The sequence below is a fragment of the Sciurus vulgaris genome (genome assembly GCF_902686455.1).
Source record: "Sciurus vulgaris genome assembly, contig: HiC_scaffold_177_arrow_ctg1, whole genome shotgun sequence".
NCBI lineage: Eukaryota > Metazoa > Chordata > Mammalia > Rodentia > Sciuridae > Sciurus > Sciurus vulgaris.
The window spans coordinates 1,191,619-1,263,707 of NW_027632876.1; the positions used below are offsets into that span (position 1 = coordinate 1,191,619).

General features: G+C 38.7%; 1 protein-coding gene and 1 pseudogene across 2 annotated transcripts; both read left to right on the forward strand.

The window, feature by feature from the left end:
* Positions 1–27,566: 27,566 nt before the first annotated feature.
* LOC306652330 (protein C19orf12-like) lies at positions 27,567–28,549 on the forward strand (annotated as a pseudogene). Its single transcript has one exon. The product of its transcript is annotated as a protein C19orf12-like (transcript).
* A 7,782-nt stretch (positions 28,550–36,331) lies between these two features.
* Positions 36,332–37,186, forward strand: LOC306652316 (ras-related protein Rab-9A-like). Its single transcript, XM_079125278.1, has one exon. It carries the CDS (start codon positions 36,369–36,371, stop codon positions 36,810–36,812), a length of 444 nt encoding a protein of 147 aa, XP_078981404.1. The 5' UTR covers positions 36,332–36,368; the 3' UTR covers positions 36,813–37,186.
* Positions 37,187–72,089: the final 34,903 nt, after the last annotated feature.

Sequence of the window (72,089 nt, forward strand, 5' to 3'; positions counted from 1 at the left end):
ATACCAGTCAAGAATTTTATATCCAGTGGAATTAATTTCATATATAAAGATGAAATAAAAACTTTCCTGGGTAAAGAAAAGTTAAGAGAATTCACAAATAGAAAGCCTGCACTATAGAACATTGCAAACAAAATATTCCATTATGGGGGTGTTTCAAAAATGTGAAAAACAGCAAAGGGAGAAACTATACTGAAGGAATAATCAAAAGATAAACTAAATCAAATTAAAAGTCAGAAATACACCAAAATGACCAGGAATACAAGTCATATCTTAGTAATAACATAGAATATTAATGGACTGAACTCATCAATCAAAAGGCATAGACTTTCAGATTGGATTAAAAAACAAGTTCTGGTGATATGATGCCTCTAAGACACTCACTTCATAGGCAAAGACATTCACAGACGGAAGTTAAAAGGATGGGAAAACAACATATCACTTCTATAGATTGCATAAACAAGCCAGGGCTTCCATCTTCATATTTGATAAAGTGGACTTCAAGCCAAAGTTAACAGAAGGGACAAAGAAGGTCATTTCATTCTACTGAAGGGAATTACCAGCAAGACATAACAATTGTAAATATTTATGGTCCAAACAATGAAGCATATATGTAAAAAAAACAAACCTTTCTCAATTTCAAGAATCAAATAGACCACAACACAGTAATTCTGGGTGACTTTTACACACCTCTCTCACTGTTGGACAGATCTAAACAAAAAGTAAATAGGAAACTATAGAAGTAAATAATACAGTCAGTAATTAGACTCAACACTTATAGAATATTTCATCCATAGACATGCAAACACACTTTTTTCTTGGCAGCTCATGGATCCTTCTCTAAAATAGATTATATCTTAAGGCACAAAGCAACACTTAGTAAATAAAAAAAGTGAAATAATACCTGCATTCTCTCAGGTCTTTATGGACTAAAATTAGAAATCAATGATAAAATAATAAAATAGAAGCTAATACATGGAGACTAAACAATACACTATAGAATAATGAACGAATTGTAGAATACATCAAGGATAAAATGAAAAAATACTTAGAGTAAATGAGAATACTTATACAACATACCTAAATCTCTAGCACACTATGAAGGCAGTACCAAGAGGGAAGTTCATTGCATTGACTTCATTTATTAAAATAAAGTCAATGAATAAATGACCTAATATCATATCTCAAAGCCCTAGAAAAGGAGGAAATCAACACTAAAAACAGAAGACAAAAAATAATTAAAATCATAATTGGAATCAATGAAATTGAAAGAAAAAATTGAATAAATTGACAAAAAAAGCCAGTTCTTTGAAAAAAAATCAATAAAATTGATAAACCCCTAGCCACACTAACAAAGAGAAAAAGAAAGAAAACCCAATTTACTAAAATTCTTGATGAAAAATGCAATATCACAATGGATAAAACTGAAACACAAAAGATAATTAGAAACTACTATGAAAATTCATACTACTCCAATGAAACAGAAAAATTTGAACACATTGACCAACTTGTAGATACCTATCATCTACCTAATCTGAATTAGGAGGTCATACATGATATATACAGAATAATTTCAAGCAATAAAATAAAAAATACAATTAAAAACCTATCAATTAAGAAAAGCCCAGGGCCAGCTGGATTCTCAGCCAAGTTCAATAAGACTTTCAAAGAAGAATTAACACCAGTATTCCTCAAATTATTCCATAAAATAGCAAAGGAGGAAACCCTTCCACACTCATTGTATGAGGCTAAAATCACCCTGATACCAAAACCAAAGACAAAGGAAAGAAAACTGCAGACCAATATCCTGATGAACATAGATGTGGAAGTCCTCAGTAAAATTCTGGCAACTCCCATACAAAAACAGATTTAAAAGATTGTGCACTATGATCAAGAAGTGTTCATCCCAAGGATGCAGGGATGGTTCAACATATGGAAATTGATAAATATAATATTGATAATATATTATATTTGATATGATATATTGATAATATATTATATTAATATATTATATATGATATAATTATCAATATTCTTAAAAATGAGAATATGATTATGATTATCTGAATAATCATATGATTATCTGAATAGGTGCCAAAAAAGCATTTGACAAAATACAGCACCCCTTCATGTTCAAACCACTACAAAAACTAGGGAGAGTAGGAACCTAATTCAACATCATAAAAGCCATATAAAAGCTAAACCCAAAGCCAACATCATTTTAAATGTAGAAAAATTGAAAACATTCCCTGTCAAATTTGGAACAAGACAAGGATGCCCACTTTCAGTACTTTTCTTCACAATTGTCCTTGAAATTCTATCCAGAGGAATTAGAATAAGGAAATTAAAGTTATACAAATAGGTAAAGAAGAACTCAAACTATCATTATTTGCCAGTGACATAATTCTATCTTTGGAAGGTCCAAAATATTCCACCAAAAATATTCTAGAACTAGTAAATTAATTCAGCAAAGAAGCAGGATATAAAATCGATACCTATAATTCAAACACATTCCTATACATCAGTAATGAATCCATTGAAAGAGAAATAAAGAACACTACCCCACTCACAATCACCCCCCAAAAATACAAAGAAATACTTGGGTATCAATCTAACAAAAGAGGTGAAAACCTCTATAGTGAAAACTACAGAACACTGAAAAAAAGAAATTGAAGAATACCTTAGAAGTTGGAAAGACTTCCCATGCTCCTGGACAGGCAGAATTAATATTGTCAAAATCATCGTACTACCAAAAGTATTATACAAATTTTATGTAATTCCTATTAAAATCCCAAAGACATTCTTCATTAGAACTAGAAAAAACAATCATGATATTTATTTGGAAACATAAGAGACCCAGAATAGCAAAAGCAATTCTTAGCAAGAAAAATGAAGCAGGAGACATCAAAATACCAGATCTCAAATCATAGTACAGAGTTATAGTAATAAAAACAGTGTGGTATTAACACAAAACAGACATGTAGACTGATGAAGCAGAATAGAAGACACAGAGCAAAACCCACATAAATACAGGTGTCTCAGAAAAAGGTGACAAATACATTCACTGGAGAAATGGTAGCTAATTTAACAAATGGTGTTGGGAAAACTGGAAAACCACATGTAACAAAATGAAATTTAACCTTTATTTCTCACTCTCCACTAAACTCAACTCACTGTGCATCAAAGACGTAGGCACTAGAACAGAGACCCTGTGACTACTAGAAGGAAAAATAGGCCCAAATCTGCACCATGTCAGCCTTGGACATAACTTCCTTAACAAAACCCCTAAAGCACAATAAGTTAAATTGATAATCAATAAACAGGAGGGGCTCAAACTTAGAAGCTTCTTCTCAGCAAAATAATCAATAATATAAAGAAAAAGCCTATAAGCTAAGAGAAAATCTTTACCACAGGCACCCCAGATAAACCTTTAATCTCAGGATACATAAAGAACTCAAAATATTAATACCAAACAAATAACCCAATCAATAAATGGGCTAAGGAACTAAACAGACACTTCACAGAAGAAGATATACTGTTGATCAATAAATATATGAAAAATTGTTCCATATCTCTAGCAATTAGAGAAGTGCAAATCAAAAATGCTCTAGGATTTCATCTCCAATCAGAATGGCAATTTTCAAGAATGCAAGTATCAATAAATGTTGGTGAGGATGTGGGAAAAAAGGTACACTCATACATTGTTGGTAGGAATGCAAATTTGTGCAACCATTATGGAAAGCATTATGGAGATTCCTCAGAAAACTTGCAATGGAACCACCATTTGACCCAGTTATCCCAGTCTTTGGCTTATAACCAAAGGACTTAAAATCAACATACTAGAGGACACAGTCACATCATTGTTTTTAGCAGCTCAATTCATAATAGCTAAACTATGAAACCAACCTAAAAGCTTTTCATCAGATGAATGAATAAAGAAAATGTGATATATGTATGATGGAATATTACTAAGCTTTAAAGAAGACTGAAATTCTGACATTTGCTGGTAAATGGATGGAGGTAGAGAATATCATTGTAAGTGAAATAAGCCAACCCTTCCCCAAATTAAAGGCTGAAAGTTTTCTCTGATATTTGGAAGCTAATTCACAATAAGGGTGTGGAATAGTGAAGAAGAGAGTTACTTTATATGAGATAGAGAGGAATGAAGGGTGGGGAAGAGGTATATGGGCAAGAATGACAGTAAAGTGAAAGAGACATTATTACCTCATATACGTGTATGAATGCATGACCCATGTGATACTGTAATATGCATAATCAGAAAAATGAGTTCTCTAGAACTAGAAATTGAGCCTCCCACTTGTATGCATAGTATGCATAGTATTTCCTCTTTTTTCCCCACCCACCCCATATTTCTTGTTAAAGGTGAGAAAATATGATTTTTAACTGTCCAACATGATTTTTTTCTTTTTCTTTTTTCAATTCCATGGTGCTGGGGATTTGAACCCCAGCACCATGCTTTTTAATAGAAATATTTGTTTTGTTTTCAATTTTATTAAGGCAGAAATGATAAATGAAAATGCATATGTTCAAGGTACATGGGATAATTTAATATATGTATTCCTTGTGAAATGCTTACCAAAATCAAGTTTTTAGGTTGGTTTGTTTGTTTGCAGTACAGGGCATTGAACATGGGGTGTTCTACCACTGAGCTACATTCCCAGTCATTTTTATTTTTCTTTTGAGGTAGGACCTAGCTAAGTTGTTGAGGATTGCCTTGAATTTGGAATTCTCCGGCCTCAGCCTCCCAAGCTGCTGGAATTACAGATGTGTACCACTATGCCCATCTCATAATCAAATTGACCAACACACCCAATGACTCATCTAGTTACAGGTAGCATGTATATGTGAGTGTAGACACTTAAGTAGACACTTAAGATCTACTATGTTAAGAAATATTAAGTATAAAACACAGTAACATTAACTGTAGTCACCATATGGTACATTTCATAGATCTCTAGACTTACTTATCATCTTATATAGCTTGAAGTGTGTGCCCTTTGACTAACATCTTCCCACTTCCCAAACCCATCATTCATTATTCTCTGCTTCTATGAGTTCAACTCTTTTAGATCCCATATACAAGTGAGCTCATATAGCAGATTAAAAAATTATTTTCCCTTAAAATAACAGATCATGTGGAATACTTAACCTACAACATCAAAAGAGAACAGAGAAAAATGGTCCTGAGTTCTCACTGGACAATCTTGGACCAGGTAGTCTCTCTCAAATGCAAACCTGCCTTTATAAACTCCTGCTTGGCTGCAAGGTGCATGCCCTTTGGGACTGCCCAACACCTGGTCCCATGCACCAACTTAGCCTGGTTTCCACAGTGCACTGGTTAAGTTATTACTGAACTTTTCATTCTGGATCTTCCCTCCTGCATTTCTCTATGTGTGGCTGCCATGCAGCCTCTGCCTCAGGTTACCCCTCCACCTGGGCTCAACCTGGCAAAACCCAATGTCTCCAGTTGCATATCATGTACCATGTCCTACTCTCAAGCCAACCCAAGGTCCTGGTGCCCCTCCCACTGATGCACCTTTGAGAACCCAAACTCCCTTCTCATAACAAGCTACAGTCCAACTGCGTAAAGGTGCCTATGTGCTGGGTTCTACTCTTCTGATTTGTAGGATCTCTGTATCCATATTAATCTCTCTGCATATACATTATTGCTAAAAAAAATAACTCCATGAGATTGAATTGCTTGCTGAAGGCTATGCATTAGTAAGTGACAGAATCCGGATTGGTACATTTACTTTTTTTCCCTCATATTAAACTGAGGACTCCTTATAGCAGGGAATAAACCAACTTCATGTCTGTAACCTGGATACACAGAAGAGGAACCAGAACAAGGTATACATTTGACAAATGTTTGCTCAGTGAGTAAAGGTTTCAGTAATCATATTTCTCACAAGTTTGACTGATTGCAATATGTTTTGTAATTTAACATAGTGAAAATAAAAGATTCAGAAATTTTGGGGGCAGGTAAATTTGGTGCCTGCCAAGTTTCTAGATTGTCATGAAGCCCTCATCTGTGTTTGTGAGGGCCTTTACCTGTGATGCCTGCAAAGCTACTGTCTACCAGGACCTTACTAACAGGGACTGTATTTTTTTTTCCCTCTAAATCTTTGGGGCACCTGGCAGAACAGCACCTGGCAGAGGTGGGTCCTCAGTAAATACCGTCTGAATAAAGAGAGGATAAAAGGAAAAATGTATACTCTATTTCAAGCTCTATGTGGAAACAATATTGGTTCACTTGAAAAAAATGCATTCATCAAACACAGCAGTGCACACCTGTAACCCCAGCAACTGGAAGTTGAGGCAAATGGATCATAGGTCAGATTGTCTCAGTAACCTAGTCAGGCCCTAAGTAACTTAGGGAGATCTTTTCTCATATAAAAATTAAGAAGGGCTGGTGACCTAGTTCAATGGTAAAGAGCACCTGGGTTCAATCCCTAGTACTGAAAAAGAAAACAATAAAAATAAAAAATGCATTTAAAATTATCTGCACTGTTTTAAACCCAAACACTTCCTGGCTGTTCTTTGAAGCAGAGTTACATCACATGGACATCTTATTTATCTCCTCTTGCTACCTGCTTCTTACCTGACTTTGATTGAGATAACTTCAGATGTCTCCTGGAACCTGCATGCTCACACTGTATAGAGGCTTAGTATACCAGTTATTCATACACTACTGACTTAAACGTAGCTACAGCAGTGAATAACGCAGTATTACAGCTCAGATTCCATTTCTATAAATAATGTTAAAAGGCCCAGGAAATAGCCAGCTCTCATAAACACAGGAAAACTCCTCCATGATCAAAGACTTCTCATGTGTACATCTTTCTAATAAGAGTGTATCCATGTCAGGGCCATCTATGAGAGAGATAAATGGCCTCATGGAAAGACTGGAGTCTGGAGAGCTAATGACCTGGCTTCAAATTCTGAGTCTGGACTTTGGTGGTGTTATTTTGGATACATTAGTCAGTGTTTGAAGCTCAATTGCCCTATCTCAAAGAAGAGGGACCATAATAATTGCCCCACCTATCTCAAGGGCTATTCCACTGCAACTGAGGCAGTCTTTCTGAAGCTGCCTGTCAGGTGTTGTTCAAGTATCTGTATGGCAGGTGGCACTGTTACTGGTGGAGCTGATAACCAATTCCATTCTGGGCTCCTGCAGCTTCCTTCTCTTCTAGTCCCCATGGGTGAAGGGTCTAAATCTCTGAGGTCTCTATTACTTTAAAACTGCTTCTGTCTTTCAAATGAGGTCATTTATGCTACAAATCCAAGTTTATTTCAAGGTTGCGCTAAAATCACCAAGGCAATTATTTAGGGGGAGTTCAGGGAATTGTGTTTAAGATTAAATGATCACTTAAATGTTTGAATGGAAAACAGGTAAATTCTCAAGTATGAATTATGTCTTTCATGAAATGTCTTAATATGAACCATTGTTATCTCTGGCCTCTTGACTCACTTCCAAAGATATTAGACAAATAGATCTTTTCCTCTTTACAACTTTTTTCCAACTACAATTCTCCATCTCTTTTAATCATTGCCACTTTTAACATTTAAATACACTGTATTCCAAGGTCCTTACTCGCTATAAACTCTTTTGAGTTTATATACAACCAAAGTTGGAGGAAGCAGATAAGAAGAAAAATACAATAAAAGTATTAGTCTACAGTAGATTGAAAAGATGTCTATACACAGACATACACACACAAAGCTCCCTGTTCTTTTTCATTTTACCCTGGTGTTAACTCAGTTTACTCTTTCTGTCTCCTTCTGCAGAAATAATGGTTGTTCTCACACATAACCAGACACATCCTAAAATTGATCAGAGACTTTCCTAGATTCAGATTTAACAGAATGACAAATAGTGTATGAACATGGTGGCTCATTTTGTCATCAAAGTATTTTCCCTTAGAGTCGTCTCTGTTCCAGGTACTGCACTGATCTATGATGAACTGGACAGGCCTGATCCCATCCTCAGTGGTCTGAAGTCCAATGGGAGAGACATCCATTATGCAGTGAACCCCACAAATAAATAATACAGCTCTGTGATTAGGGTTGGTCAAAGGGAAACCAAGGGTTCTCAAAAGGAAGAAAATAACAGCAAATTGCCCACACCTGTCAGAGCTTATTTTGAAACAGCCCTATAGAGATTTCTTAAGCCCCCTACAAGGTTGGAAAATCCAAAATATCATTAAGAAGCAAATCCAGAGGACAGACTGATTGTTTCAAGTGGAGAGCTAAAGGCAAAGAAATCAATATTGTGTGTCACTCAATCTTCCCATTTAATCATCAAAGAAAGGCTATCTTCAGCCTTGAGGTGATGATTAATACATCACTCTCATCAATCTAAATTAATAAATATATATACATTTGCCTGCAGTGTGACCTGCAAGTCATCTCCTGACTAGATATTTCTGTGGACAATATCTGTCAACCCAAAACTTGCTTTTCCATGGGAGTATCACTGTTCCTTGGTCCACCTAAGAGGTAGGAGGTGAGGATTCAGAAAGCAAGCTGAAGTCCCCAGCAGGTGACAGCTTAAGGAAACCCTAGTGTTAGGGCCTGAGAATTTTAAAAATTGCATGCTGCAGCCCAGTGTGAGCTGAGAAGTGTAGGATACTCAGTCCTTTCTAACAAATGAGGCTTTGATTAGGAACACCAGAAAATGAAGCATTGTCTTACAATGTCTCTTAATTACCAGGGAGTGCATATAGTTATTAAGAAAAAGATGAACTTATGATGATAACTTGGTCTCCATTGGCCAGAATGTTTTTCAAAGTGACAGATCCTTACTTCAATTTTGTTTCTCCCTGCTTATTGGCAGCAATTCCTCACTGCATTAACATAAGTCTTTTGAAAGCCAGGAAAGGTCACTTCATCACTTGTGACACCTCAACAAGTCTTGATCTAATGTGCTATTCCAAATCAGAGGCATCACAGGTGCTGGCCCTGGAAGTGAAGCTGCACTGCAGATGGAGGTGGAGGTCTGCCCCTCACTGTCTGACTTGGGTAAGTGCACTTCCCTGAGCATCTGGGGTGAGATCATGCCTTCGTGACATTCCTTGTGGGGGGTAGAAGGCTAGAGAAAGGAGGTGACTATGAAATACATGTTATCACTTGTGCTACATTTTGTTACATTGACAACAAGCTAACCACATGCTGATGATGCTATGTTGACTGTGTTCAGGGGAAGGCCTAGTTCATCCCCCACTTGTCCATTCATTCTGTCAGCATTCCACAAGTCCTCTTTTGGCCTAGGAACTGTCAGGCACCAGCCATGTAGAGACCAGACAATCACAAGTCAGTCCTCACTCTGGCCTTGAGGGCAGTGATCACTGGGACAGAGCTGATCTGCCCATCTGTATTATCAAATTCTAGTTAGCTTACAGTGTTCATCAGATTTCCACATACTATGTGCATACCTCTCAACAGCCTGGTTGGGAGAGAGGGGCAAAGCACAGGTGGGTGAGTCCCCCTGTGGACACCCTCTTCTTCAGCCAGTTCAGCCATGTTGTGCTCCTCCCCAACTGTGTGAGCAACTCCTGACTTCACTGTGTGCAGAAGACTACTAAAAAGGGCTAGACCCTAGGGGATGGGGCCCTAGAGGACTCAACTCTGGAAGAACACCAAAACAAACAGCCAATGCAAGCTCATTGGAAAACGTATGGGGCAAAGGGTACAGGGGAAGCTGGTCCAGTTGGAATAGAGGGCTGGCACCAGGAGCTAGACTGGACCACATCGTATGGAATGATGTGTCCTGATGGCATCCCTCAGTCACTACAGTTCTGTGTGGCTGCTCCATGACAGTAGATGAATGACAGTGAGCTCTCAGAAAAGCCCTTGTGCAGCAGAGGGCCAGAAACACCCATGGAGCAGGAGACAGGAAGACTACCAGGTTCAAGGGTTCTTGTTAGAGCCCTGCCTGCATCAGGAGACAAGGGATGATTCTAGGAGCCGAAGGGCAAGGTCAGACAGAAGCTGGTTACTGACAAACAGATGGTAATAAAGGGGATTTCAAGATGGCGGCCTAGAGGGCGGCTGCATTTCATGTTGCTCCAGGACTCAGGATTCAAAAGAGGAGAAATTGAGAGACTTGGGACCAACTCAAAGCAGCCCACAGTGCTGGGACTCGGAGCAACCACTGAGGCTCCAGAGGCTGCCCAGGGGAGGAGCGGCGAGGAGAGCTGTGTGGACTCCGGACACTGGGGCCTGCCCTGAGGAGGAGGAGGAGGAGCACGGCTGCTTGGATTCTGAGTGACTGCACCAGAGCTACAGGCGGTTGCCAGAGGAGGGGCTGCATGGCGAGTTGTTTGGACTCAGACCACTTCTGAACACCGGGGCCTGCCCGGAGGAGTAGGAGGAGGAGGAGGAGGAGGAGCACGGCAGGGCGTTTGGACTTGCAGTGACTGCACTGGAGCTCCAGGCGCCTGCTCAGAGGAGAAGGCGAGTGGTGAGTTGTTTGGACTTAAAGCAACTGCTCCTGAACACAGGGGGGCTGCTTGGAGGAGAAGCGTGGTGGGTCGCTTGGTCTCCAGTGGCCGCACCAGAGCTCCGGGCGGCTGCCCAGAGGACGCGTGCAGCAGGTCATGTGGATTCAGAGACACTCAGAGTGACCGCTCCTGAACCCCCGGGGGGGTTACCTGGAGGAGGAGGAGGAACAGGGAGGGTCCATTTGACTCGGAGTGATTGATTGCCCCAGGCTACGGGTGGTCGGTGGGAGGAGGAGGCACGCAGTGAGTTGCTTGGACTCCTAGTGACTGCACTGGAATACTAGGCGGCTGTCTGGAGGAAGAGGCGTGTGGCGGGTCTCTGGGACTCAGAGCGATTGTACACGGCCCCAGGTGGCTGCTCAGAGGAGGGGCTCCATAGCCAGGCGATTAGGTGCAGAGCAGGGTCCCAGGATCTAGGAGGCTTCTTGGTGGAAGAGCCGCACAGAGACAGGCTTAAGGCGGAGCGAAGGTTCCAGGCCTGAGGGCAGATTCTCTGAGGAGGGGCAGCCTAAGGAGATTCATCTGCAAAGGGTGACGCTCCCAGGCTCAGGAGGTAGGGCAGGGCCCCTGGGAACTTTGCAGAGGAAGGCAGCCCAGTCCAGGCAGTAGCTGTAAATTGAGGGGAACCTCTAGGAGGGAACTGACCAGCGAGACCTCCCCATCAGGTGAGTCTTCCCTGCCGGGTGAGGTTTCCCCACAAGGACGGTAAAACCAGAGACACAGGCCCAAACAGGCCTTCCCTCAGCCCGCAGCCTAGTTCCCCTTTGGATGACCATTGGTCAACAAGTGGAGACACCTCTGCCCACTAGCAGGGAATATACCCCACCTGAAGGCCACCACTCCTAGAGAGACAGATTCCTTGTGGAACACCACATTATCAACTTCCTCCAAGACTTCAGCCTACGGAAGGCTAAGAGGGGATATATACAGAAATCTTCAGGGACATTGTAAGTCAATAAAGGAAATCTGCAATATCTCAGCAATCCACTGATACCTGAACAATATGAGAAAACAAGGAAAGAAAATGCTGCAAACAAATCTAGATGTTACATCAATAAAACACAATGACAGCATGGCAGAAGAAATTACAGAAAAGGAGTTCAGATTGTACATAATTAAAATGATCAGGGAAGCAAACGATGAGCTGAAAGAGCAAATGACAGTTAAAAGAGCAAATACAGGAAGCAAAAGATCATTTCAATAAAGAATTAGAGATATTGAAAAAAAACCAAACAGAAATCCGTGACATGAAGGAAACAATAAACCAAATTAAAAACTCCATAGAAAGCATATCTAGTAGGACAGAACACCTGGAAGACAGAAACTCAGACATTGAAGACAAAATGTTTAACCTTGAAAACAAAGTTGAACAAACAGAGAAGATGGTAAGAAATCATGAACAGAATCTACAAGAACTATGGGATATCATGAAAAGACCAAATTTAAGAATTATTGGGATTGAGGAAGTCTTAGAGAAACAAACCAAAGGAATGAACAATCTATTCAATGAAATTATATCAGAAAATTTCCCAAATCTGAAGAATGAAATGGAAAATCAGGTTCAAGAGGCTTATAGGACTCCAAATACACAAAATTACAACAGACCCACACCAAGGCACATTATAATGAAAATCCCTAACATACAAAATAAAGACACAATTTTAAAGACTGTGAGAGAAAAGAACCAAATTACATTCAGGGGGAAACCAATACGGATATCAGCAGATTTTTCAATCCAGACCCTAAAAGCTAGAAGGGCCTGGAACAACATTTTTCAAGCCCTGAAAGAAAATGGATGCCAACCAAGAATCTTATACCCAGCAAAACTTACCTTCAAATTTGACGATGAAATAAAATCCTTCCATGATAAACAAAAGCTAAAAGAATTTACAAAAAGGAAGCCAGCATTACAGAACATTCTCAGCAAAATATTCCATGAGGAAGAGATGAAAAACAAGGAAGCAAATCAGTAAAGGGAGGAATTATCCTAATGGAATTGTCAAATAAAGGAGGAGCCAAGTTGTGTCAAAGAAATAAATAAATAAAATTTAAAAAATGAACCAAATGAACGGGAAACCAAATCATTTCTCTATAATAACCCTGAATGTTAATGGCCTGAATTCATCAATCAAAAGACATAGACTGGCAGATTGGATTAAAAAGAAAGATCCAACAATATGTTGCCTAAAAGAGACTCACCTCATAGAAAAAGATACCCATAGACTAAAGGTGAAAGGATGGGGAAAAACAAACCATGCACATGGACTCAGCAAAAAAGCTGGAGTATCCATCCTCATTTCAGATAATGTGGACTTCAAGGTTAAGTTAGTCAGAAGTGATAAAGAAGGTCATTTCACACTGCTTAAGGGAAGCATAAATCAGCAAGATATAACAATCATAAACATCTGTGCCCCAAACAGTGGTTCATCCATGTATGTCAAACAAATCCTTCTCAATTTCAGAAACCAAATAGACCATAACACAATAATACTAGGTGATTTTAACATGCCTCTCTCACCACTGGACAGATCTTCCAGACAAAAATTGAACAAAGAAACCATAGATCTCAATAACACAATCAATAATTTAGACTTAACAGACATTTATAGAATATACCATCCAACCAAGAGTGAATACACTTTCTTCTCAGCAGCACATGGATCCTTCACTAAAATAGACCATATATTATGCCACAAAGCTAGTGTTAGCAAATACAAGAAGATACAGACACTACCTTGTATTCTATCAGATCATAATGGATTGAAGTTAGAAATAAATGAAAGAGTAAAACACAGAAACTATTCCAACATCTGGAGATTAAACAATATGCTATTATATGATGAATGGATAACACAAGATATTAGGAAGGAAATTAAAAAATTCTTAGAGGTAAATGAGAACAAAGAAACATTGTATCAAAATCTCCGGGACACTATGAAAGCAGTACTTAGAGGGAAATTTATTTCATGGAGCGCATTTAATAAAAGAAGTAAAACTCAACAAATAAACGACCTAACACTACAGCTCAAAGCCCTAGAGAAAGAAGAACAGACCAGCACCAAAAGTAGCAGAAGACAGGAAATAGTTAAACTCAGAGCTGAAATCAATGAAATTGAAACAAAAGAAATAATACAAAAAATTGACAAAATAAATAGTTGGTTCTTCGAAAAAATAAACAAAATTGATAAACCTTTAGCCACACTAACAAAGAGAAGACGAGAGAAAACCCAAATCACTAAAATTCGGAATGAACAAGGAAATATCACAACAGACAGGATTGAAATACAAAACATAATTAGAAGCTATTTTGAAAATCTATACTCCAACAAAACAGAAAACCTCAAAGATATCAACAGGTTTCTAGAGACATATGAATTGCCTAAACTGAACGAGGAGGACAGACACAATTTAAATAGACCAATTTCAAGTACTGAAATAGAAGAAGTCATCAAAAGCCTACCAACAAAGAAAAATCCGGGACCAGATGGGTTCTCAGCCGAGTTCTACAAAACCTTTAAAGAAGAGCTCATTCCAATACTTCTCAAAGTATTCAATAAAATAGAAGAGGAGGGAACCCTCCCAAACTCATTCTATGAAGCCAATATCAAACTGATACCTAAACCGGACAGAGACTCATCAAGGAAAGAAAATTTCAGACCAATATCGTTAATGAACATCGACGCAAAAATTCTCAACAAAATTTTAGCAAATCGCATACAAAAACATATTAAAAAGATAGTGCACCATGGTCAAGTGGGTTTCATCCCAGGGATGCAAGGTTGGTTCAACATCATGAAATCAATAAATGTCATTCACCATATCAATAGACTTAAAGTCAAGAATCACATGATTATTTCAATAGATGCAGAAAAAGCATTTGATAAAATACAGCACCCCTTCATGCTCAAAACACTAGAAAAAATAGGGATAGTGGGAACATTCCTTAACATTGTAAAGGCCATTTATGCTAAGCCCATGGCTAATATTATTCTAAATGGTGAAAAACTGAAAGCATTCCCCCTATAAACTGGAACAAGGCAGGGATGCCCTCTTTCACCACTTCTATTCAACATTGTTCTTGAGACTCTAGCCAGAGCAATTAGACAGACCAAAGAAATTAAAGGGATACGAATTGGAAAAGAAGAACTCAGACTATCCCTGTTCGCTGATGACATGATTATATATTTAGAGGAACATGGAAATTCCACCACAAAACTCTTAGAACTCATAAGTGAATTCAGTAAAGTAGCAGGTTATAAGATCAATGCTCATAAGTCCAACGTATTTTTATACATAAGTGATGAATCTTCAGAAAGAGAAAGTTAGGAAAACCTACCCCAATCACAATAGCCTTGAAAAAAAATAAAATACTTGGGAATCAATCTCACAAAACAGGTGAAAGACCTCTACAATGAGAACTACAGAACACTAAAGAAAGAAATTAAAGAATACCTTAGAAGATGGAAAGAACTTCCATGTTCTTAGATAGGCAGAATTAATATTGTCAAAATGGCCATAGTACCTAAAGTGCTATATAGATTCAATGCAATTCCAATTAAAATCCCAATGACTGTACCTTACAGAAATAGAGCAAGCAATTATGAAATTCATCTGCAAGGAATAAGAAACCCAGAATAGCCTAAAGCAATCCTTAGCAGGAAGAGTGCGAAGCAGCGGGTATTGCAATACCAGATCTTCAACTCTACTACAAAGCAATAGTAACAAAAACGGCATGGTATTGGTACCAAAATAGAAAGAGTAGATCAATGGTACAGAATAGAGGACACGGACACAAACCCAAATACATACAATTTTCTCATACTAGACAAAGGGGCCAAAAACATGCAATGGAGTAAAGATAGCCTCTTCAACAAATGGTGCTGGGAGAACTTGGAAATCCATATGCAACAGAATGAAACTAAACCCCTATCTCTCACCCTGCACGGAAACTAAACTCACAATGGATTCAAGGACCTCTGAAATCAGACCAGAGACCCTGCAGATTATAGAAGAAAAAGTAGGTCCAGATCTTCAACTTGTCGGCTTAGGATCAGACTTCCTTAACAGGACTCCCATAGCCCAAGAAATAAAAGCAAGAATCAACAACTGGGATAGATTCAAACTCAAAAGCTTTCTCTCAGCAAAGGAAATTATCAATAATGTGAAGAGAGAGCCTACAGAGTGGGAGAATATCTTTGCCACTCATACTTCAGATAGAGCGCTCATTTTCAGATTCTATAAAGAATTCAAAAAACTCTACACCAAAAATACAAATAATCCAGTGAACAAATGGGCTAAGGAAATGAACAGACACTTCACAGAAGAAGATGTACAAGCAATCAACAGATATATGAAAAAATGTTCAACATCTCTAGTAATAAGAGAAATGCAAATCAAAACTACCCTAAGATTTCATCTCACCCCAATTAGAATGGCCATTATCAAGAACACAAGCAACAATAGGTGTTGGCGAGGATGTGGGGAAAAAGGTACACTCATACATTGCTGGTGGGGTTGCAAATTAGTGCAGCCACTCTGGAAAGCAGTGTGGAGATTCCTCAGAAAGCTTGGAATGGAACCACCATTTGACCCAGCTATCCCACTCCTTGGCCTATACCCAAAGGACTTAAAATCAGCATACTACAGAGATACAGCCACATCAATGTTCATAGCTGCTCAATTCACCATAGCCAGATTGTGGAACCAACTTAGATGCCCTTCAGTTGATGAATGGATAAAGAAACTGTGGCATATATACATATATATATATATATATATATATATATATATATATATATATATAATGGAATATTACTCTGCCACGAAGAATGATAAAATTATGGCATTTGCAGGCAAATGGATGAAATTGGAGGATATCATGCTAAGTGAGATAAGCCAATCTCAAAAAACTAAAGGATGAATGTTCTCGCTGATAAGCGGATGAGGACATATAAGTGGGGGTAGTAGGGGTTAGCGTTAGGGTTAGGGTTAGGTTTAGGGTTAGGGATAAGGAGGGTGGTAAGAATGGAAGAAGGAAGGACTGTATAGAGGGAAAAGAGGGGTGGGAGGGGTGAGGGGAAGGGGAAAAAATAACAGAATGAATCAAACAACATTGCCCTATGTAAATTTATGATTTTTAATTAAAAAAAAAAAAAAAAAAAAAAAAAAAACAGAAAATGCCCTGGCCTGAAATTCTAGTTCAGATCTTGACTGTTCTGATCTAGGCTCCAACCCTGCAAGGCTGCAAGTGAGTCCTATTTCAGTACTGGCTTCTGTTAAATGAGGGGCTGGACTAGATGACCACTTTGGCCCCTTCTGCTCTTGATATTACATGCAATGCTTATCTCACCCAAGAGTCTCTCAACTTCATAAGCACCCTGCAGACTAGTTTGACTTCTGAAAATGACTACCACACACACAGAGTCTTGGCAAAGCATCTCTACAGGTACCAATCATGGAGACAATTCAAGACTTTGACAACTAAAAATGGCATAATTGGGGAGACAAGCAGATGTTTATTCGTGGGACCTGACACAATGAACAGAACAGATTCTCTACCATGAAAACTACTGGATGCTGGGTGATCATGCCTGGAGGACTGAGTTGCCTGGGAAAGCTGGGTATATGATAACATGGTACCATGCACCCTCTTCTGGTGCTATAACCTAGACACAGTGTGTTTGCAGAAACTATCTTCCATATGTTCACAGTCAATCATTATGATAAAATGTTCCCATAAACATATACCTTTACAAGCTTTGCAGAAAGCACTTGCCTTCTCTATTTTTGATATTTGGAGTTCAGCCCCCTTCTCCTCAGTGCCTCAACATTCAGATTTGTGCACAAATCCCTTACTGATGTTAAATTATGCCCTCAATTAGATCATCAACTATAGTCCAAACTCACTCATTATAATCTGTTTGTAAACCCAAACCAGCCTCACTTTTTAATTAGCTGGCCCGCTATGTATGAAGTCATATTCATGTTTAAATAGTCTACACACCCTGCTTATGGAGTGGGCATCTCTGGTGAGGCCCTTCCCATCTGAAGGGAAATTACCAAAAAGAATCAAGACAGCCCACAGTGTTTGCACACCAGAGACACATACTTGTTTCTGCCATAGCAACTGTGCATAGATGGTACACAAAAGTACAATTTTTCAAAAATTTCTGTTACTAGTTCAAACAGGTGGCTTATAAAAGAGAGGCCCTGAGAGTTATCTGAAAATGGCCTGGGACACTGTGCTTCCACCTTGAGTAGTAAGACTCTACCCACAGGGCCTTTCTCACTGGCAACATGCTGCTCCAGGGCCAACTTGGTTGCTGCTGGAAGCACTGCACTCCTCTTGAACTCAAAATCACTAGAGTTTCCCACCATGCTGTCACCCAGGTAGTGTCTGTGGAACTTCAGAATTCTTGAAACCAGGCAGGCAAAACCAACATCACAGGAGGTGTTGGAGAGAAAGACAGAGGCTGGAGAGAAAGAAGAAGGGCAGGGCATGGGAGTGCCAATGCCACATCACTTCTTTGAAAAGTACCCCAGGGCCTTCTAGACTCAGGTCAGTGCCCTTTCCATAGCTCTTGCCATCACAGGTGGTGCCTGAAGCAAGGGAATCTACATGTCACCTTTGCTTCTGATGAAACCCTCAGAAGCTCCTGGATAACTAGCTACTCCCCACACATTTCCAAACTCATGCTTTTCAGAATCACCAGCTAGGGAAGTTCTCCTTTCAGGATCTGTGCATGAATGTGCCCAGGTACTATTATATGGTTTGAATACACATATAATTAGCCACGTGGAAACTGTCACAAAGACCTTTCATATCTCAAAAGAAAATAAAAATAAATACAGAGAATAAAGGTCAAATAAAAATACCTTTTAAAAATAAGACTAACTGGTCAGTGGTCATTAATGGATTAAAGGTACAAAAAATGATGTCTCTATGAAACTGAAGCCATCCCTGCTAGTTTTCTGGTAATAAACACTGGGCATATTCTTAAGAGATAATAAACTGCCTCAGCCCTGAAAAATGCTGGTCCATGCTGATTGGATTAGGGCCCCCAGTGAAAGCTTTGGAGTGTCATTAAGAGCAAAAAGGAATGAAAGAGGAAATAACAGGAGACTCATTACACATGGCTTATTATTACAGGGATCTGGATATGCCACCTGTCAAATCATGTCCCCAAGACATAACAACCACAGACAGAAAGAGCTTTTCTCTTTGAAATAAGCAGTCTTTGTTCTTTCTTCTAATACCCACAGTATAGGTAGAGAAGCTCTATGGATAACCCTAGAGAGGACTATCACATTTTCTGTCCATTAAAAATGCAGCTATTTTTTCCTGTGCTCTATTATCTTCTACATTCATTTTCCAGGAAAATCTCCACATAGGCCTAGTTAACCAGCTCCCTCAAGTTTCAGCACAAAGTGTTGATTTATGTGAGTGTATGCACATGTCTCCCTTATTAAGTTATTAACTGGAACAAAAGGGACAGTTTCTGTGCATGTTGGAAAATCAGTCCCAAAGTGTTGGACAGACTTAACACTGTGATTATAATAAATAATAAATTATAACCCTAGGCAATGAGGACATTTAATTTCTCAAGGGGAACCTTGAGTGTTCCTCTACATATAGGAAAGGACTGGTTACTTAAAAGTCCTTAACATTCAACTTCAAAGACTTCGTTAGTTTCATTGAATATCTTCTGGTAAAAGGCAGGTGACAGAGAAGCTGGAAGCAGACAGTTAAGGCCTGGGTGAGGGGAGCTGCAGGCTGCTCCAGTGCCCTGGGGCATGTAGGCCTGGGAGAACAATTCCCAACCATGAAAGTCACAGCCCAGAGGACAGGCCCAGAGGGTGCACTCACTGCAAGGCTGTGTGACTGAGGAAACAGTAGAGGCCCAAGTCTTCTCAGGTGCTTCCCCTTAGTCTGAGGCTTGAACCCGGTGGTAGGAGGAAACATGAGGGTAAGGGACACCTGCTCTGGCTCCCAGACTGCCATAGTTTCCAGCACCAGAGTTCTCTACCTTAGTACCAATCACCTGGTACTGGACTCAGAGACTTAGATGATTCGACAATCTGAGAGCATCTTAATTATTTTCCCCAGGGCTGGCATACAGCTTCTGTAGATGCTCTATTAATCTTTGTCAAATAAATGAATGAGTGTTCATTCATTGCTAATTGTACCTTCAGAATCTTTTGTGACAGCAAATCATACCTCATCAGAGCAGTCGTCAAACACTTGGGGACACTGGGCATACACCAATTGCTCTCACCAAGCCTGATGGCCACCCACTGCAATGACTGGTAGGACAAATCTTCAGGTTGAAGAGGAAGAGTTTGTAGTTGGTGCTCAGATACCCCTTCTGCTGGATGGTTTTGAGCAAGGCTGATGCCCTACAAAGCTGTAAACAGGAGGAAGAATGTCATGCATTTCCCAGAAGTCAGTGTCAGCTGTTACAGAATACAGACTTTTGCTTATATTGTGGTACACAACCTAAATATATTTTTAAAAGGTCTGAAAAGAATCTTTATTTCTAGGTAGGTCTTTGTGGACTTGAAGTGCCATATCATCCCCAGCAAATTATAGCTTCTGTAACCAAAAAATTGCTAACTCTGATTAAAAAGAAAAAAAAGTTCTCTTCATGTCCCCAGGCAGAAGGGTGCAGAGGATGGGAATGTGCCCATGTAGTGGAGGCACTCTGGAGAAGGACAAGACCAGGAAAAGTAAAAGGGGGCCATACTCTCAGGAGGGTGGCAGCCTTTGCAGTTGGTTCAGTTGCTAATCACCCATCACCCACCCCAGGGCCAGGACTTTACTGGAAAAGCTCTCCATGGACCCACGTCCACTCATATGGATCCCTTGAGGACAGCCTTGCACACTGGAATGGACTCCTCCTTGAGGACTGGCCATGCCCACTGCATGGGCACCTTGAGGACCAGACAACTGTCATTCCTGATGGAGATCGTGTACTACTGTTTCTCCAAAGTGAAAGAAGAGCATTCTAAGATTGAGAGCCTTAGACTAGGACAGCACTGAGCAAGGAATGTGCCACTGAGCTGCCCTGTGACTTGGCAAGACTCGGTGCCTTAGCGCTCCCTCTCTGTGAAGGCAGTAATTATCCTTTGACTTCACAGGGCATTTTGAAGAAAAAAATTCAGTGGGTAAAAGTATTTTGAAAATAGTAAATCAATATATCAATATAAATTTTAATTTTTGCAGTCAGTAAATCAGAGTTAATTCTTTAAATTCCCTTTAATATTTTTAAAGTACAGTAAAGTGCCTTATTCCAGATTATGGCACCTTCTCAGTGCTGTGGGCACCCAGGAGGAGCCTTGATTGACTTGTCCTCCTTCCTCCCCTTTGCCTAGTATCTTATGCACAGGGGTCACATGCAGTCTAAGGGGGTGAGTGTGTGACCTTAGAAGCAGTCATCTTTCTCCACCAACTACCTAACAGAGGAAGCCATAACTATAGGAATCTTTCTACTCTCCAGAGCTGCATGACAAGGAACTGCTCTTCAACTGTATACAAGCAGAGGGATGGATTTACCATAGGCGAGAGTCAAGTATATGTGTTGCTATAACTGGAAACTTACAAAGATATTAAATCCAATAATCAGGAAAGGGTCTTCTTTCCTGTGTGAAGTTTCAACACCTCCAGGCAGGCATAGGCTGGGAATCCTATACATCGACCTAGGGCATGAGGTCAGCATCTCTGGCAAATGCCACCTCTGCTACCTCTCCACACTTCTGGAAGTGAACTCCACTGGGGTTGGGGTTCTCCTGCTCACCTGGCGCTGGGTCTCTTCCAGGGTTCCATTAGCCCAGAGGGAGAGGCCAAGACCATGGCAAATTTTTGCCTTATCTTCTCTTAAGTCCATTTATTCAGCTAACTTAAATCTGAAACCAGATAGAAAAATTTAAAGATACAGAGAAGACAGGTAATTCCACCCCCTCAACAAGTCCTGGCAGATGACTTTGCTTTAGGGGCAGTTAAAGAGTGCTAAAAGCACAGCTACAGAGGGAATGAGGACAAGAGCTCCCTTCAAATGCCATATTAGTAGCAGAGTTTCCAGGACACTCAGAGAAGACCCAAGAAGAGCTCAGGCAATGGCTATAGTAGCAGACAGGTTTGCAGGAGGCAGATACAGAAATAAATGGAAACTCAACCTGGCCACCCTCCCACATGTGAACCCCTTAGCTCAACAAATGGAGACTATTGACTGATAAATTTATCTTGTCCCATTATCTGGCTGGAAAAAGCTTTTCCTGACAGTCAAGCACAGAAGCCATGATAACACTTCTTCCCATCTCACTGCAGGAAGGCATGCAGTGTTCTTCTGAAAGCAGAACAGGATACGGCCTGCCTCTGCTGATGTTGCTGATGTGATGGCATGTTCTAGTCCACTCTGTGTCCCTGTAAGTCTGAGACTTTGATGTACCTCAGTGGGGTTGCAAACCTATAATATTATGAGTCAAAGATTTAAATGAGACTGTCCTCATTTTAATGGCCTTCAGATAGGAAGCTAGAATCTGGGTCACTTGCCCACAGCAAGCTTCTTGGTTTCAGGACACCAGCAGCCTCTGGGGCCTTGTAGAAGTCCAATGTGCAGGCAGTCACTTATTTTATTGGTCACTAAACCATTCTCAGTGTCACTCTGCAGTCATTATCCTGCTTTCTGTACAGAGCAGCTGGCTTGTGTGGAAGATGGCATGGGGGCTCCAAAGTACGCTGCACACACAAAGCAGGGCTTCCCTCTGGTCTAGGTCAGGGGTGCTCAGAGCACATTGGCTGGTCAATTTCCAGCTGCTGGAACGGAATCAAGTCAGGTCAGAGCCTAATAAAAGGGACATTCAGGTTCAAGGTCACAAAATATGTATTTCAAAATGCACATAACTCAAAGTTTAAAAACAGTTTTCTCTCTAAATCGTCATTTGGGTAACAAAAATATTACTTGAAAATAACTCACATTTTTATTATTTTATTTTTTGGGGGGACTGGGAAGTGAACCCAGAGGTATTTTATTACTGAGCTACATCCCTAGCCCTTTTTATTTATTTTAAGACACAATCTCACTAAGTTGCTTAGGGCTTTGCTGAATTGCTACGTTTGACCTTCAACTTGCAATCCTCCTGCTTCCCAAGTTGCTGGGATTACAGGCATACACCAACATGCCCTGAAAGTCATATTTTTAAACACCCACAGAAAGGAGTCACACATGAAAGAAAATAGTTCTTGAGAGAAGACCAGGAGGACAGTGGTTGTTTTAACCTTGAACAAGCTGCCAGGTTGGTTCTTCAGTGTCAATGTCCCTGCCAGGTCTGGATGTGAGTCAGAAGTAAACTGCCTGGGTTGAGCCACCATAGAATGTATCTTCAGTGATAGCAGGGACTTTGCTTGGTTCCTGCTGTAGCCCAGCACCTAGGACACCTGCCTGACATTAGGCAGGGGCTCTAAAAAGAAGAGGTAAGAACCCACTAGACAACCAAATGCATGGTGCACACCTGCAATACCAGCTACTTGGGAGGCTGAGGCAGGAGGATCACAAGTTCAAGGCCAGCCTAGACAACTCAGATCCTCACTCACAATAAAATTTACAAAGGGCCGAAGGTATAACTCAGTGTCAGAGCACTTGCTGAACATGTGTGTAGTCTAGGGTTCAATCCCCAGCACTATAAAAAACAAAACAACACTCCACCAGACAGATGTGGTAACTGGCCTGCCCAGCTTCTATGTGCATCTGCTGTGTTCAGGATGTTGAACCACTCACCCAACTTCCCAGGGTCTAGCACACCAGACACTGGTGACATAACCCCAAGTAAATCACTAAACTGCAAAATCACTCTGCAAAATGAGAAACCAGCAGCTTTACACTGAAGCATTCATCCACATCACCTGGACTTGCTCAGCTTAGACCAAGCCTCACTGTGAGATGCCAGTGCAGGGAACAGGATGATGCTCATCTGCAACCCCCTCCTCTCTGAAGGCCAGAAGAGAACTCTGGGGCATTTTCCAGATGAAGTGTTTCCCCCACTACCAGAGGCTGCAGACACAACTCAGAGCAACTCCAAGGGATCCTGCTCCTTTGTACCAACTCAGACCTCATGAGAGGGGACACCTGATTAGGTCCATGAGGGAAGGCATTAACTTGGAGCTCTCCATAAAGCAAACACCATGAAGATGCTGCAAATGAAGAGATTTTAGAACTCTATGAGACTAACAAATCACAAGAAACAATAAAAAAGGAACTGGGCAGTTTCCCCTTATGATGGTACAATGTCTCATGTAATCAGCTATTGCATGCATGGGAATAGTTTTTCAGGAGGTCTGAAGAATGTACCTGAAAAGTTGTCAGGTTCTGGGTCTCAATTTAATAGTTTTCACAAATTCAACTGAAAATTGCCCACAGATTATTGGAATTTCACCATTCAAGTGCTTCTGGAAACCAAAAATCATTGTTCATATTTAATTCAGTGCCCCATCTGCAAAGAGTTTGAGCTAAATAAGGCTGGACAGAGGATTGCAGGCCCTCATGACTCCCAGTCTGCACCCAGTGCAGGCCCCTCTGTGCAAGAACAGGGAGCCACCTGTCTCTCCCTTGCTTTCCTCTGGGCTCCCTGCTTCTCTATCCAGGGGCTTTCCAGTAGGGGCTCAGCAGTAAGGAGGATAGTAGAGCTGCCCCAACCCTGCACTGTTCTCTGAGGTTGGAAATGGCCCCAGACAGGGTCTTGTTTGGTTCCTGGGGTACAAAATCCAGGCTGAGCCTCACTCTGCAACTAACTAGCCACATGGTCAGGAAACAAAGGCCCTTCCTCCCAAAGGTCATTCTTCTCTTAGCCTCAGGTGACTTAGCTGCAAAAATGGGGAAAATATACACCCCTCAAGGTTGTGAGGATTAAATGAAATTAAATAAACTACCAAATACAAAAACTTCTTGGAAACTATAAATAAGAGGTTTTAATGAGCCCCACTGGGTGGGGTTTCTGCCTTGGGGAAAAGGATGCATTCAAGACCAACTGTACTCAGCTGACTAACAGAAGCTGATGACAGAGGAGGAAGAGAAGTGGCCAGTTCCTAGGTCCTCAGTGCCTCATTCTTTTCATGGGGTGACAGAGGGGGAAGGATGATGTAACTGAGGCAGGGTTGCAGCTGGCTGGAGAACACATGTGGGGAAGGTGGGAGACTGTGGTTCCTTTTCTCTTTCTGTCATCCCTTCTAATAACAGACTTCAGAAAATAAAAAAAATTCATAGATTACACATATTTTCTTGATTTTCACAATTCATACTGTGAAAGTTCTATAACATTCTTCAGCAATATTTAATTTTTTGCTCAAAATATTATAAAATATCTATATAGAAGCCTATTTTGTTTAATTCTTTTTGTGGATATAGAATATCATAAGCAGGAATATCTCAAACAGTTATTCTTTCATATTTCCATATCAAGAAAGGTGAAACATAGCTCTGCAAATATATTCTATGACTAAACCCACCCTCCAAAAAAATTAGACTATGAGTCTGATTTAAAAATTAAAGAAGTCAAAGTTGCAAACTCAAAGAACACATTAGTTGCTTAGGGTTTTCCTCAGGTGAGGATCAATAATTTAATCTTATCCACTAAAATCAGCAATTAATATACCATTTTTAGTCAAATTGCTTATACGATTAATTTGATTATTTAAAAATATATTTAAATAATTTCTTTAAAAACTATATAAAATTTCTTTATATTGGAATATAAAGATATATTCCAATATAAATATAAATATTTATAAATATTCCAATAAATATAAATATTTCTTTATATTGGAATATTTCTTTATATTGGAATCAGTAAGATAAGAGCCTCAGCTGTTTTCAAAATTTTATAATTCAGGGATTGTATTCTCACTCTTTGGCAAAATGTTTTCTCTTTCATTTTTCAAATAGTTATTATTTAGTGTCAAAACTGAGAGTTGAGAGAAAGTCTGTTATTTCTTATTAGTTAACATGTTTTTACCATTCTTTGTTTATGAGGAGGTAATAAGAATGACTATCTTTCAAACACTGAAAATTCTTCTAATGCGAATATAAGGATTAAATGATTACATATGTTCTGTAACAGGAATGAATAAACATATTTCTTAAAGTATGAATGTCCTTCTATATTAGTACAAAATATGAAACTTAGCCATAAACAAAACTAACTGAAAATAAAGAAGGAATAAAAGATAAAATCCCTGAATTTAGAAACAGTTTAATCTGTTTTAGATATCTGTAAATTAATTTTAATTTTATAATAACCCATGTTTAGAAGATAGGATAAATAAGTAATCAGTTTTTCATTTTATATGTACATGTAAATTGATTCTAGTCCCAACCCTGATAAAATCATCATTGTAATAACATAAAGAAGATGGAAAGACTGAGCAACATAAAACTTTGCTATTTGAGCTTTAAAAGATTTGTTTTTTCTATTTTTTATAACTTACTGTATGATATGGTTTAGTTATGTGATGTCCCCCAAAAGCTCATGTTAGACAATGCAAGACCATTTAGAGGTGAACTGACTGCGTTATGAGTACATTAACCTAATTCAGTGAATTATTTCACTGGTACAAAGTAACTTGGTGGTAACTTAGGCAGGGAGAGAGTGGTTGGAGGAGTTAGGTCACTGGGGAAAAGCTTTTTTACCTGGTGTGTGGAGCTTGCTCTCTGTTTCCTAACTGCCACATCCTGAGCTGTTTTTCTCTGCCACACTCTTCTACCAGGCTGTTCTGCCTCATCTCTGGCCCAGAGCAATAGAGCCCTTCATCTAAGGACTGAGACCATGAAACTGAGTGCCAAATAAACTTTCCTCTCCTAAAATTGCTTGTCAAATGATCTACTCCTGGCTTCAAAATAAAATGGTATCACATCCCAACTTATTCATGCATTCACCAAATATGTACCACCACACCTTTTATGTGTCCAGCACACACAAAATCCTGAGAGAAGAAAACTGGATATGGTTCCTGCTCCCAAGTAGCTTAAAATTTGGTAAAGGAAACAGAAAATATTTGCTTAAAAAAAAGCACTATAGAAATATGAGTTGCCCAAAATTTATGAAGACCAGGTTTGACACAGCACTGGGAAAGGCTAACCTTTCTTTATAAGGATTAGAAGTTTAAACTGAGAACTAAAGGGTTATTAGGGAGTCAAAAAGTCATAGTGACTATTTTTATAAAGCAACATGAAAGAAAAGGAAACTGATAAGGAGTCACATATTAAAAATTAATTATCTAGAAAATATCCTGTAGATTAAACACAATTTAATCAATGTGATTGGGGCTGGGTGCAGTGGTGAACTCCTGTAATCTCAGTGACTCAGGAGACAGAAGCAGGAGGATCACAAGTTAGAGGACAGCATCAGCAACTTGGTGAGGCCCCAAGCAACTTAGCAAAACCTTGTCTCAAAATAAAAATTTAAAAATTAGGCTGGGGATGTGTTTCAGTGTTAAGTATCCCTGATCTCAGGTCCTGGTACAAACATAAATAAACAAACATGTATATATCAGAATGGTATAAAATATGAACAATGGTAAAAATTGAAATCAACTGTATGAAATAAGAGATTTTTGACTTGAAAATTTTTCAGAAGAAAGATGATGTTTATTTATTACTCAAATTTTTAAAAAATTAAATTTGATTTAATAAGATTAAATTATTCTCCCTTTCAATATATCTTTTCTTTTCAGCAGCAGTAGCAGTAGTTACATTTTATTTTACCTCAAATTTAGATGTACCCCATAGAATCAGTTAACCATAATAAATATTCAATTTGCTCTTAAATAATTCCTTTGCCTGTGGGTCTATGTGGCAGCCTGGGGAAGCCTCTGGTGAGCACGCCAGAGCCTGAGCTGGGTGGTGTCCCGGGCAGGGGCTGGTAGGGGCAGGGAGGATGATGTGGGCTCCAGCAGGCGTCAGTCCCTCAAGGGCGCACAGTGGCCCTTGACCTTAGAGGCATGTGTGGCAGGCCCTCCTCACCACCTGGGGGGCTGATGGAGGTCTATTAGGTGCCTGGATGACAAGTGGACAATTCAAGCCAATTCCACAGATCTTAATAGAGCTGCCTCCTGCTGAGCAGCAGAAGCACTTTAATGAAGCCACTGCCAGTGTCAGGCACTTGGATTGGACAGACACTGTGCAACTGACTACTCTGGTTATGAGCAGCTAATGGCGATGCTGGTGAACTATGTCACCAAAGAGCTGCAGGCTGAAATTCAGTATGATGACTAGGCTGCTCTTCCTGGGAATTGGGGGTTATGCTTCAATGACTCTGACTCTCCAAAGGTAACTGAGGAGTCTGGGGGAAGCCCAGTGAATCCCCCTGAGAAATCTGCACATCATCAGTGAATTATCTTACACTGGAGTGGAAGGTCCTCCTGCATAGGCTACCACCATACCAGTCATGGCCAGCAGTTATTTATGAAGAAGCCGTGTTTCACGCTCATGTGTATTGATGTGCACTGGCAGCACTTCTTAACTGTGAAACTGGAAAGAGCAAAGGCTTAGCATTGCAGGCCTTGACTTTCGGGAATCTGGAAGAGGTTATTGTGTTCAGCTAATTTGCTAAGTATACTTCCTTCTCCTCATCTTGTGAAGATGGCTTCTCTTCCAGACGCTTGTTGCAGGACTGGACCCCCTGGATTCAGGGTTTCACTCAGAGCTGGTCTATGGCACAATCATGTTTACCTCATGGGTACACCCCTTTCTGCCCAGTGACTTCTCAGTGGCCTCACAGGGGTGGCTGTTGTTGAGTAAATTCTCAAATGCCAAGCAGGTTGGGCCTGTCTCCCACTAGCTGCACACCTCACTCTCCTCTCCCTAGTATCTTGTTTCTCATCTGAAAACTTATGGTAGTTCCCGAGTTTGGCATTTTAAATGAAATATTTTCAGTACAAAGTATTGCTCTGAGATAGTGGGATACTAACCCATCTGTAATAAATGTGTCCACCCTAAAGATTCCCCTAATTTTGTATTCACTTTGCCTTCAGAAATACTTGACAAATCACACTTTTTTCTAAAAAAAAAATTGCTTTTCCTAAGTTCTTTTATTTGGGGGGGAGTGGATATTGGGGCACAGAGGCACATCCGCAGTCCTATTTTATATTTTATTTAGAGACAAAGTCTCACTGGGTTGCTGAGCATCTTGCTTTAGCTGAGGCTGGCTTTGAACTCATGATCCTCCAGTCTCACCGTCCCTAGCCACTGGGATTACAGCCATGTGCCACTGGGTCCAGTCTAAGCTTTTATTCTACAATGAAATCATTGATCATGAGCCTTTTAACACAAATTTAAAATCTTTCTCCATTTTATCACCAACTCCACAAAATACCATTTTACTATTCGGTTATCTATTAAAGTTTATCATAAATAATATACATTTGACTATAAGAAAGCTAACAAAGATCATGGTCTAATACCAAGACTCACTGAAAAAGAAATGCAATAAAATGTTTCAAAGTTAATGCAGTGAAGTAGACCATGCAACTGAGTTAGAAATTATTTTAAATTGTATTCCTACTAGGATGCAGATCATCATGTTACTATATGAAAGATAAGAAATTTAAAGAATTCAGAAAATAATTACAATTTTAATTAATTTTACAAATAATTATTTAATTACAGTTTGAGTACATACTTATGTATTTAAATACCCATATTTTAAATTAAATTATTTTACAAATTTTTTTTTTCTGGGAAATAGAATACATACAATTCTCTCAAATTGTTGAAGAACATGAAAAATGATTACTTAAACTTATAATCATCACAGTTAGGGAAAGAAAAGAATTCTTAGGCTTGGTTCACATCAAATATTTAAATCTAAAACATTGATGACATGTCCCTTTGGTATTTGTCTACAAATAATTTTACTGTATTTCCATACATTCAATTCTATTGGTTTATCTTTATTTTAGTATAATAAAATATAATCAACAAAAATATACACATAAAATTTGTTTTACTAATGCATTGAATATTTAATTAATATTATTTTATAAAATAATTCTACTCATAAAATGGCCTCCTTTAATGCATACTATTTTGTGTATGTGGAACTTGAAATATAAAGGAATAACTTTTTATTTTATTCAATAAATGTTTATCAAATACCTGTGAAGCATACTTAAAAAAATATTTTCTCTGGAATATTGTATTTACTATGTATATAAAGTTTTGTTATCCTTGACTATATTGCAGTGAATCGGTGTTATATAAATAGGAACTTCAAATTTTTTCTTCCCCACATTACAAAAAAAAATTATTCCTAAAATAGTCTAAATTTGGTATACACTATGCACAGAGAATTAGCATATGAATTTAGAAGTCTAAACCTACATGTATTTACATAAATCTCACTAAAAAGTGGTTATTTCAATGTATACAACCTGATTTTGTTGTAGTTATATGTGACATAATGTTACTTAAGCTATTCAGGAATTAAAATGCAAATATTCATTGTGAAATGATAAAAAATTTATTACTGAGTACCATAAAATGTACAAAAACATATTGTATATATTTTATAATTTATCATAAATTGGTTTTATAAAAATCTAATGAGAGTTTAGAAGTTAACCTACATGTCTTTTGACCTCTGATAATTAGAAATGTTTGATTTTTGAATGATTTATTTAACTATAATAGATGAAAATTTAATAAAAGCTATATACATTAGGCTGTGTTTTCTCTTTAAGTTTTTCTGGTAGTATTAAATGCATTAAATACTTTAGCACTATGATTACAACTAAGGATATTCATTAATTTAGACAATCGGCAATTATACTCTAATTCTAAAGTTTACAAAATGATCTTAGCAATGTTTCTTATTCCTGTTTTGCTAATTTTATTCATCTTTAAATTTATGGAATTTATGAAAAGTAATACTTGTTGAGCATTCAAGTGTTTCCGATTGCTGTTGCAAAAATTATTACTTACTTATTAGATTAAAATAAAGCCTGGAGACTGAAGAAAGAATCCCACGCTTTGCTATTTCTGTCTTCTAGGAGTTAGTGGCATTCTTGGCCTGGGGCTTCTGATGATCTTTCACACTAGGAGAACCAGAAGGAGGCTTCATTTTGCACAATTCCAAATTTGCTTTTTATCATGTTTTCTCTTGAATCTTCTAAAATCTTTCAAGTTTGAAATTCGCTTGCATTTTCATTGAGTTAACCTAGCTGTTCTAGGGTGATCTATTTATCATCTGATTGAAACCTTAATTCTCCCTACAACTTTAATTTCCTCTGATCATAAAACCATTGAATCATCTCTAATTTTGGGGATTAGGATGGGAATATCTTTGAAAGGGTAATGATTTTATACCTCCCACAAATGCAAATGACTCAGGCACTGTTCTATATATTTTTATGTATTATATCTGCAATTTATACAAAACCATCCTCAACCAGAAGAATATTACCAGCTTTCAAACTTCTATGAATCTGACCATTTCTGTGTAGATTACCTAAGCCTCCCAAAACCTCTTTAAGAATTTTTGCTATTACTGCCTCTTCCACTCTTTTCTTGTGCTCTCCTCAGTTGACAATGTATTTGATGATGTCTAAAACTGAGCCTCCACTGAGCAATTTCATGACCAGGCCAAGTTCAACTTTTACCACAAAAGAGTTGTAATAGGTCACTACATTGGGATGGCTGCACTGACTCATGACATGAATTTGTTTTAATGGTTCATAAATTCTGGTCTGGAATTTTTCCAGGTTGATATACTTTATTGTTACATGTTCTTGCCTGGGTTTGCATAGGGAAGCCTGAACCACAGTAGTAGCTCCATTGAAGGTAACCTCTTGCAGCTCATCTGCATCCGTGCAGATGTGCCAACCCAAGGCCTGGGAAGCTGGAGCAGGGGAAGGTGCCCTTATTGTAGCTTCCAGGATGCACCAGCCAGAGGGCAATCTTCCACTTGAAGCTTCCCTTGCCTCACCACCAACACCTTTCCACTGGTGAACACCCTCCCTGCTCCTGCTGCTAAAGAATTATTGATAATTCTACTTAATACATGCAATAAAATTCCGTGAGCTAAAGAGTGAGAAAACAGGACATTCTCAGTTCTAAGAAGGATGGTTATTAGGTTTCAGTGCAAAAGTTAAGATATGGGAAGATTTCTTTGTAGACGAAATGATCAATTCAAGGAAAAGAAGCTATAAATGTTGAGCACTGCTGTTATTCCATCAGGAGGGAAAAAGTTACCTTTGTAATGTCCACTAATTAAAACATACTGCTTCATCACTTGCATTCCAATAAAATTTGTAATACTATTCTAAAATATATGCTGGAAATAGCTTGCATTAAAACAGAACAAAATAAAACCAAGCAGGAAAGAAATGCAATTTCAAAGATACTAAAACCATGCAATAAGAAATGGAAAAATATAAATACATTAATATCCCAACAGATGTTTTAGAATATCATATGGTTTTTATCACACAGAAAACTATGTTTGTATAGTAGATATTTAGGATTAAAAAACCTAGTAGCCAAAAAGGAAAACTCAACTAAAGGTGTATTTCTTAAAGTACAGTAACTAATGCAATAGAAGCCAAAAAAATTATAGGTAGTTATCTCTCATATTTATTGTCTCACACAGGTGCCTCCTCAATGTAGTTAGCTTTATTTTATACATTAAATTAAATATAGGTAAGCTATCATAAAGTTTTTTGCTAAGGAGGTTAGAGTTGTATATTTACAAACCTGTCTGTTAAATTATCTGTGCACTCTTTCTGAAGAGGTAATATTTAATGAAGTAAAGAGAAGGAAGAAGAGTAATTTAATCAGGATAATAGCCAACACTAGATGGGCATGTGAACCTGTCACTATGGAATATACAAAAAAGGGATGGCACCAAAAAAAGCCAACACTAATTGGCTTGAATAAATTATTATGGTGGAATGGGTATATGTGTGTACACATGAAAACTATATCAACTTATGTAAATTTTACAACAAAATACATAAATATAACAATGCACATGATTATACCATGCATAAAATATAAAGTGAATGTTATATTACAAATGTATACAAGAAAGCTAAATAAATACGAATATAAATATTTAAATCTGAAAAAGTATAATATATTCAATATACCATTACATTGAATATTTTATACTGTTATAAATTTATAAGTAAGTTCCTATTGAACTATATAAAATAAAATTAGCTATGTACCAAATCTCTAATTTTATTGAAAAGCTGAAATTTATGAAATTTGATAAGAACATAGTTGGAAATGCTATCATTCAATATAGTGAGAAAATTCATAGAAATTTCAAAAGAACTACCCATAACCAAAATACCATTCCACTTAATTCAAATAATGATTTAAAAGGAGATAATTATAATGCTAATAACAATATTAAATAATATACACAAAGAAATGTTTATGATTTGAATATACTTCAGACTCCACAAACCCCCCCAAAATAAACCTAAGCCTTAGAGAACTTATTGAGAAATATTCTAAGCCCTTTGGCTAAGATGAATTCTTGATTTTCTTTTCTTTCTCTGCCTTTCTATTTGTGTTCTATGACATGCTCTACTGTCTATAATACACCTGCCTGAGTATTAGAGTTATTCCATATTTACATGTCTTAAAGAGGCAGAGGTCTCTCTGACCATGATGCAGTACACTCTGTACATAAATCCATAAATTGCAAACAAGGACATAGAAGAAGATTACACTGTGGAGTCCAGTTTGAAATAAACTCACTTTATACAATAAACCTGTCACATTGACAGAAGAAAGTTGCACTATGATGGCACCACATGAAATTCAAGAAACATCCATCCCAGCAGATGAGCAAATCTTACCATAGCAACACAAGCAATATAGAAAATCAAGGTAATGTGTCATCATCTAAAATTTATAGTTCCATATCATCATTCCAAAAATACCAATATGGATGAAATACCAGACAAAGAATTCAAAGGATGATTCAAAAAACCTTAGTGAAATCTGAGAGAATACAAATAAACAATTCAGAGACTTAAGGAAAAAGATACAGAATATAAAAGAGAAATCAAATAAAGAGAAAATTCAGGGGAAAAGAACCAAACTCAAATCTTAGAAATGAAATACTCAATAACTTTGTTATATAAAAACTCATTTGAATACTAAAATACTAGACTAGATCAAAAGGTACAGGGAATATCTGAATTCAGAGATGATTTTGCCAAAATATTATATTCAGATAAATAAATAAAAAGAAGAAACCTCCAAAACACCATTAAAATATCAAACATTCATATAATTAGCATACCATAAGGTGAAAAGCTACATTCAGAGTGCATAGGAAAAATATAAATTGAAATAAGAGCCACAAATTTCTCAAGTATTAGGAAAGACATGGACATCCATGTTTCAGGGATGTTTAGAGCTCCAATATAGAAATAATCAGAGATGAACAACTAAATTACATGTTATAGGTAAGTTGTCAAAAATGCAGAAGAAAAGAATATTAAATTTGCAAAAGAAGGTGAGTCATGCTACAATAAATGAAAACCCATTAGACAAACAACAGATTTTACAGTCAAATCTCTAAAGGCCATAGGGGCATGAAATAATGTGCTTCAAGTCCTGAAAGAAAATAACTGTCAAAGAACATTAATATAAGAGCAAGGTTATCATTCAGAATTGAAGAATAATCAAAGACATGTCAAAATAAGCATAAACAGAGGGAATTCATAATCACTAGAACAGCATTATAGATGATGTTTAAGAGAACCCTATCTACACTCAAGAGAAATAAAGACAATCATAATCATGAGACTATGTGAAAGAATAAATCACAAAGTGTAGCATGCTAAAGAGATATAGGAAGGAATCAAATATTTATGTAGTAGGCCATCAAACTTAGAAAGGTATAAAAGAAGAATAAATGAGCAACAAATATTCACAAACAACCAGAAGATAATCACTGAAATGGCAGGAAAAAACACATACATTTTAATAATAATTCTGATATTAAATAGTCTGAATTCTCTGATTAAACAACAGGCTGACTAAATACATGAAAAAATAAATAAGACTTAACAGTGTGCTACATATAAGGAACTTATCTAAAATGCAGACAGACTGAAAGTGAAAAGACAGAAAAAGTATTAAAAGCAAATGGAATTTTAAAACATGGATAGCAGTAATTATATTTCACAAATTACACTTTTAAACAAGATCTGTGAAACAAATAATTTCACTATATATTGATCAAGTGAACAATACATCAAGAAGCTATAACAATTACACATGTAAATGTCCTGAAATTTGGAGCCCCCTATTTCATAAAATGAATAGTACCATACATAAAGGGTGATATAGGCCTTGATATAAGAATGATGAATCACTTTAATACCACACTCTCATGAACAGATAGAAAATCCAGACAAAAGTCAATGAATAATCAATAGTTATATTAATAACATTAAGTGGATTTCTCAAATGTCCACAGAATATTCCATCTAACATATGCAGATTACACATTCTTTTCATCAACACGTAGATTTTCCAAAATCTACCACATATATTCCACAAGTACTTCTTTACAAATTTTTGAATTGAAATAATTTATTACATCTTATCTCATCACAAATGGAATAAAACTAGAAATCAACAAGAGAAAATGCAGAAATTATACAAATACATGGAAATTTAGCAACACATTATTTAATGAACCGTGGTCACTGAAAAAAAACCAGTGGGGAAATTTAAAGTTTCCTTGAATTAAATGAAAATGGAAACAAAACATACTTCAATCTGTGAGATATACCTAAAGTAGCCTAAAAGAAATAATTTACAGAATGAATGATTACATTAAAAAAGTAGGGAGCTCTTACATAAATACCCTCATGATATGCACCTAAAATTCTTACTTAAAAAAAAAAATCAAACTCCCAAATTAATGGGAATAAATAGAAAGGCTCAGAGTATAACCCAGTAGTGACTAAAGGAACAATACAAGGGATTAGTAAAACTGAGAGTTGGTCCTTTGAAAAGATGAACAAAAGGCCTTAGCTAAATAGCTGAAAGAAAAGGAGAAAACTCAACTAAATTAAAGATGGAGAAGATGACATCAGAATAGACATGAATGAAATTTAAAAGATCACTAAGAAATATTTTGAAAGACTATATGCCAATAAATTTTAAAATCTTAAAAATGGGCAAATTTTGGAGACAAAACCACTGAAATTGGAATAAAAGGACATAGAAAATCTTACACATCAGTAATAACTTATAATATTGAAATAGGAATAGAAAGACTGAGCAAGAAAATCCAAGATTCACTGCAGAATTTGAACAGATTTTTTTTGGGAAAAAAAGCACTAATTCTCAAACTATTGTATAAAATTGAAAGGATCACTTTCTAACTCATTTTATGAAGACAGTATCATGTGGTACTAAAATATGACAAGGTCACAACAATAAAGAAGACTACAGGCCAGTATCCTTCATGAAAATGAATTAACTGAGGATGAGAAAAATATTTACAATGAAAATTACAAAACAGGCCCCGCCTCCCCGGGCCCCGCCCCGGCCGGTCGCCATGTTCTTCCCTCCGCCCTGGACCGAGCAGCTGGAGCTGGAGTCGGGTAGTGCCTCTGCTGTCGTCTCTTGCTCACTCAGACCCTGACCCTCTCTCTGCCCTCCTTGCACCCAGGCGAGCCAGCCCCGAGCTCCCCGGGCGTCCTCTGTGTGTTCGCGAGGTAATGATGCTTGAACTGAGCTACTAAGGGTTCCAAAGTCAAAACTTCTAAGATTAACAATGGCAGTAATTCTCCTGGGAGATGGTGGAGTTGGGAAGAGTTCCCTTATGAACAGATATGTAACTAACAAGTTTGATGCCCAGCTCTTCCATACAATAGGTGTGGAATATTTAAACAAAGATTTGGAGGTGGATGGACATTTTGTTACCATGCAGATTTGGGACACAGCTGGCCAAGAGCGATTCCGAAGCCTGAGGACACCATTTTACAGAGGTTCTGACTGTTGCCTGCTCACTTTTAGTGTTGATGATTCACAGAGCTTCCAGAACTTGAGTAACTGGAAGAAAGAATTCATATATTATGCAGATGTAAAAGAGCCCGAAAGTTTTCCTTTTGTGATTTTAGGCAACAAGATCGACATAAGTGAGCGGCAGGTATCCACAGAAGAAGCCCAAGCCTGGTGCAGGGACAACGGCGACTATCCTTACTTTGAAACAAGTGCAAAAGATGCCACCAATGTTGCAGCAGCCTTTGAGGAAGCGGTTCGATGAGTTCTTGCTACTGAGGATAGGTCAGATCACTTGATTCAGACAGACACAGTCAATCTCCACCGAAAGCCCAAGCCAAGCTCATCTTGCTGTTGATTGATAGATTATTGGTGTGTTCTAACTAATTCATACGTGCACATGAGGGTGGATAAGAGGATTAGTGTTTGCAGCAGTGTATCATCTACTAATGAATTTAAACTAATGTTTATTGCTGCTTCATTAGTTGGTGGGAGAGAGGACACATACACTCTGGAGGAATCTATTTACTCAATAATGGCACCTTACATTTATAAATTGTAATGGTTGTCTAATAATGTTTCTTTAATTTAAATATGTAAGTTAGAGCTAATGAGATGACCACAAATTAATTAAAACAAAAAACTTGACTATTGTAGAAGTTATACATGGATTGTTTCCCCCCCCCCCCCCCCGAAAATGGAGAACTACTTTGGAGAACTACTTTTATATCTGTATATTTTTATGTAATTAGCAGTCTATTCTTGGTTCAGGGAAATGACTTCCTAAAGCAATAATGTTAAATGTTAAAGATTAAAACCTAATGCATTAAAAAAAAAAAAAAAAAAAGAAAATTACAAAACACTGAAGAAATGATCCAAAGAAAACACTTCAAGGTAGAAAGACCTCAAATGTTCATGGATTGGTATAATTAATATTGTTAAAATGGTTACACTACCCAAATTAATCTACAGATTCATTTTAGTCATTGAAATGCCAATACTATCTACAAATGTTCATAACAGTTTTATTTGTAATAGCAAAACCCAGAAAATAATCAGGTATTTTTAAAAGATAAATTATAAGGAAAATTGTGATACCTTCCTTTTATGGATAATAATAAAAAGAAACATTCCATCAATATATACATATTCATCAGTTGAATTATATTTTTTAGAAATTAAAACTCAAAAGCTTATATACTGTATAATTCCAGTGATGTAACATTTTAAGATGGAAACATTTTGGAAATAGACAACAGATTATTGATAATTGGAGTTTGAGTGCAAAGGGAGCTAGGAGGGAGGTGACTGAAGTTATAAAATGACAGCAAAAGGGATTCTTGTGAAACTCCTCAGTATGGTATCGGTAGTAGTAGCACAACAAAGACAAGTGGGAAACAAAACTAAATTTACACATTTATATAGACACGTTCACAAATGTGTGCTATTAAAATTAAGGAAACTATGACAAGTATATTGTGTCAAAGTCAGTAACTTAGTTGTGACATTATTCCATAATTCTGTGTAATGTTCTTTTTTAAAGAATTTAACATTTATTCATTTATTTTTAATGTGGTACTGAAGATCCAACCCAGTTTCTCACCCATGCTAGCTAAGTACTCTACCACTGAGCTACAATCCTCTGCTGCCAGGGGCGACTGCCAAAAGCTGCACCTGGACCTCATCAAGGAGATGTGGCAGTTCTTCATGATGATGGCCTATGCCTGCTGCACCATTCCCACCTAATGGTGGCCAAATCAGCTTCATGCTATGCAGCAAAACCCAGAGCACCAATTTCCAAGAGTCCTGGCAACGCCTGATACAGACATAGGTGAAGCACATGAAGCTGAAATACTACAACACGGATGTGCACCTTGCAGGCTTTGTGCTGCCTGAATTTGCCCACAAGGCCCTGAACAAAGTGTGCTGAACCCAGGTGACACTGCAATGCCACCCGGGATCTCGGACTAGACTGGGAAGTCTCTGTCGTGCCCAGGACCGATCAGTCCTGGATCAGAGCCCCTGTCAGCTCACACCCACCAACCAAGTGTTCCAGGGCCCAGAATGCCATCTGGCCTGCCCTACTGGGCAGACTCTGTGCATCCTTCTTTCTGGCATTGAGCCCTGAGTCTATACAAGTTCTATACAGCACTCTGTCTCTGCCTTCTCTTGCCACTTAGCAAATGTGTATTTATAAAAAGAATAAAACGTTTTTAAGGTGAGTGAAGGGTGCACAGGCAGGGTTACACACACACACTCAACCCAACAGCTCCACCAGTCCTGAAGGTTGGTGCCTTGAATCCCACATCAGACAGACACAAAATCAAAGCCAAAGTAAGCTGGGTGGGGCAACCGCAGCTCTCTTTTCGTCCAACTCTTGCCTTATTCATGTCCCATTATAGGAACTCAGTCCCAATCTCAGTCCTGGAGCTCCAACTCTGCAGCAGACCACCTTCCACAGGTTCCAGTCCCACCCCAGCCCCAAACTGACAGAAAAACACCTTTCGTTCCCTCCACAGTTCCTTCTTTTAACTCCTCTAGCAAAAACATTTCCTACTAGATTCAAAAATATTTTACTCTTTAGCAAGGATAAGCCAATAAACCAGGTCATCCACTACTGCAACTGGCTTTGCTAAGTGCTGGGTGGCAAGTGCAGTCGTCATCTGACAGTTGAACTACAGGTGGCCGCCCCACGCTGGTCCTCTGTGCCTCTCCAAAACGCTGGGGTAGTGTGGGTCACCATCTATTGGTATTCTTTGCAGCATTCAGAAAGCCGCTGTCCTTAGGCTCTCAAGTCCCTGACTGAGGCTGCACTTCAATTCAACTCATCTTGCGCGGCTGCCACCTTCGGGGACCCACGAGGAGCATGGGATCCGGGAAGACACGGACTTGACCCTTGGTATGCGCTCCCAGCGCCAAGGGAGCCCCACCCACCGGCAGTTGTGTCATATGCCGCCTCTGGCAGTGGCTATGGCACCTGCCCAAATGGCAGCTCTCCTCACTGGAAAGAGCTGCCCCGCGACCCTGGTTCCCCAGCATGCGCTGGCCCTTTCTGTTCACGTTTACCCCGCCCACATTCTACCCTCTTGCTTTTTTCCTCTAGTCCTTCTGTCTCCTTCATTTAGTATTTCACTTTTAAAAAGTGGACTGAAGCTTCTCTAAGTGGTAGGAGGGCCTGTCCCACCCCAAGAACTCTTCCTCTACCTGGTGGTGGCGGTCCTGGCTTGTGCTGGCCCGCTCCTCCTCTCCTTTCTCCCAGCCTTCCTCCTTCCAGCCCTCCTACTAGCACTGGTAGCACAGGTGTAACGCACAAACTGCCTGTTTTCAGACCCACACCTGCCTGGCTTCTGTGCACGACCAGATGCCCCAAACAGATGCCCGGCTGACGCCTCGATTTTCTGCCTCTCTGCTCGCCTGGGTTTTCCGCCTGGCAGGGGAGGGCGAATGCCAGCTGGGGTCACCAGCATTAGGAGCAGAGGCTATGGGCGGCCAGGCATGGCGCCAGGGCCAGGAAAAGCCGCCAGAGGTGGAGGACGCTCGCACAGGGCCACCGCCTTAGGTGCTGAATGAAGCGTCCTGACGCCCTGGGAGGCCAGGCCCGGTGGCCTCGGGGGGGCTTGCTTGGGGAAGTGGGGGGACTCACCCTTGCTTCTCGGAAGTTGGAAGTCTGCTCCTTGGCGTTCCCGAAGTTGTCCAGGAGAATGGTCTTCTGGGTGCTGGGCGCGAGCTCTAGAGCAACATCCGCTGGGTGGAACCAAGAGCCGCGCAGGCAGAGGAATGAGAGGAGGAGTTTGCGGGCACGCGCGCTGCTGGGCTGGGCGAAGTGCTGGGTCAGCAGCAGCAGCGCTTCTCTGGCCTGGCCCGGGGACAACTCGCTGTCCCTGCCTGCTTCATTGAAGGCGGTCCCTGAGGTCCCTGAGACGCCTTCCTCTCTAGAAGGGTCCCCCTTCCACCGAGGGGCACTCCCGCCCTGGGCCCTTGGTGGTGTTCGCCACCCAGAAGGCTGTCACCTATATATACATATATATCTGTTGTATTTATACCTGTTTTATATATATACATATATACATCAGATAAAGCCGAATCAGAGGAACTTTTATCTTTCACTCCGTGGTAACAACAAGGAAAAAGAAAAATGAGAGTTATACCTAACTTACATATATATAAAGTTTAAAATAGAAAAGCAATGAAAATGAAGTGAAATAAATTAGAAAAGAGAATGTTTAGTAGGCAAAAATGAGATATAAATAAATGTGATATTTATAAACCACTAATATAACCAATTAAAGATTCAAAAAATAAAATTCAAAAAACTGAATAAATAAAAAGTTTAAATTATTAAGAAAAATTATTCAAAGTTAAAACTTAAATACTTTAGGACATTATAGGAAATGAAAAACTTTGGATAAAGTAACACAATTTGAAAAAGAAAACTCAGATTGAACAACAGCGAAAAATTAGGAGAAGGGAAAGTTCCAGGAAGAAATAGGGAAAATGTATCCAGTGAAGATTTGAAGAGGGCACCTGTCCTTGACAACGTTGTCATAAGGATTTTCAACATCAAATAAAACCCCAATTCAATTTGTGAGGCAAATGTGGTCATTTCCCATACTTGTAAAGATAAACATTACCATCCACAAAAGGTTAAAGTTTTTAAAATTCATGCAAATTTTTATCACTTTTGCAAACTTATTTTCATTTTATTCTATTTTCCATTACTAGTATTATATATTTATGTTGCATACCTGCAGAATATGCAAGTATTTTATATCCTTTCTTTTATAAGTGATTATTAAAATTGTCCATGTTTATATTAGAATTTCAAAAATTTCCTTATTTTCCAATTACAGTTGTTGGGGCTAGGATTGTGACTCAGTGGTAGAGCACTTGCCCAGCATGTGTGAGGAATGGGCTTGGATACTCAGTACCACATAAAAAAATAATAAATAAATAAATAAACAAAGGTATTGTGTCCATCTATGACTAAAAAAAATTTAAAAAGTGTAAATGTTGATTGGATATAACTTAGATAATGAATTGAATTCTGAAGAAACTAAAAATATATATGTAATCCCACCAACCAGATACATAAGTACATTTAGATGGGAATCTTCTTTTTTAAAATTTTAAAGTTGATACACAATTCATATAATGAAAGTCATAGTTTGACTGTACCATTCAGAAAGTTTTTGTTTACTTATAATGTACAATCATAACCACCATCAATTTTAGAACATTTTCATTCACAATGAAAAGAAACCCCATACCCATTTTTAGTCACATCCCATTGCCTGCCATCTTCAAAGCATGAGGCAAACAACCATCTACTTTCTGTCTGTGGATTTCTCTATCCTGTATATTTTTAAAATTTGTTCTAATTAGTTATATATGATAGTAGAATGCACTCTGGCTGTACATGATGCACATTCAGAGCAGTAGTGTAAGCATATATGTATATAGAGTAATAATGTCCATCTCTTTCCACCGTCCTGTCCCTCTCATATCTCCTCCCCTCCCCTTACTCCCCTCTGTACAATCCAAAGTTCCATCATTCTTTCCTCCCCCACCGTGGATCAGTATTCACTTATCAGAGAAAGCATTTGGCCTTTGTTTTCTTGGGTTTGACTTATTTTGATTAGCATAATATTCTCCAGGTCCATCCAATTTACCTGCAAATGTCATAGTTTTATTCTTCTTCAATATCCTGGACATTTTAATAAATAGAATCATAGCATTCAATCCCTTGTGACCAGCTTCTTATATTTAGCATGTTTTCGAGGTTCATCTGTTTAGCATGAATCAACAATTCATTTCTTTTCATAGCTGAATAAAACTCCATTGTATGCACAGTCCATATTTTGTATATACATTCATCACCTGATGAACATTTGGATTTTGTCCACTTTTTGATAATTATAAATAATAAATAAATGTTCGTATACACATTTTTGCGTGGACACATCTTTTTCAGTTCTTTTGGACACGTATGCAAGAGTGTGATTTCTGGATCATGAGATCTTGGTTAGTAATTCCATGATTTCACATTTCTACCACCAAAGTGTAAGCACTCTAACTTCTCCAAATTTTTTTGTAATAATTTTTTTTTTCATTTTTTAGTATAACAATTTTAAAGGAGGGTGTGTGTTTAGTGAAGTGGTATCTCTCTGTTGTTGTAATTTGCATTTCCCTAATCACAAGTGAGCATCTTTTCATGATATTGACCATTTGTACATTTTCTTTAGAGAAATGTCTCTCAAAGTTCTTTGCCCACTTTTAGTCATTTATCTCTATTGAATTGCAAGAATAATTTATATACTCTGGTTAAAGACTCTTATCAGGTAAATTATGAGCAAATATTTTTCCCCTTTGTGTAAGTTGTCTTTTCACTCTCTGAATAATGTCCTTTGATGCCCACCCCACAAAATACAGTTTCATATTGATGAAGTCCAGGTTATCTGGTTTTTTTTTTTTTTTGATCATTTGTATTTTCAATGTCACATCTAAGAAGTTAAAAATCATAAAAATACATGTATTTGTTTTCTATCAAGGGTTTTGAACTTTTAGTTCTCATATTTACATTTTAATGTTTTTTAGTTAATTTTTGTGTGTGACCTGAGATTAAGTGTTCTACTTCCCTCCTTTGCATGTGAATATCTAGTTGTACAGCACCATTTGTTGAAAAGATTCTTTTCTCATCAAAGGGTGTTGGCACCTTTGTTAAAATAAATTGACCACAGATATGTATTTATCCTGGTTCTCAATTCAATTCCATTGGTTGATAAATCTATTCTTATGTCAGTACCACCTTGTCATGACTGTAGCTTTGTAGTAAGTTTTGAAATTGAGAAGTGTGATTTTTAACTTTAGTACTCCTTGTAAATTTTCAATTCAAAAACTTTGAAGTATTCATGTCTGCATGTTAAAAAATTCTATAGCACCAATTTAAATAAATATTTAGAATCCCTTATTGTGAATTCTGTTATTGTAAACAATGCTTAAGGAATACCCAATTAGACTTTGCTCCAGCCTTATTTGGAAAATTTGTTGTTTTCAAAGACCATATAATATTCCAGTAAGTTCTATACAGCAATTATATTAAATTTTGTTAACATTATAAATGTTGGGGTAATAATATTTTATATATTTCGTTAAGCTTCATTGGGATAATATCCTAAGACAAATTATTCTAACTTGAGATTTGTCAAACATAGGATATCAATATTTTAGGACAATTGATACATATCATATGTGTGTGTGTGTGTGTGTGTGTGTGTGTGTGTGTACATGTATTTTTACAAATACATATTGTAACAATTCAAAGCTGCTCCAAAACCATACTCTGTTTCAGAATTGGGTATTCAGCTTTTTTAAAACAAAACTAAGACATCTATTTATTTTTTGAAGATTTTATTTTTATAACATAGTTAACATACAGTGTTTAAGGTTCTTCTTAAATTTTTTTCTAGTTATATATGACAATACATTTAAAATATTTTGTGATTGAAAATATTGCCTCATTTTTGTTTTAATTACCTTTGCATGATTACTACAGATGTTTTGAATTTTGAATGTTCTAAATGTATTTTCTTTTGGGTACATTGTTTTTATGAGGATTACTCAATTTTCTATTAAGGGTTTTATTATAAGTCTTCAATCAAGATATTTAAAACTTTTTTTCCTTTAAGAAAGCACATTAAGCTTTAATATAGAAATATTTAGGTTACACTTAACTTGTGATCAAGTAATAATAAAACGTTTTTTGTTTTTTGATCTCATACATTCTCTCCTAGGTATGGCCCATCTCCTGTACACTTGGAGCGACCTTTGGCTACGTGGCTGGCCTTGTTATTTCACCATGCTGGAATAGAAAGCAACTTATGTACAAGAACAATTAATTAGAGCAAAGGGAGAAGATATTTCTTTGTGCAGATTCCACAAGCACTGTGCAGAAATGTGTGTGGTCAAAGCCAAGCAGTTCCATTTACAGCACCATTTTTCTATGTAGTTTTGACATGATGTGATTGCAGCTTTTGAAACTATGAAACCCCTGAGAGATTATACCTTCTAGTTGAAATAAAGTATTTATAATAGATTGTGGCTTCAGATGCTGTTTGCTGCTTCTTAGACCTTTAGGAAACATTTTTAATGAACTTCATAGAATTCTGAGGACAGGTTTTTTTTTTCCTTTCAAGTTTTAAATTGCTTTATTATCTAAGAGAGGTCTCCTATAGCTGTACTATTTTCACATGCTTCCTGAGAGAAGTTGACGGTTTCCTTGGCCACTGAAGATATTTCTCACGTAATCAAACAACAGTTTATACATCTTGATCCTATTCGTTTTTTAACCACGTGTTTCTTTGGAGTTAAAATGTCTATGATAGCCTTATTGAAAACAGTCTTCAGTCCCTTCTGGGTTAAAGCTAAACATTCCACATAGCAGCATGCTTCTTTCTCTTTTGCTAGTTTCTGTCCTTGTTCCACACATATAGGTTTTTCTTTCATGTCATTCAGTCTTGCTAAAGTTTTGGGGTCATCTTGGAGATCAATCTGAGTTCCCTAGCTTGATGCCCTGTGAGGACAGTGCAGAGGGGCAAGGAGAAAAAAAAAACTTTTATTAAAGTATAATATTGCAATTTAAAACCACAATGAGATATTGCCTCCTACCTGTTAAGATGATTATTATCAAAAAGACAAGAAATAAGTTTTGGTAAGGATGTGGAGGAAAGGAAAGACTTGTACATTCTTGGTGGGTATGTAAATTAGTACAGCCAGTATGGAAAACATTATGAATGTTTCTCAAAAAATTATAGAGCTATCTTATGATCCATCAATCCCACTTCTGCATACATGTTCAAAGGAAAAGAAATCAGTATGTCATAGAGGCACCTGCATTCCTGTGTTTATTGAAGCACCATTCACAGAAGCCAAGACACAAAATCAAATGAATATCCATCATTGGAAAACAGATAAATAAAATGGAGTAGATATACTGTGGAACACTATGCAACCTTAAAAAACAAGGAAATCCTGTCATTTGAGATAACATGAATGAACTCAAAGACCATTACACTAAGTGAAATGAACTTAGCATGAAAAAATATTGCATGATCTCACTTATTGGTTAAGATCTAAAGTAGTTGAACCTATAGAAGTGAATAGTAGGATGATGGATACGAGGGGCTATCTGTTGAGGGTGTTGGATTGGGAAGATGTCTTTCAAAAGATACAAGATTTCAGTTAGACAGGAGGAATAAATTTCAGAGATCTCTTGTATGCATGGTGAGCATAGTTAATAATGATGCATTGTACAATAGAAATTTGCTAAAAGAGTAGATTTTAAATGTTCAGGTCACAAAAAATAAGTATATGAGGCAATGGATATGTTAATTAGGTTGATTTAGTCATTTCACAATGTATGCATATATGAAAACATGCTGTGCAACAGAAGTAGATACATTTTTATCTGTCAACTAAAAACTAAATTTATATTTTTAATTTTAATAATGAAATGAAAGTGTAATATTAACCATTTTCTATAATTCTTGCTGTAAATAATTTTCTACCATTTTTGCCTCAATTCTTTCTAGGGCATGAGAATGGAACAGCAGTCAAAGCATTATTCTGGACTTAGAATGATTCGTTTTTGAAAAAATGAAAACCGGAACTATGCTGACTGTAGATCCCTCAAAAGTGGCTGTGTATTCAGTTTGGGGGTTATTAGGTCTCTTTATTGTTATGTATTGTACATTTGAAAAATAACATACATTCATTTTAATATTTAAAAGGTAACGAAGAATACTAAATGAAAATCTCCTTCTTTTGCAATCAGTTCCACTTTCTATTACCAGTTTCCTCCATCCCAACATCCATCATCCACCCATCTCTCCAATCAATATTTTTCAATTGGCTTTTTTGTATAGAGGCAAGATAGAGTGGTTTGGAGAGGATCAAATCCCACCTCTGCCACCTGACAGCTCCTGGCAGTGGGTCAGGCCCCATCAGTCTCATCTATGAAGTGGGGATAGAGTCATTCACCTCAAGAATGACTGAGAGGAGATATATAAGGTGTTTGGCAGGGACCCAGGTCCTATGGTTACCACTGTGAACAAGCCCAGTGGGGCCTGTCCTCAAGAATTCTTCCCCCACATCCTTCAGGACTTCTACCTTTGTTCCCCCTTCTCACTTTCCCATTTTAAATTGCACTACTTATCGTGCTGCTTACCTAGAATCTTCCCATGTCACCTCTTTCCACCACAGAGGTCCATTCATAGACCAGGCCCTTCCAGCAGTCATAAGGGAATGTCACTCCCTCATACTCTCTTTGAGAGTTTTCAACCAAATTCTGAAACTTTGTGTTCACCAGAATTATCTTGTCAGGTGCAGTAAAAACAATTGGGTTTTGCCTCAATGTTTGGACCAGTGGCATTCAGCCATGGGAGAGAAAGTGGAGACAAACCATGAATGTGCCCACTTATTTGGGTGCCATCATTTCTGTTGTCTGTGAAGAAAGTCAGTTAATTGTTTCAAAATGCTTACTAACACCTTCTCCAACAGTCCTAGAAGAGCAAGCTCTCAGTCTGAAAATATGTCTAAGCCAACATGATATTCTAACAAAACATTCTTATTGCACTATCTAACACACTAAGAGGTGCCTTCTTTGATAGAGAGCTTCTTGGAGGAGGTCAAGGTCATTGTGCCTCTGAGTGACTAGCAGATAAGAGGCAAAACTCCATCATCCATGACTTTGGTTCCTCCTTTGATGAGGGAGCAACCTGTATGTGGTGATAAAGCTGTCCCAAAACTGCCTAGTGCCTAGTGCAGACAGCCCTGCCCAGGAAAGATTGCCTCTCCTCTCTTAAGGAACAGGATATATGGGCTTTGACCAGGTCCAGTGCACTGGACTAGCAGATCTTGAAGAGGAATTCCACCAAGAACTGGCAGTTTAGTGGGAACCCATCTACCAAGTCCATGGCCATGGCATGCAGGATCTCCCCAGCATTTCTCCCACAGACTAAGGCTTTTTCCCTGGACTATGAAGCTCCTAAAGGGAAGCTTTTCCATCTCCACAGCTGAATATTGTGTCTTGTGAAAGTGGCTGGTGAGCAGGGGGACCCAGTGCAACAGCAGGAGGCACCCACTGGTAACCTAACTATTCTGCACAATGTGTGCTTCTTCAGGTGTATGTGTTTGTGACTATTGTTTGGAATCAGTTCATCTGATTGAGATCACTGAGAGTTGACACCATAAACGTGGTTTATTTCTAAATCTCCTGCTCTAATTTTTAGTCTACTTAATTATTTCTTTATCAGTAACACATCCTAAAGTGGTATTTATATCATATTTTTGTATCTCATAAGATATATGTGTGTTAAAATTTTCACTACAAAATCTTGATTATTTGCATATATTTATCACAAGTAATATTCTTAAAAAATTAGAATTAGTTTTCTCAGCTGTCACAAAGCCACTGAGTTTTGTTTTGAGATTATGTTAAATTTATGCCATATTTTGGGTGACATTAACATCTTTATAAGGGTAAATCTTCATATGGAGGCATATGGTCTAGTTTTTCATTAAGATAAGTGTGAATTTTATGTCCGTGTGTGTGTGTGTGTGTGTGTGTGTGTGTGTGTGTGTGTGTGTGTATGCTAGGTATTGAACCCAGAGACATTTTACCATTGATCCAGATACCCAGCCCATATTATTATTATTATTTTTAATTTTGAGACAGGGTCTCACTAAGTTGCTAGAGACCTGGCTAAGTTGATGAGACTGGCCTGAAACTTGCAACTCTACTGTGTCAGTCTCCCAAATTGTTGGGATTGCAGGTGAACATGACTACATCCAGCATTTGGGATTAAATTATTGACATTGGCATAATTAATGAAATTTCTTAAATGTATTTGCTAATGCCTTATTTACATAATAATTTATATTTTTCTTTTATAAAAATGTTCCATTTGACTGTGGCATAAAATTGAACGAAATAGGCTATGTTCATGTGTGGCTATATCATAATGAATTCCACTTTTGTATAACTGTAATGTACCAATTTAAAAAATTGATACATACCTGGTGTGGTGGAACACACTTGTAATCACAGCAGCTTGGGAGGATAAGGCAGGAGGCTCACATGTTTGAAGCCAGCCTAGACAACTTAGGGAAATTCCATCCCAAAATAAAAAAAGGACTAGGGATACAGTTCAGTGGTGAAGCACCCCTGGGTCCATTCCCAATAATGGAAAATTAAACTATAAAATTTTAAAGTCTTAAGCATAATGAAATTAAAGCAGTTGAATACTTTCATAATCTTGTGTTAGACCAATTGGTGAATGAGATTCCTTACCTTTTGAATGACTTTCATAAAGCAGGTTCCTGTTAATGAACAGTATTTGAAAAACCTTGTGTTGGAGTATAACTAGGTGCTACTGAAAAGCTGTGCAGCATGGCTCTGGGGGTGGGATGGTGCTATGCTCTAGTGCTCATGTCCCTGCTGTCCTGGTGAGCCAAAAGCTTTCTGAAGTTGATTATGGGATGACAGGACCTGTGAATGACTTGACTCTCTTGTGCTGGGCACTCATGCTTCCTGCAATCCAGAGGATGATCCTTGTCCCATTCAGTGCCTCTCCACCTCCCCCAAAGCACAGGTCTCCATAGAGGAGACTCATTTAAGAAGACTGAGGAGGACAAGATATGTTCAGATTCTTTTAGGAATTTTTGACATCTTGAAACACTTCTGGGCATAACAAAAAGGAGATCTGACCTAAAGGAGAAGTCCAGAGTGGGTGGAGGTTGTCACTTTTCATCTCAGGGACTGGGGATGCCAAGGCAGGAGGAACTTCAGGTCAAAGCCAGTCTCAGCAAATTAGCACAACCCTAAGCAACTTAGCCAGACCCTGTCTGTAAATATAAATATAAAATAGGCAAAGGATATGGCTCAGTGGATAAATGCCCTGAGGATCAATATGTGGTACCAAAAAAAAAAAAAAAAAAGAAAAAAAGGAATGAAAAAGAAAACCTCAGCAAATTTTCAGCCCTCCTGATGGTCCTGTTTTCTGAAATTCCCATTGGGAATCATGGCACTTTCCCATTGGGAATCAAGACAAGCTTCCAGAATGTCACATTCATTGAACATTCTAACATCCACTTCCTATGAAAATTCTGCTAAGCTGGTTCTGCTAATTTTCAATGAAATGCCTGGTTTCACTATGCTACTGTGCAGTGACAGAAAACACGAGACAACTGCAACATACAAAATGGGAAAGGCTGGTATCCCTGTACTTTGGATTCAAAGTCCTGGATATTCCCAGTTCTGGTAGGAGATTGCACTTGCTTTCTCTTCCCTGCATGTCTTTCTGAGCCTTGGGCTCCAATGATCTACTTAGTGCACGGTGTGACATGCTGGCTGCTCTCCAGATACTTCCTGATGTCACAGGATGATGAAAGCACTCCAAAGTCACAGAGCCTTGGCAAGCAGAGAAGTCTCTGGGACTGACCATCACAGAAAAGACACAAGACAGGCACATTAGCTGTGATACTGTGAAGGAAAATAAAGAGACATAGCCCAAGGGGAAGGTGCTTTTTAAAAGTTGACCCCAATTTCTTAACACACTGAAAGTGGAGCATGGGTGTGTTGGGGCAGATTGGCCTACGGGCAATCTCCCTCATTCCGGTGGTGCCTGGGACCCCTCTGACACCCATCCGTGAGCACTACCCTTGATGGCCACTAGGAGGAGCAGTCTGTAGTTAAGGGCATGCTAGATGTCTTGAAGACCTAATGCTGCTGCAGGCCCGGGGAACAACATGTCCAGTGGACTTAGGAGGAACTGAGGAGAGCGAGAGGACGTGAGGAATACCCAGCTAAGCACAGGCCCCAGTCGAATTGCCCTCCTTCATGTAGCTGTGTGCTGGCAGGCAGAAGAGCCTCTGGGACAGGGGGATTAAGAAAGATTCAAGACAGGCCCATGAGCTGTGGTGCTATGAGGGAACATGAAGGAACTGAGATCAGAGGGCTTTGTGCTTTTAAACAAAGGACATGCCAATCTTTCAACCAGAAATGGGGGGTTGGGTGTGTTGGGGACATGACCCATCTGGTCAATGGGCTCTCTGTCTCCCTCCTGGGCCTTGGAACCCACCAATTTCCCCTTGTCAACCCAATCCTCCTTGGCTACTAGGTGGTGCAGCCCATGCTTGTCAGCAGCAGGTATGCAGGGTGCCTTGAAACCTGCAAGGAGCTGAAGGCACTGTGGACTCCACAGGTCCTATGGATGCCGCAGGTCCAAGGGCAGTGGGAGCATGGGAGGATCACTCAACTTAGCACTGGCTCCAGCAGCACTGCTTCTGGCACTGCTCGTCTAAGCACGAGCTCATTAAAGGTTTGCCCAGTCAGGTAACAGGACTAGGACCCTAGCAGTCACAAGCAGTGCTGTGTTGATGCCTGAGTGTGTAGAGCATCCCATGTGTGTTGGAGGAAGCTTGAGATTGAGAACATAGTGCACAGTATGGCGTGGTGGCCCTCCATTCCTGGAAAACCCATTCAGGTGACAGTTGGAAACTTTGAAGATTGGAGGCAAAAGGGAGAAGGGTGGAGGCTGTGCTCCCTAGCCAGGGTAGGAGGGAGTGTGTCACTGAGCATGGGGGAGGAAGGGAAGGAGAGAGGGAGCAAGAGATCATCCCATGCTGTGAACCTGCTGCAAAAGCCGGGATCCCCTGCAGATGCTGCTTCTACCCTGCAACAATACCCTGCCCAGTGACAGCTGACATTTTCAACGGTCCCTTGCTCTGACTGTTAGAAGCAGGCATAACTCACCAACATGATGTTCTATCCTCTTAGCCTGACTCTAGACTTTCAGATACAGGGCCCTCAGTCCCACTGACAAGGGACCCTGTAGCCAACACTGGAGGGAAAGAGATCTCATGGAGTGTCACAGGTCCTGGCACAGAGATGACCAAAATATATTTGTGAGGTAATTGAAACAAATGCCTGAGAGTGAAGTGATGAGCACATTCATGCATTTCTTAAAGTCAAGTTTACACCTTTACTGCACTGAAAGCCAAGACATACAAAATGACTCAAGGCCTAATATTCAAAAGCAGGAGAGCTAAAGCCTCATCTTTACAGCAGTCCCAACAGAAAGGTTTTGAAACTGAAAAGCTAATTAATTTTAACAGATATTGAACAAAAATAGTAAGATTTAACATGTCCTGAATAATTCCAGGAGATTCCTCAGCTTCAAGGTATCATAAGCAAGTACTAATGGGGGATGAATGAATTTAAGCAAAGATAAAACAATAATTCTCTATTCAGTTACCAAATGTACTTGCACCTTCTGGGTTGCATCTTTTGGCTGCAATGGACTGCAGAACCCAAAGGGCTGACTTTTCTTTGATGGCACATAACCTAAAATTGAAAACTCTCCTTACAAAAGGGCACTGACTCCAAGACATTTGAATTTACACAAATGCCAATTTTGAAAGGCAGCATAAAATAGTGCCTCTCAAAATAAATAGGGCTCCCCATCAATAAACACTTAAACAGGATAAAAGTCTACTTCAAGGCAAAAGTGTAGATTCTACCCTGAACGTTTTGGAACAGAAAAGTTTTTCTCATCACTCATCAGCATGTTGGGATAGCTACTCACCCCTCACATCATATCAGAAAGCAGTAGTACATATGACTTCAACTATTATCAATGAGTTGCCTACATCCAACTGAAAGGTGCCCCATCCCTGAAGACTTTGATACAGTTGACTTAAATGTGAGGTTTTTTAAATCATGCACTCATGTTTGATGCCTTTACCTAAAGAGTTCAATCTCAAATTTCCACAGAATCCCTCTTAAACTGAATAAACAGCCTCCTACTTCCACATGTACACATCATGTCTGTCAAACTTTGACCAAAGACTCAAAATGCGTGTGGCTGGCAGTACATAAGTACATGGAAGTCAGGTTTTTACACAACTACTATTGCTGCAGAGACAATCAGGGCAAATTGAGATATGGATTCAAAACCTAGTCAATCTTTTCCACAGGGAAGGTTTTAATCTTGGTAAGTTGAAGCACAAGAGATGGAGAAAATAGAGTGTCAAGGAAAATGTCTGCCTTATTATCACCCCTAGGTTACCCAGCTGACATTGAGGTTGACTTATACCCTGCCCACCTGGAGCATGTTACCTAATGTTCATCCAGTCAGGGACCTGCCCCTCAATGACACTCTTTGACAAAGACCAGAGCAGCTGCTCCATGAAATTTCATGCCACACACGTCTTAAAATTCTCCTTTCTGTTCACCAGTAGGTTGAATAACCCACCTCTTTAGCACTATCATTGGAATGCTGTTACCTATCAGTTCTGAGAGGGGTGCCTCCCAGAGTGATGCCTAAGCTTAGGAAAGACAAGGGTACTAGAGAAACAATAAAGACTCCTACGCTAGCTTCCTGCTTAAAGCACTAATTGAAATATGCCTCCATTTGAATCCTGTTCCATTGACAACCACATTCTATTCACATGATTCAAAAGAGGAGAAAATGGTGAACAACATTGAATGTTGGGAATGTCTGAAGAGGGTCAGAATAGCATGTGATTTCACCCTCTCTCATCTGACTTCCTTGCATAGCTTTGCAGCAAAACCCCTCCATATTCAAAACCCATCAATTCAAAATTTATTGTTCTTAAGGTGAAAGTCATATTGCCAGAAGTTTAGTTATCTTTGAAGACAGACAGTCCTTGGATGTGTGACTACAGAAGAACTTATCCCTTTCTTTAAATGAAAGAAAATGTTTTAGGATGAACTCTTACCAAATAGGCCTTAGTGATCCAGAGTGGCATGGGGCAGGTGGAGAGGCAGGGTCCTCTTGGTTGTAATAAATTCTCAGCCCATTCCTTCTTAAGAAGACATTTGTGATAATTGAAATCCTAAATACCTACCCTTCAGACACAAAAAAATCATGAATGACACCCTCTCCCACCTTCTGGATATTCACCACCAAAAACATTTTCCAGCAAAGTTCCAACCTGAATAAAAGGCTAATTTGGCTTGAGGTTCTTGCCTGTCATCTCAGGGACTGGAGAGGCTGAGGCAGGAGAACCTCAAGTTCAAAGATAGCCTCAACAAATTTTGGAGGCCCTGAGAAATTTAGCCACACACTGTAAATATGAATATAAAATGGGTAAATGACATGGATCCTGTATAAGTGTCACAGGGATGAAAGTAGTTTACAAAACATAAAAAAGAGAAAAAAGAAAAAAAAATTCTCCCCAAATACTCAGTCTTCCTGTTGATGGGGTTTCCTGAAACTCCTAAGAAGGAGATGGCACTGAGATTAGCTTCTAGAATTTCATTTCATGCAATATGCCAACATCTACTTCCACTTAAAATCCTCTTTTCCTGGTTTTGATTATTTACAATGATATGCCAGGGATCCCTATGGTCCTGTGAAGAAATGACAAACACATGAGTTAGTTAAAATAAAAGGGCTGGTGTCAGTCTACTTTGGATACAAAAGTCTGGAGATTCCAGCATTCACTAGGAGACTGCACTGTTCACTCTTCCCTGCAGGATATTCTGGGCTTTGGGAGATGAGGATCCTACCTAGCAGCTTCTATGACAAGCTGTGCACTCTGATGTCACAGAGAGGCTCACTGACAGCAGGATGACATCACTGTGCACTGCCAGGCAGAAGAGCCTCTGAGACAGGGGGATACAGAAATGATACAAGACAGGCACAGGAGATGTGGTGATGTGAGGGAAGATGAAGGAACTGAGACCCCCATCATGTGTTTTTCAACAAGAATATTCCAGAATTTCAACAGCAGGAAGTAGAGAATGGGTGTGTTGGGAGCATGGCCCATCATGCCAATGTGCTGCCTGGCTTTTACCAGGGTCTTGGACCCCACAAACTTCCGACTATCAGCATGACCCACCTTGGCCATTAGGTAGCCCAGCTTGTGCTTGTCAGCAACAGGCATGAAGGGTGCCATTAAACCCGCAAGGAACTGCAGGCACTGCATACCCCACAGGTCCTATGGATCTTGGAGGGCCTGAGGGCTGCAGGCACACTAGAAGATCACTAAACTGAGCACTGGCTCCATTGCAATGCCCTCTGGCACTGCTTCTCCTGGCCCAGGCTCACTCGAAGTTTTGCCCACTAACAGAACTGGCCTAGGACCCCAACAGCCACGATCATTGCTGCCTGTTGATATCTGATTGTGTGGACCATCCCGTGTGTTTTAGGGGAAACTTGAAATCGAAAACATCATGCACAGTACATTGTGGTGCCCTCCTTTCCTGGAAAGCATATTCAGGTGACAGCTGGAACCTCTGAAGTATGGAGGCAAAGGGGAGTTGGGTGGTCTATGCTTCCTAGAGAGTGTCAGAAGGAGTGTGTCACTCATCATGATTGTGGAAGGGAAGGTGGGGGAACAAGCCAGCATCCCATGCTGTGAACTTGCTACAAAAGCCAGGATTTCCTGCAGCTGCTGCTTCTACCCTACAACTGTCAATGCCCAGTAACTGTTTTAGCTGATGTTTCCAACAGTCCCTTACTCTATTAGAAGAAGACACATCTCACCAATCTGTCTTAACATGTTGATCTAACCCTTGGCCTGACTCTAGACTTTGAGACAAAGGATCCTCTGTTTTAGTGCCATAGGATACTTTTCTTTCTTTCTTTTTTTTTTTTTTTTTTTTTTTTTTTTGTGGTGTTGGGGACTGAACCCAGTGCCTTATGCTTGTGAGGCAAGCACTCTACCACAGTATCTACACAGTATCTGGGCTATCTCCCCAGCCTGCCATAAGATACTGTAGGCAACTGTGGAGGAAAGAGATCTCATGAAGTGTCACAGGCCCTGGCACAGCGATGCTCAAAAATTTTGTGAGGTGATTGAAACCAGTGTCTGAGAGTGAAGTGATGAGCACATTTATCCATTTCACAAACTCAACTTTAATTCTGCAATTCACTGAATGGCAGGACATGTATGATGATTAAAGGCCTAATATTCAAAGCAGAAGAGCTAAATACTTACCTCTAGAGCAATACCAACATAAAGGTTTTGAAACAGGAAAGCTCATTTCTTTTAACACATTGAATAAAAATAGTAAGATTTACCATGTCCTGAATAATACCAGGAGATTCCTCTATTTCAAAATATGTGCTTTGATGGCACATATCCTATAATTAAAGGCAATCCTTACCCAATGGCACCAGCCCCCAGGCATTGGAATTTACACAAGTGCCAATTTTGAAGGGCATCATAGAATGATGCCTCTGAAAATAAATAAACCTCCCCTTTAATACGTACTTAACAGGATAAAAGTCTACTTCAAGGCAAAAATGTAGACCCTATCTGAAAATGTTGAAAAAAATTTTTACTTCACAATAAGCATTTTGTGGTACTCTCCCGCAATATCATATCAGAAAGCATTTGTATATGCAACTTTAACGATTATCAATGAATTGCTTAGATCCTAGTACAAGATGCTGCATCCCTAAAGACTTTGATACAGTTGATGTAAATGTTAAATATTTTAATCATGCATTCATGTTTGATGCCTTTACCTAAGGAACCCAATCTCACATTTTCTAGGAATCAGTTAGAATCAGAAATTCCTGCCTCCTATTTCAAAAAGTACACATCAAGCACATCAAGCTTAGAACAATTGTTCAAAATGCCACTAAATATTCAAAAGACTTTTGAGTGGTCATACACAGTGACATGGAAGTCAAGTTTTTCAACAACAGCTATTGTTGCAGAGACACATCAGGTCAAACCAAGATATGGATTCACCGTCTACCACTCATTTCCACAGGAAATGGTTTAATCTTGCTAAGATGAAGTACATGACATGGGGAAAATACAGTGTCAAGGAAAATCTCTGCCTTGTCATCCTAACTATTTTTCCAAGCTCATACTGAGTTTGACTTCCACACTACCCACCTGGACAAGGCCACATAATTGTGTACCATCAGGAGCTTGTCCCACAATGCTACTACTTGCCAAAGAACAGTGCAGCTGCACCATGAAATTTCATGTCACACATAGATTGAAAACCTCCTGTCTTCTTCACCAATAGGCTGAATAACACACCTCTTCTGCTCTTTCATGGGAATGCTCTTACATATCATGTTTCTAAGAGCTGTGCCTCCAGAGGGATGCCTAAGCTTAGGGAAGACAAGGGAACCAGAGAAGTACTAGAGACTCCTACCCAAGCCTCCTGCTGAAAACACTCATTGAAATCATGCCTCCATTTTAATTCTATTCCATTGCCAACCACATTCTATCAGCAGATGAAAATGTGGAAAAATTGGTGAACAGCATTCAATGTCTGGAATGTCTGAAGAAGTTCAGAACTGCATGTGATTGCATCTTCTTCTCATCTGGCTTCCTTGCAGTACTTTGCAGGAAAACCCCTTATAGTCAAAACCATCAATTCAATATGAATTTATTGTTTGTTATGTGAAAGACATACTGCCAGAAGCTTAGTTAACTTTGAAGACACACATTCCTGGGATGTGCACCTACAGGAAAACTTATCCCTGCCTTTAAGGAAAATAAAGATTTGTGGATGAACTATTACAAAATAAACTGTTGGGACTAATGACACATTAACTATCTCAGGCTAACTCCTTACTCCCCAGTGGGTGAGCAAGATCAAGGCCTCAAAGTGGTTTCAAAAGTTAATGAGGATAAATTGGACCACCGTCAGGGATTGGTTAACAACAGTTCCTCGAACGTGATCAGCTCATGCTTGCCATATAGTCCTATGGGACTCTCACCTGCGGCAATCCTCCATGCCTTGCTGACCTTTAAGCTGATTGGTTCCCACCTAGCCCCTACCCTACATAAAAGTTGTGTGATTTCCTCAATAAATGAGTTCCTGCTGTGACTGGTCTCCCTGACGCATCTGATTGTCCTCCGCCTGGAGGGCTGAGAGCGAGTGGTCAGTCGGCCCTACCTATCCTGGTCTGACCTTGTTGGGGAGTGTCCCCTTCCTTTGTCACTGGTGGAGAAGAGCAAGGGGGCTTAAGACCCCGACAATAAATCTTTACAATCCAGCATGGTACAGGGTGGGTGAAGAGTCAGGATACACATAGATGTAATAAATTTTCATCTTACCCTACTTAAGAAGACGGTTGGGAAAATTGAGGTCTTAAGCACCTACCCTTCAGAAAAAAAAAAAAAAAAAAACTTCACGTATGACACCCTCTCACACCTCCTGAATATTCACCATCAAAAACAATTCCCAAATTCCCAGCAAAGGGCCTGAATAAAAAGGCCAGTTTGGGTGGAAGTTCTTGCCTGTCATCTCAGGGACTGGAAAGGCTGAGGCAGGATAACATCTAGTTCAAAGACCTTCTCAGCAAATATGGAGGCCCTTAAAAATTTAGCCAGGCACTGTGTGTACATATGAATGTAATATGACCAAACCATATGGCTCCTGGATAAATGCCTCAGGTATAAAAGTGGTTTACAAAAAGAAAGTAAGATAAATGGAAAAAATATGGAAAAAATTCTCCTCAAATATTCAACCTTCCTGTTGGTGCTGTTTCATGCAACTGTCGTGAGGAGTCATGGCACTGAGATTACATCTCACAATGTCACTTCATATAATATGCCAACATCCACTTTCACGTGAAATCCTGTTATCCAAGTTTTATTTCTTCTAAATGAAATGCCAGTGTTCCCTAAGCTCCTGTGAACAGATGGCAAATATGTGAGTCTCAATGCTCAAAGTAGAAAAGGCTGGTGTCAGTCTGGATACTAGGAGATTCCTGGATCAACTAGGAGACTGCACTTGCTTACTCTTTTCTGCAGGACATTCTGGGTTTTGGTGACAAGGATCCTATTTAGTGGTTACTATGACAAGCTAGGCCCTCTGATATCACAAAGGGGCTGAGTGACAGCACAGTGAGGTCACTGTGTGCTGCTAGGTAGAAGACCTTCTGGAACAGGGGGATTAAGAAATGATTCAAGACAGGCATGAGGTGTTGTGGTGTGAAGGAAGACTAAGAAACTGAGACTCAGGGTTGTGTGCTTTTCAACAAAGACCATGCCAATAATTCAACTTCAGAAAGTGTAGGGTGGGTGTGATTGGGGTGTGGCCCATGTGACCAATGGACTGTCTGATTCCTTTCCTGGCCTTGGTCCCAATGAACTCCCACTTGTCAGCACGAATCACCTCAGCTACTAGTTGGTACAGCTGGTGCTTGTCAGCAGCAAGCCTGCAGAGTGCCTTGAAAGCTGCAGGCACTGCGGATCCCACAGGTCTGATGGATTGTGGAGAGCTTGAGAGAGCTAGGAGAACAGATCACCCAACTTAGCACTGCCTCCAACACCTTTTTTCCTTCTTGAGTCCCAGGCTCACTTGAGGTGTTGCCCACTCAGGGAATTGGCCTAAGATCCCAGCAACCACAAGCAGTGCTATCTGTTGATATCTGAGTGTGTGGAACATCCCAATGTGTGTTAGGGGAAGATTGAGACTGAAAACATCGTGCACAGTATTACATGGTGCCCCTCTCCTGGAAAGCACATACAGGTGACAGTTGGAAACTTTGAAGAATTGTGGCAAAGGGTACATGTGTAGAGTCCTGCTCCCTAGAGAGTGTCAGAGGGAGTGTGCCACTGAGCATGGGGGAGGAAGGGAAGGAGAGAGGGAGCAAGCCAGCCTTCCAATGCTGTGAGCCTACTGGAAAATCCAGGATCCCCTGCAGATTCTGCTTCTGCCTGCAACCAGACTCTACCCAGAAACTCAGTTTACTGACATTTCCAACAGTCCCTTACTCTATTAGATGCAGACACATATCACCAATCTGCCTTAACAAGATGATCTGTCTCCTTGGCCTGCCTCTAGCCTTTCAGACACAGGGCCTTTTGTTCCAGTGCTAAGGGATCCTGTGGGTGACAGTGAAGGAAACAGATTCCATGAACTGTCACAGGCCTTGGCACAGAGTTGCTCAAAAAATGTTTGGGAGGTGGTTGAAACCAGTGCCTGAGAGTGAGGTGATGAGCACATTTATCAATTTCTTAAAGTCAACTTTACACCTGCAGTCCACTGAACAGAAGGACATGTACAATGATTCAAGACCTAATAGTCAAAATCATATGAGCTAAGGCCTCAACTCCAGAGCAGTTCAAACAGAGAAGTTTTGAAAGAGAAAATTTCATTTCTTTTAAGAGACATTGAGTAAAATAGTAACTTATCATGTCCTGAAAAATACCAAGAGATTCCTCAGTCTCAAGGTAACACGAACAAGTACTAAAGGGACAAAGATGAATTTAAGCAAAGAGAAGACCTCACAATAATCTGATATTGTTCCAAGGTCATAAATGACTTGCAGCTTCTGGGCTCCATCCTTATGTCTGCAGTGGAATGCAGATTTCACAAGGGATGACTTTGCTTTGATGGCACATAACCTAAAATTGAGGATACTCTTTACAGAATGGCACCAGCCCCCAAGTATTGGAATATACACAAGTGACAATATTGAAAGTCAGCATAGAATGATGCCTCTCAAAATAAATAGCCCTCATCATAATTAAATCCTTAAACAGGATCAAAGTTTACTTCAAGTCAAACTTGTAGATTCTATTCTGAATGTATTGCAACAGAAAAGTTTTACTCAACACTAAGCAAGTTTATAGTTACTTACCCCCCAAATTACCTCTGAAGCATTTGTATATGCAACTTTAACTATTATCATCCAACTTAAAGTGTCCCATCCTGAGAGATATTGATATAATTTATTTAAATATTAAGTTCATTAATCATGCATCCATGTTTCATGCTTTGACCCAACGAGCCCAATCTCAAATTTCCACAGAATCCCTTAGAAGCAGAAAAAACTGCCTCCTACTTCCAAATATACACATCATGCCTGAAAGGTTTTGACCACAGGTTCAAAATGCCACTAAATATTCAAAAGACTTGAGTGGTATTCACAGTTACAAGGAAACCAGGTTTTTCAACAACTGCTATTGCTGCAGAGACACATCAGGTCGAATTGAGATATGAATTCACAACCTATCCACTCATTTTCACAGGGAAGAGTTTAATTTTGCTAAGTTGAAGCACATGAGATGGAGAAAATACAATTACAAGGAAAATCTCTGCCTTATCATCTCCACTATTTTCCCATGTTCATTTTGAGTTTGACTTCCACACTGCCCACCTGGACCAGGCCATGTAAATTGCACACAGTCAGGTGCCTGCCCCACAATGCTATTACTTCCCAAAGAACAGTGCAGCAGCTCTATGAAATTTCATGCCATGCACATTGAATTCTCTTTTCATCTTCAACAATAGGCTGAACAACACACCTCTTCAGCTCTTTCATGGGAATGCTGTTACCTATCATTTTCTGAGACCTGTGCCTCCCAGAGTGATGCCTAAGCTTAGGAAAGAGAAGGGAACTGGAGAAGTACTAGACACTCCTTCCCCAGCTTCCTACTGAAAGAAATCATTAAAATCAGGCTTTCATGTGAATCCTGCTCCATTGCCAACCACATTCTACAGCAGATACAAAAGCAGAGAAATTGATGAACAGCATTGAATGTCGGGAATATCTGAAGAAGGTAAGAATGTCATGTGATTGCATCCTTTTCTCATGTAACTACTTTGCAGAGCTTTGCAGAAAGCTCTCATAGTCAAAACACGTCATTTCAACATGCATTTATTGTTTCTAAGATGAAAGACATACTGCCAGGAGTTTAGTTAACTTTTAAGACACACAGTCCTGGGATGAGTGACTCCAGAAAAACTTACCCCTGCCTTTAAATTTTGTGGATGAACTTTTACAAAATAAGTCTTCGTGATCAAGGGTGACATGGGGTGTGTGACAAGTCAGGGTCCACTTGGATGTAATAAATTCTCAGCTTATTCTACTTAAGAAGTCTATAGGGAAAGTTGAAATCCTAAGTACCTGCCCTTCAGACAAAAAAAAAATAAATAAATTCATGTGTGATACTCTCACTCACCTCCTGGATATTTGTCACCAAAAAAATTAACTGGCAGCATTCTGGACTGAATGAAAGGATGAAAATCTCCTTTCTTCTTCAACAATAAACCTCTTCAGCTCTTTCATGGGAATGCTGCTACCTATCAGTTTCTGAGAGCTCTCCCACCCAGATGGATGCCTAAATTAATTCATGGCAAGGTTACTGGGAATGTACTGGAGACTCTTACCCCAGGTTTCTGCTGAGAGCACTCATTGACATGATGCTTCCATCTGAATCCTGTTACACTGCCAATCTAAATCTATTGATGTGATTCAAAAGAGGAGAAAATGGTGAACAGTATTGAATACCCATAATTTCTGAAAAGGGTCACTACTGTATGTGATTGCATCCTCTTCTCATCAGACTCACATGCAGCACCTCCCAGGAAAACACTCCATCAGTACAAAATAAGTTTCTTGTTTTAAAAGTGAAAGTCATATTGTCAAATGTTCAGTGACCTGTGAAGAATGAAAGACCAGGGTTGTGTGATTAAAGAAAGACTTATCCCTGTCTTTGAAGGTAATAAAATGTGGTGGATGGACACTTACCATCAAAAAGCCTCAGTGATCCAGGGTGGAATGGGGCAGATGGAGAGGCAGGGATCTATTGGATCAAATAAAATCTCAGGTCATCCTACTTAAAACAATGCTTGGGTTAATTCAAATGCTAAACAACTGCTCTTCAGAAAAACAGGTCATTCATGTATGACACCTTCATCCTCCTCCTGGTTATTCCCTAAAAAAAATTACCAGCAAACTTCTGGCCTGAATGAAAAGCCCAGTGGTGTGGAGGTTCTCGCCTGTGATCCCATGGACAGCAGATGCTGAGGCAGGAGAAACCTAAGTTCAAATGTAACCTCAGCAAATCATGGAGGATTTAACATTTAAGCCAGCCAATGTCTGTAAATATGAATATAAAATGGGTAAATGATATGGCTCAGTGGATATGTGCCTCAGGGATCAATATTGTGTAAAGAAAAATGACAATAAACAAATAAACAATAAAGCATAGGAAAAATAAATGCCAAATATTCAGGCTTCCTGTTGGTGCTGTTTTCTGCAATTTCCTTCAGGAACTGTTGGCAATGAGATTAGTTTCTACATTGTTTCCCCATAGAATATGCCAACCTCCACTTCCTCTCAAAATCCTGCTGACCTGGATTTGATTCTTTTCAAGGAAATGCCACTCTGCTCCTGTGAATGGATGGCAAACATGTGAGAATTAGGATGTTCAATGTGGAAAAGGCTGGCATGAGTCTACAGTGGATACAAAGACCTGGAAATTCCTGGATCTGGTAGGAGACTGCACTCACTTCCCTGCAGGACTTTCTGGGCCTTGGGTGCCAAGGTTTCCATCTGGCACCTGCTAAGACAAGCTGGCCGCTCTGACGTCACAGACAATGACTGACAATTGTGACTGACAGCACAATGACTTTGCTGTGCTCTGGAATTCCAAAGAACCTGTGGGACAGGAGTATTCAGAAAAGATTCAAACAGGCACATAAGCAGTGGTGGTGTGAGGGAAGATGAAGAAGCTGTGACCAGGGCCATGTGCTTCTCAACAAAGGCCATCCCAAGTTTTTAGAGCTTGGGAAGTGAAGCTGGGTGTTTCGGGGGCGGGGTCCATCTGGCCAGCAGGCTGTCTGATTCCTCCCAGGGCTTTGGACCCCAGTGACTCCCACCTGTCAGCACAACTCAGCATGACCCACCATGGCCGCTAGGTGTCCCAGCTCGCGTTCCTCAGTACCAGGTATGAGGGGCACCTTGAAATCCTCATGAAGCTTAGGAATGCGGACTTACACAGGTCCTATGATCCTGGAGGGCCAGAGGTGCTGCCAGTTCAGGAGAATCACCTAAATGGCTCCAGCGCCATTGCCGTCCTGGAGCCCCAGGCTCACTCAAGGTTTGGTCAAGTCAGGGAACTGGCCTAGGATCCCAGCAGACACAAGGAGTGCTGTCTGTCTATATCTAATGGTGGTGGAGTACAGGTTGTGTGTTTCCTGAAGCTTGAGATTGAAAACATCAAGCACAGTATGGCAGGGTGCGCTTCTGTTCCTAGAAAACCCATTCAGGTGAAAGTTAGAACTTTTGAAGGATGAAAGCTAAGGGGAGGTGAGTGGAGGCTGTGCTTTCAAGCCAGGGAGGGAGGGACTGTGTCCACTGAGCATGGGGTGAGGGAGGGGCAGAGAGAGGGAACAAGCCAGCATCCCAGGCAGTGAGCCTGCTGCAGAAGCCAGGATTCCCTGCCAGCTGCTCCTGCAGACCTACACCCAGAACACTGTTTATGTTGAAATTTCCAAGGTTCCACCCTCTGACTTTTTGATAATCACATCTGGCCAATTTACCATAGATTATCATGATGATCTAGCCTCTTGGCCTGACTCTAGGTCTTCAGACACAGGGCCCTCCGTGGGAGTGCCAACGGTTCCTGTACTGATCCTGGAGGAATTAGATCTCATACAGTGTCACAGGTCCTGCAAGGAGAAGCCCAAAAATGTTTGTGAGATCAAAGAAAGAAGGACATCAGAGAGAAGTGATCAGCAGAATTATCCATTTCATAAAGTCAAATTTACATCTGCATTGCAATGAGGGCAGGAACCTTAGGATGACTCAAAGGCCTTACATTAAATGGCAGAAAAGCTAAAGCCTTCTCTCTAGAGTAGCTACAACAGAAAAATTTGGAAAATGAAAGTTAATTATTTTTAAAGACTTTGAAAACAATGGTAAGAGTATCTCCTGAATAATACCAAGAGATTCCTCAACTCCAAGGAAACATAAGCAAGTACAAATGGGGTAGAGATGAGTTGCAGCAAAGAGAAGACCCGAGGACATTCAACATTCAAAGGTCCTAAATGCACTTGCAGCTTCTGGGCTCCATCCTCTTGCCTGCAATGGACTGCAGATTACATAATGCCTGACTTTGATCTGATGGAACATACCCTCAAGTCAAAGACACTCCTTATACCACATTACTGACCGCCACACATTTGAAATTACACAAGTGCCTATTTTGAAAGGCAAACTAGAATAATATCTCTCAAAAGAAATAGAGCAACCTGCTCATAATACTTAATCAGGATAACTCTACTGCAGAACAAAATGTAGATTCTACCCTGAATAAATTGAAAAAGAAAATTTGTTCTAAACACTAGAGCCTTGTGATATTTACACAACCCCAAAATCATATCCAAAAGCATTCCTGAATACATCGCCAATTATTCTCAATGAACTGCCTACATCCATGTGGAACATGACCCTTTCTCAATAACTTTGCTACTATTGACTTAAATGTAAAGTTTCAAAACACAAATTCATGTTTAATAACTTACCTCAGGAACCCAATCACAAATGTCCACAGAAAACATAGGAGCAGAGAAAACAGCTCCCTACATCCTACACATGGTGGCAGTCAAGCACTGATCAAAGGCTCAAAAAGCTTCTAAATATTCAAAGGCTTGGAACTGGCATTACTCAGGTACATGAAAGCCAGGATTTTTGAGAGCTGCTACTGCTGCTGAGTCACAGTAGCGACTGAGTTATTTATTACCAACCTCTACACACATTTCCACCTGGGAAGGGTAAAACTTGTCAAGTTGAAACACAAGAGATGCATAAAATACAGAGCACAAGAACAGTTCTCCTTTATCATCATTCATAGTGTCCCCATATCACATTGAGATTGAATTCTACGCTGTCCACCTGTACAAGTCCACTTAATTTGCATTCAGCCAGGGGCAGCCCCACAAGGCTACTTCTTGGCAAAGACCAGTGCAGCTGCTGCTTGAAATTTCATGCCATGCACACCTTGACAACCTCCTTTTTTCAACAACAGGCTGATTAACACACCTCTTCAGGTCCTCCATGGGAATGCTGTTACCTATCAGTTTCTGAGAGTGATCCCATACAAACAGATGCCTAAATTACTTCATGGCAAGGTTACTAGGAATGTACAGGAGACTCTTACCCCAACTTCCTGCTGAAAACACTCACTGAAATGATGGTTTCATTTGAATCCTGTTACATTTCCAGTCACAATCTATTGATGTGATTCAAAAATGGAGAAAATGATGAACAGCATTCAATTTCTGGAATGTCTGAAGAGGGTCAATAGGGTATGACTTCATTCTGTTCTCCTCTGAATTCCATTCGGTGCAGAGATTGTTTTTTCAATGTTCCACAGAGATTTATTTTTATTCTTTTCTTCTCAGGAATATTTATCCATTATATTTTAAACTTCTTTTGTTTATTAGTTTTTTGAAGTGTTGTTTATGCATGCTGTTTTGCAGTTCTGCTGAATTGTCTGTATAGTCTTATACTTTTAATTTTTTTCTTCTATTTGTATGTATTCCTACTCTTGCTTCTCTGTCTCCCTAGATTCTCATTGTATATTTTTTCCCACTAAACAGACAATATCTGTTGATTTCTCTTCCATTCTTCCTATGAATTTTTCTTCTGGATTTTCTCTTTCTCCCTCATGAACTCCATGTCCTGCAGTGCCTCTCTTCTTTCTTTGTCCATTACTTGACATTGTAAACCTGTTTGGCAATTTTCTGTTTTTATGATTTACAGTAATTGAATTTATCATTGCTGTTTATAGGGAGAGGGCAATGGATTTGCCAGAAACTATTAGTTTTAAGGCACTAATTTGTTTGCACTGAGTGTTCTTGATATTAGTCTCCCTTTTGAAACCAGGATACTGGAAATCTTCAGTGACAATGTAGGTCTATGGGGTAGAATTTGTATTGTCTCAGATCCATAGAACTAGATGGAAAAAACACACAAGCAACATGAAAAAAAAAAAAAAACAAACAAATGAATAAAGTGTCAAAAACCAACCAATATGACCTAAGAAGAGAATCCATTGACATCACAATTGAAGCAATGTTCATGGAATAGTTTAGAATGTTCAAGTTAATTTGATCTGTAAAGTAAAGGATGATATAAAGAGTGAAATCAAAGGAACAATACAGGAACTGAAAGATCATATCAATAAAGATATACAGATCATGAAAAAAAAAACAAGCAGAAATCCTCCAAATGAAGGAATTAATATATCAAATATAAATTCAATGGAAAGCATCACCAACAGACAAGAACCTTTGGAAGACAGAAACTCAGAAAATGAAGACAAAATCTTTAATATTGAAAATAAATTTGAACATATAGAGAAATGATAAGAATCCATGAACAAAATATTCAAGTATTATGGGGTAACATGAAAAGACCAAATTTAAGAGTTATTGGGATAGAAGAATGAGCAAAGATGCAAGGCAAAGGAATGCACAATACTTTCAATGATATGATATCTGAAAATTTCCCAAGCCTAAAGAACGAAATGGAAAATTATATACAGGAAGCATACAGACCCCCAAATGTACAAACCTATAGCAGACACACACTAAGACACATTATAATGAAAGTAACAAAAATGAAGAATAAGGATAAGATCATACAGGCCATGAGAGGAAAAAAGCAAATTACTTTTAGGGAAAAAACCAAATCAGATGGCAACTGATTACTAAACCAAGACCCTCAAAGATAGGAGTTGATGGAATAACAGTTTTCAAGCTCTGAAAGAAAGTGGAAGCCAACCCCAGAATTTCATTTCCAGGAAAATTAAGTTTCAGGTTTGAAGATGAAATAAAAAATTTCCTTATAAACAAAAGTTAAATTCACAATTAGAAAACCTGCACTACACAACATTCTCAACCAAATATTCCATGAGGATGATGTAAAAAAAAAAAGTGAAAAGCAGCAAAGGGAAGAACTACACTAATTGAATAGTCAAGGAGGAACTAAGTGAAATTAAGTCAGAAATAAACCAAAGTGACTGGGAATACAAGCAATATCTCAGTATTCACCTTGAAAATGAATGGACTAAATTCATTAATCAAAAGATATAGATTTTCAGATTGGGTTAAAAAAACAAGACCCAATGATATGCTGTTTTCAATGAATCACCTCATAGGCAAGGATGGGAAAAAAACATATAACTAATATGGATTGCCTAAACAAGCAGGGGTTTCCATCCTCATATCAGATAAAGTGGACTTCAAGCCAAAGTTAAGCAGTAGGGACAAGGAAGCTCATTTCATTCTACAAAAGGGAATTATACATCAGAAAGACATAAGGATTATAAATATTTGTGCTCCAAAAAAAAATGGAGCATCTATGTAAGTCAGACAAACCCTTCTTAACTTAAAGAATCAAATAGACCACAACACAATAATACTGAGTCAATTTAAGTACCTCTCTCAGTACTGGACAGGTCTTCTAAACAAAAACTAAATAAAGAACCTATAGAACTAAACAATACAATCAATTACATAGACTTAAAAGACATATATACAATATTTCATCCATCAATGAGCAAATACACTTTTCCTCAGTAACATATGTATCCTTCTCTAAAATAGACCATATCTTATGCAACAATGTTCTTAGTAAATAAAAAAGGAGTTAATACCCTGCATTCTATCAGATCATAATGGAGTGAAATTAGAAATCAATAATAAAATAAATAATAGAAACAATTTTAACACATGTAGACTCAATGATACACTATTGAATGATGAATGGTTAGTAGAATAAATCAAGATGCAAATAAAAAACTTCTAGTTAGAACAAATAAATAAAATAATTAAAATATAAAATGTTGAATATATGTTTCTGTCAAAGTTAACTGAAATATTTCCATTGCCATCCCAAATAAGGAAATAGAAAACTGGTGAAGTTGAAAACTTGCCATCACTCAGAACAATGTTATTACCATAGACAAGAGTGTCCCTATTACCATGATATATACTTAATAATGTGAATGATAATTATTCAGGAGGAAAATAATCTAAATTAGATTCTAGAGGTTTGTAACCACATTTCAGCCCACCTGCTGGAAACTACTTCAAATCTAATTACCCAAACACTATTCTTTCTTTGTTGGGGTTACTGAGAATTGACCTTAAGGGAACTCAACTACTGAGTCACATCCCCAGCCCTATTAATTTTTTTTATTTAGAGACAGAGTCTCACTGAGTTGCCTAGTGGCTCACCATGGCTGATCCTGGCTTTCACTTATGATTCTCCTGCCTCATCCTCAGGAGCTGCTGGAATTTCAGATTTCAGATGTGCAACCACCACACACAGCCCAAACACTGTCCTTTTTATGTATGCAAAATAATTTAATTGAAGTAAATTATAGTTGCATTTTACTTTTATTTCATTTTAGACACATGTGGTTTGGCTGACTATATTTGAGTGTATTTTAAGAGTCAAAAGATAAAACATCATTTTCTAGCTGAGAAAGTTCAATCTGTCATTGCATTAAAAAATTAATTCACACTAAAAATACGTTAATGGAACAGAAATTTTCCTCCTGCTTTCCACTGCTCTCTCTTCTCCAGTCCAGTGCATCAGAAGACATTTCAAGTGTAATTCCCTTGAAAGCTGTAGATTTAATAAGTTAATGGGTGGATACTAGGCTGATTCTCTCCCAACTCTTTTTGTTGATGGTGTTCCTACAAAAAAAGAAAAATCTTTTGTTGATGGTGTTCCTACAAAATTTCATGCCATTAAAGTGTGTATGGTTCCAGGGGGTAGAATCCAGTGACGTAATCAGTAGATAAAGAAGCTGGGTTGATTTCTGCAACAATTTCCCAAGTATTTCTTTTCATTTTCAGATTTCAAATAAGATAAAAATGCTTCTTTGTAGTTTTGAAGAAAAAATGAGCATAAATTGTAAAATGCTAAGCCAAATGGACTCATTACTGTGTTATAAAATATTTCAACACACTTAGACCAATATATTAGGTGTTCAGACAAAAATGTTTTAGTGATATCACAATATGTGGGAAATCCAAATGATGTATACTAATAAATAATAAACCATAAAATATGCCAAAGCATTGGGGGTCTTTGAAAAAAAGTCAAATACATTTACCACTCCCCAGAAATAACATTCCTCACCTCATCTGCCATAAGTATAAATTTTATAAGCACCAAGAAATTAGAAATTTATTTTTATTCTTTATGAATTTACTTAAAATTAGTGAATGAGAAATTAAAGTGAAGGTTCTATAATATAGTGAGAATATTCCAACTGAAAAAGAATTACAATGAAACTATTTATACTCCCAATGAATTATAAACAATTTCAAGGGATATTTTGCAATACAATATTTTAAACAATGTTTACTTCTTACTGTTTACACTTAAACAATGAAGATTTACTTCATTTTTTAAAACTATACTTATTTAAGTATGAGCTTGACTTTTCCAGAAAAAGAGGTTGTCATTTAAAGTAGCATGTTGACTGCTTAGATTTTCTTCAATATATCTGTAGGCCTCACCTTTCAACTAAGAGGGTAAGTTTTCAGTAATATATATTTATAGAAAAATTGTGTTGAAATGGTAGTAGCATTTAATTCTTGGAACTAAGCCAGTCAGAGTTCACAGATGCATAGTTCTTTTCATAGAACTTGGAAAAAATATCAACAGTTTGTGTAGTGCTCCATGCTTTTATACTGTTCTCATCACCTTCACTTGAAATTTAAGTTAAAACTTCACAGAAGTGAAAGCAGTAAGCTCAATTCTTATCCTGACACATTATTTTTCAATTAAAAAGTTACCTTCCTAGTTTTAAATACTTAAATAAACAAAAACTTATCTCTGACATAACTTTAGGGTTCCTCAAGAAAAATCCCCTCTGTAGCTGCTGGCTCAATCTGGACAAATTGCTGAATGGTGCAGAAGCTGAAGCTGCTGTGGATCACACTGGAGAGGAAAGAAGCACCAGACATTCCGCAGCTGACTCCAAGAGCACCCTTCCCAGGGGCACAGTCACAGACTCATCAAACTCAGTCACTTTGTACAGAAACTGGGGATCCCAACCAGGGGCAATGAAATCCCAAGCAGCTTAAACTTTCCTCAGTACCACAGCAAGATGTGAATCTACTTAGGCATGTATTGCAAATTTACCTTTCTGTTGTTTGTTGAAGATAGAACAACAGTTAGAATTTCACTTACTAAAGCAAATATAAATTTTCAATGATCATTTATATACATTTTCTTTGTCAACTCTTAGAAAAGAATAATTTTGCTCACATTGTTTTAGTAGTGCAATGTTTAAATATTTCTAGATGTCATTTTTTAGTTTTCTAAAATATGGATGTATTGGGGACAACTGGCTCTAAAAATGATATCTATGGGAACAAGACCTAGAGGTTATAGATGTGGTTTTGTTCAGAATGAAGTGTGGAAATAAGACTCTGTGTACAGGGAATATCTATGAACTAGAACTTAGAACTTGCTAGAGAAACCCACTACCAACTACGGCTCTTTCAGTTTTAGAGTCTATGAGAAAACTTGTCTAGTTGAAAATTTCTGGGTTTAATCTACTATTATGCCATTTTATCCAACTCCTTTCCACCATCATCATCAAAACAAAAAAGAAAAAAAAATTTAAAAAAACAAAACTCCCAACTTGGTACAAATCTAGCTCTATGCTTTAAATGGAAATTAAAACAAAACTAATTAAAAATATGTAAAGTGGAAACAAAATATTTGGATAGAGAAGAATAGAAAATTAAGCATAGAAGCATTAGTTACAAGAAACTGAGGTTTCTTAACTGGTCAATGAAGAGCTGAGCTAGTGTAGAAGCATCCTTGAATCTAATGATGAAAATGAAAAGAAAAGATGGCTTGAGATTTGTTCAAATATTATTTTAAAGACAAAACAGAAATACAAAAAGAATTTTACACTCTAAAACTGAGAATAAAATTAGCTTTCCTACCTCACTCAATTGAGCCATTTTGATAGAAAGGCTGCATAGGTATAGTTTTTGTTTTTTTTTTTTTTTTCCCAGATTAACACACAATATTGAAACCATAAGTAGGTACAATCTTTCTATTTTCCTAGGCTCAGAGAAAATAGAGACATGCTCCTATAACATGGGATAAAGGACTCTCTTAGCTCAGTGCATCAATTATTAACTTAAATCTGGATAATTTCATTGTATTTAGTCATAATTTGGATATCTGGAAGCCTGAATAATTCAATTAAAATTTTGAAGTTTATTTAGTTGAAAAGTCTACAATTAACTCTAAGAATTACAAACTGTACTTTAAAAACAGCATTTCTTGAAGTGCATTTTATGAGGTATAAATAGGTTTCTGTAATCAATTACATTTGGGAAGATTTTTGCTGAATTAAATAAAGTTAAAACATTTTCTGGGGAGTGAGTTCAGATTAGGTTCATGTGTCCTTCTTGAACCCTTAGTATTATTACATACTACTGAATTTCCAGGAAAAGGATTTAGAATGCACCATTTCCAAAATTTATTTATATGTGGAACTCTTTTCACATAATACTTTATGGATCTGGTACTCTCAAATCTACTTTGCAAAATATTTAACCAGAGAAACATTGAAGGGAAAGTGTTAAAATAACAAATAGTTAAGAAATGTTGGTTCTAAAATTCTTCTTAAGAAACCTAAACTAAAGCATTCTTTTATTCAACAAATTTATATTATGCACTTTAAAGTGGCCAGGTAG

Coding starts and splice junctions, on each gene's coding strand:
- LOC306652316 (XM_079125278.1), top strand. CDS start 36,369: ATGAACAGATATGTAACTAACAAGTTTGATGCCCAGCTCTTCCATACA.